Here is a 72089-nt window from a genome sequence, read left to right as displayed (position 1 = left end):
GTTTGCTTTGTTCCAGACTAGAAAGGTTGAGGTCCTTCAGCTTCTCAGTGTAGAACATTCTCTGAAGCCTCCCAGTGTATCTGGTTGCTCAGCTCTAGACTGATTCCAGAATAGCGATATCTCATGTATAATGTGGTGACCGAAACTATACACAATATACTGAGGCTCTGCTGGTGCATTAGTTTTAACATAATATCCCTTGATTTTAACTGCACATCCTTGCATTTATATAATTGCTTCCACATGTTATCTACAAAATGGAAATGACATGTCGACATAAACACCCAAGTCTTTTTCAGAAGTATCCGCAACTAGATCAGTGTTTCCCATTTTGTATTTTTAATTTGTTTTTACTACCTGCATGAAAAATCCTGTGCTATTCTATATTGAACATCATCTTGAATTTAAAAAACATCGGTCTTGAATTTTATCTCATTTCTTTTTGAACTTCAATTGCTTTGACAATTTCATTGTCCCACAGATAATGAACCCGTGATTAGCCTGCATTGTTTACGTGGCTATTTCACTCTGACAAAAATAACAGGACATAATTTGTTAATTTAGCGGGAAACACGGTAAAATCTCAAACACGGACGACTGCCTCAAAGCATAAGCAAGACTGCTGCAAGTACAACATTGTGTAGTCCTAAAAGAAGGATCAGCATTCAGCATTAAATGTTATTTTTTCACTTCTGTTACTGTTTCTTGTTACTGTTACTGATCTTGTTTTCATTTCATGCAGTCCTCTGCTCCCATCTTGAAAGCAAGTCATTAAAACCCCAGTGGAATTACATTTGAAAACAAAAACCTTACAAAAATAACCGTAACCAGAAAAGAGAAAGGACAGTCACACAATCCAAAACAACGCCAGGATTCTTGATGGGCTTTACTACCTTCTGTGTAGTTAAGCTGAAAATAATCAACCAAATTTCACAAAGCATTAAATAACAAACACACACAAAGACAGCTAGATTGACAGTCATATTGTACTGCATCCCAAAATAGCATTTTAATTGACAATAAAAATATTTTTTGTTTTTTTTATCTCCAGCATATAACCAAAGCTTTGTATAATATTCAGTAGTAGTTTGCATTTCAGATTTAATATTTAGAAAATTTGATGCTTCCCTCTGAATTGCTGTTTATGGACATTTTAGCGTGCCACTCTGTGAAAACCTTGTTTATCCATGATGCCTGTATTCAAATTTAAAAATGGCTTTCTTATGCGGGTTGTTTCTGCAAATATATAAACAGCCAAATTAAAGAGGAAAGGAAACAATTTCTCTGCTAACGGGATAAATGAAGCAATGTCAAAATGATAAAACAAGAGCCAGAGAAGAACCTATCCATATTCTCACATAAAACCTTATTTCACTAGGAATCTGTTTTCCTTTGAACTGCATGTGATATTTGAGTCCTGTTGCTCACAAGGGGAAGAAATGCATACTTAGACATGAATCACTTATTAGTATGCCATTATCACAAGCCCAAACGAGCATTAACACCACAGTACTGTGTTTAACAGGAAATAAAGCTCCTATCTCCAAATCACTTTGGGACTTCACACAGAGAATACTAAACGATCCTTATAAGTAATAAAATTTAGTATCAGCATATCAAAAAATAAATGCTGCCTCAGAGAAATTTCAGCCTATAACAAAATCATTTATACTTAATAACACTTTTCTGTGACAGGACCTGCTTCCCCCATTGCGAATATTACCTTTGGTGCAATCTAATAAATATATCTGTAAAAGATTCAAAAGGGGATATTGAATAATACCAGCAACATCTATTGCTATTTATTATACAGTCAGATGGATCCCAGCTTTATGAAACCGTCACTCTGTCATCCATCTGAAATCAAGCTGGAATTAAACAAAGAGCTTCACGAAACAGAAGAAACTTGCAAACTGAACAATTCAAATGATGAAATTCAACTATTAAGAAGTACTTATTTCTCTGACTTACTCTGTGGTACGGACTTGACGTATTTAGTCTTTGGGATGTATTTGCAGGAATGCGGACCGAGTCATGTTTTCATCTCATGTGCACTGAGGCATGACACTGTGAGTGGAGACTGGTGCCTTGTAATCTCATGGACAACCAGCTGCCAAGCAGGAACATTCTGGATGACTCCCTGCCACCCGTGGAAGAAACACTGTGGGCTCAGGTGATGGAAGTGGAGTGAAAAACAATCTACAGTGGGTCTGACTCAACAATATCCTTAACCAATTCAGAGACAAACACTGAGCCATCAACATGGGTCAGTCACTGGGCCAGTTAGGCACAATACGCAACAGCCTCCACCTAATCAAAGCAAGAGGTAATATACATGTATGATATTCCCAACTTTCAGTTTCACTGATCTCATCTGCTGCTCAAAAGTATGCCACGACCTTTTGACAAGCACCGAAAATGTGACAATGACTGAAAAGTCTCTTGCATCATTCACACTACTGGGAGGTGACAGCTCTTAAACGAACTGCATTTGAAATATTTGCCACCTTTTCCACTGTTACAACTTGACTCTTCGTCAAAATTTATTTTTTAATAAATTCGCACCTTTCGATTCCTTCCACTGTCGAAGAGGTAGAGTTGATTACATTTTGACCTGCCTTTGTCCTACCCATACGATATTTAGACACCCTTCCTCTCATATGAAAATGGTCATTTCATAACATCTTTTATTAAAGGGATCATTACAATCTAGCGGCAACAAGTACCTATTGTCTTCATCGATCAACATTTGGGACTTTTGGGAATCTTTCGAAATCATAGCATGATTCTGTTTTTTGAGACACTCGCTAGTCCACCTGAGCTTTTTATCGTACAAATCCACACCGTGTTATTTGAGGAGTGAGACTCACTTACATCTATATTTCAACTTTGCAAACTGCTGAATAATCAATTAATGTGCAGTTTTCAGCATCATTATTTCTGTTCGGCTATGTCTGTGCTGCGGTTATGCTGGAATCGCTAATTCGCCCCCAGCTTATGCTCCCTGTGCTGTTCTTGCTGTGACATTTGTGGTGTACTTCACAAATGGAATTTTATATGAGCAGAAGCAGTTCGGATACTTAGAACCTCTTGCCATTGTTCATCACAAATTCCACAATCTACTCTATTTCCTTTGTCTTTCTCTCTTCTCTCTGTCTCTCTGATGAGCTCTCTTTGACTGCTTACCTTGACTAAATAACATGAAGCAGAATTAAAAGACTCTTCAGACATTCTGTTTCTAATACTGAAAAGTGTCACAGGAATTTAATTTGCACACATTTCCTAATTCTTATCTCTGTCTTCTGATATTAATATTATACAGCCAGTTTCAGGAACTAAACCCAACACATTTTACAGGTGACTGTAAATATAGTTGATAAGTATATTAACTTTTAAACATATTTTCCGTGTGCATCGGTTCATATGGTAAATCCTCTAATGAATAATTAATAAGAAAACGTCCAGCATTTTGAATATTTAATGGTGAAAAATCTATATGGCTCTTCATTTTCATCTCTGTAAATGTGTAATGTGAAAAAGGTTAACTCATAGTCATTATACTAAAATAGATCAAAATTAATGATTGTACATTGAAAATATACACTTATATGTTTTCTGTAAGTTGAGAGTAGCACCTTATCATGTCAATATGTACTTATGCATTTTATGCAGTTTTTAGCTTTAGATTATTTTTTCTTGAATAATAATGTTTTGATATACATTTCACAACAAGATTGCTTTTTAAAACTGCAATATTACTATTTCTTAACTGTATTTCAACAGTACATTTATCATTTTGTTTGAAGTGTTTAAATGTGATCATTATTTAAAACAAATACTAGAAGAGAAATTCAATTCATGAAATTCTAGAACAGTGGAGAAAACAATGTTTCTTTTACATACAACTGTCATTTAAATCCATTTTCCTTTTGGAACTACAATCAAGTGAACATGCTATCTTGCAAATTGTTTGAGAATGAAAAGACAAAAGAAGAACAGTCTTGAAGAAAAATGCTCTAAGAGATCATAATTACTGTACAAAAAAGGGGTGAGCACTCAAATGGGCAATGTAATTAGTGGAGTACCACAGGGGTCTATCCTAGGACCACTACTATTCCAATTTGGTATTAAAAATATAGATACTAGCATAGTAAGTAAACTAGTCAGGATTGTAGATTATTCCAAACCAGGACGATTAGCAAACACAGTAGAAGCAGTAAATGAAATTCAAAAATATTTTGATAAAATTCAAGACTTGGCAGGCCAGGACCTAACCTGGCAGACTATGTTTGATGTAAACAAGTGCAGGGTTTTGCATGCAGATGACAAAAACATAAACTATAAATACAAAATCGGAGATAGGGAGACAGAAGAGGCTACTTATAAAACTTAGGTGTTTATGTTGACACAACATTTACATCTCCTAGACAATGTGGGGAAGCAACAGAAAGGCAGACAAAATGCTTATATAGGGGAAATACTTAAAACCTAGAAATGAAATCGAAGGATGTTATGTTAAAATAGGATGTGCAAGTTAGACCTCGTTTAGATTGTTGTCTACCATTTCGTCACCATGTTAGAAGAAAGACACCGCTGCTCTGGAATCACGTCAGAGAAAGGCAAGCAGATACATTTGGGGGCAGGAGTGTCCTACACAGACAGCCTGAAAGAACTGAACCTTTTTAGTCTTGAAACGAGATGATGATGAGGGGACCAGATACAAGCATTCAAAATCCTCAAAGATGTTCACAATCAACCTAGTGGACTTCAGAATGAACAGAGAAGCACAAACCACTGGGCACAAGTGGAAACTATGTGGAACAGGCGCTTATTTACCCAAAGGGTTGTGGGAGTGTGGGACAAGCTATTGAGCCAGGTCATTGAAGCCGATACTCTTTCATGAAATGAATAGATGAGATTCTTGGATCAAATAACTAATAACTGCCAAACAAAATGCCTCCTCTCATTTGTAACTATGTTATTATGTGCTTTTGACAATAATGGAAATACCATACAAGGAACTGAATTACAATAATCGTAAAGCAGAATGGTTGCAAAAGATCTACTATTGCTTGAAAAGCAGAATGTTTAACTTTATGCAAAATCTATTGAGACAATGCATTAGCACACTAAATATGTTAAATACTCTGCTAGAAATGACACATTTGTCACTGCTGATCTGTGGTGGTGGTTAAAATCCATTTTTTTTCTTTCATTTCACATGATATCTTATTGTATTTTCATTTGTATTTTTACTTACAAAAAATAAAACTTACTACAGGTCTGTAGGAAATTGGTGTGATTTATACTGGACATGTACAAGGTGAACTGTAATGATTCTTCATCACATTCAAATAATTACTTGTACTGTAACTCTTAGCCTTTAAAACATGCTGTATATTAGCAAGGTTTAAAGAGCAGACACATGCGCCAGTGGCCTGCCATAATACATACTATACATTTCTCTCTTAGACTGCATAATGCTTTTGATATTTAATCATTTAATAAGAGGGGGCCATTCAGTGATACAATCCTTAAACCCGGGGAAAACATGCAAGTGCAGTTAATTCCACTTTTGTATGTGTTAAGTTGTGGCAGTCATTAACATGTACAGTAAATATGTATATGTCTTACCCACTTTTACAGAAAGCACCAGAATCCTGCTGCAAGTGAGCAGAAGCCTCCATTTGAGAAAAGAACTGGAACCATAGAGAAGGTGTGAATAATGTATAGAGTTGCCCTTTACCATGAATGTACACTTCGTGTAAAAGACGTGAACAATCTGGTCTGAGGGATGACCGGCTGTTCCAGGCACCAGACTCTTTTAGACAGGTGGGACTCTTTAGGTGCGGTCACTCCAGGTTGGCTCTCATTTCTGATGTTCATCTTTAGAGAATGACTGTTTACATCAGAGATATGGCCTGGCCTCACTCCCCTTCCCTCTTTGCTTTCCATGCAGGCTGTGAGCAGGGGCTCTTCTTTGCAAAAACAAAATGTGCCCTCCTCGAGGAATATTGGCATAGTTGGCATAAGTTGGCAGAGGCTGACCTGGCGATATCTTGCCATGTGAGGCAAAAAATCTAGTTTCTTTGCAGGGCAACAGTGACCCTTCGTGGCTTAAATCATCTGCATCACTGAGCCGGAGAAACTGCCTCAGTTTCCTGTGGAATCATGACTGTTGGCTCTTACGCACACCTGTTCGTGTTGAGCAGATGATCACTGGAAAAAATGTGTTTTTTTCAGTTTTGGATACCCAGCACCTAAACTGACAGAATGCGTTTAAAGACAAAGGCAAACTGACAAGTACCGTATACAGCAATCACACTATTAAACATTTGGCAATAACGTATGCAGAGCCTTGAATGCTGCTTGCAGCTTTCTTTCAAAATCTCATTGGCTCACTTTATAATCCCTTTAAGTCCATTAGCTGCAAACCACCTCCATCTTGCCCAGCTGTTTACACACTGAGCCATCCTTTAGTTCATATCAGTTCTTACTTGCAATTGAAATTGTAATTATGTGCTTGTCACACCAGTGGAACAGACTATTGGAAAATCAGTCTGTTGTTTGTTTATACCAGCCCTCAGTGGTATATAAAAAAGGTTAATTTAATATCAAATAAAGATCTGTGAGGAAGTACTTCATCCATTGTATCTTTTTATTATTTTAGGGAAATAATAAATATGGAGACAACAGGCTATTTGATAATTGGTGCCTCTATCATTCCCTTTTTATAAAAGCACTTGCAACAAACACTTCATCTTAAATTCATATATATAAAGACTTTGGCATTGAACATTTTTGTTACTTTTCTAGAAAGCAAAATAACTGGCATGTCCAAAACAAGATAACGAGTTGTAGCCAAATTGTTTTTGCAAAACAAAGGTGCTAAGAAAGGCTAGATTTTGGTCATTCACTTCCTTTGATTAGCTGTCAGTAGCAGCTGACAGTAAAAAAAAAAATTGTAAGATTAACAGGAACTTTTCAAAGCAAAAATACCCATTTTTGCTTTGAAATGTTCCTGTTAATCTTACAATTTTTTTACTGTCAGAATCAGTTCCTGAAATCACACAACTAGCTATAGGAGCTGCTCCACGTCTTCAGACATCTTTATGAACAACCCTTTAAAGGTTAAAAGGCTGCCAAACTGATATTATCCTTGGCACTTACTGTGCATTCACAATTCTGTGAAGGTTTGTAAAATCAACATTGCATGAAAGCACCTAGTGGTTTGGATTTGTGTTGATTGCTTATATGTCATGGTGCAACTAGTCTTTCCCACAATATTCCCTATAAGCAAAGAAACAAATGTTCATACTTGTTGTTCTGCATTTCTGACTGAGCAATTGCCTCAGCTCTTGTACAACAAGCGAAAAGACTTTATCCTGAAAGCGAAAACTGGAAAAGTTTTGGTCGTCGTCTATAAATTCAAATAAAGTGAGATACTAAATTGAAATACTGTGTATTATATTTTTTGGCATGATGACGATGATTATTTTCATCTGATTATTACTACTGTTGTTTTTGTTCTAGTCATATTTTGATATTTACTCTGCTTTAGAAGCAGGAGAAAATGCGTGTCTGCAACCTACAGCAGTGTTATATTATATTCTGTAAGCTTTTTTCGATGAAGGAGTAAAGAAACCTTCATGAGCCTTATTCTTAACTGCCATTGAATTCTAGGCCTCCGCATGCTAACACTCATTCTAACAGACACAGTGGATACAGGGGAGAGAACAGACCATCTCTGTCCTTCTCAGGCCGACGACTAAATTTGGGACGATTAGCTAAAGTGACAAAAATCACACCGATCGCTCTCTAACGACAGATATGTACGAACGCCCAACTAGAAGTGCTTTTCCGTTTTTTCCCCTCCAAAAAAATTAATTATGCAGGGTTCCCTAAGGGCACTTAATAATGCTTCACGGGCCTAAATTAAACTCTTAGTTTAGCTGGAGCGCTCACACTCTAATTAGCATTTAATATTATTTTTAATAAATATAACTCAGGTGCGCGTCTCCTTTTCCGTCCCGATGCAGGAGTTTCGCTGATAGCCCTACTGCCACAGTCATCTGGAGCCACTGGAGCAGATGGCGTCCGCACCTCAGGCAGCCCAACGGTGAAATAATAAGAGGAATTACCTGGCACTACTTACTGTCAATGACTTCCCAGGATATTAGGCTGTTTTTTATCACTGCTATAAAAACGACTCTTACCTTACTTATCACTGGACTTAAATATTTTAATGGAAATGAAATGTATCATTGTCGCCACAACTTTTTAAAAACGGTTTCTCACAAAACATATCGGAATAGGCGAAGAGCAGCGGGCTCTGATTTCCTAGAATGCTTTAATTGGCTGTATTGAAAGAATATTTGTGTTAATGCGGGCGACCGAACTGAAAGAGGTCTGTATAAACCTCAAGTCGCAATTTTCGGAATTTCGGAATGTTCGCTTAGCGATCACTATTATTCCTAAACCCGTGTAATAACGTTATACATTCAGTCTTCAGCTGGGAAGCGCGCGTCTTTGCTCTGAACACATTCTGCAGTTCATCCTAATTGAATTGACAACTGCGAACAGACGCCTCAGCCAAGCACATCTATAAGCTTCACGTACTGTACCGATGAGCGTATTTAAAATGTGTTGAATGGCCATGTAACACGTATGGTACATTTGGATTTCTCTTCGCTTTTGATTTTAATTGTAAAAATGGTATCTTAATCATACTTTCAAAAATTAGAACTGTACACATTTTCGATGAATTACTGACGTTAAACTAAATCTCAAATTTCACCCAAATACCATTTATATATAATATTATTTTTTTACATTTCACTAGACTGAATGTACAGTATTAGATTCAAATATTATTACTGTAAACAACAAATGTATTATTTTATTTGATATTCAACCCTGGGGTACTTCTTTACTTTAAACAAAAGGTTGAATTATTATTATTATTATTATTATTATTATTATTATTTAAAATAATGTCCGTTGAACTGGACAGAACCTCTATATCTAATTGTGATGTGAATCTAATTGGAACAGTTCTCCACTTGCTGTTATTGCAACGTTAATAAGTTCTGGTGCCGGGTTTTAAAAAAATACCTGATTTTTTACCGTATTAAAGCTAAAAACGGACGTTCACCTATTAAAATATTTGACGCAAAATGAAAAAAATTGAACTACCTGAAAGGGGATACAAATACAAATACCCGAATTTTATCAGAAAACAATTTTAAAGTATTTTACGTAGAAATCACTGGAAATGCTCTTGAACAGGTTATTACTAGACTGCTAGGATTTTTGTACACACTGGATAAATATGAATCTCAACAATCCAACTATACCTGTTACTGATTAATGCAAAATTTAAATATATTAAGACGTATGGATAGAAGTAACTTTTTAAACGCAGTCTTAATCTATGGTTCAGAGATTTTTCAGAAATCAAACGGCAAACGATGTAACCACCAATAGAACAGGCCACCTGAAATAAAATACAAATTTTCAAACACGTAGATTATACTGCATATAACTAGATTATATACATACATTTACATATAAACATTATGTACATTAACAGCACTTGTATAGATACACATAAAACTAATTAGTTCGCTACAAAACATACCAATACTTTTATGACGGTCTAAATTTCAGATTCTTTAGATCGTTTTACACACTGAACAAAATGGACTATATTCATAGTTGTTGGAAACCGAGGCAAAAGTTTAAAAGCTAACATTTACAATGAAGAGACCTCTACGTATTACTTCTAATCTCTGCAGGCCGGTGTTCCAGAAAAAAGGTTAGCTGTTTTATTTGAAGAAATTCTCAATTTCTTTGTAACAAATTTGAAGTACTGTATCCAGATCGTGTGCCTTGTATCAGTTTACGGTAAATAAAACTCGTCCGTGATCCCTGAGAAATAGATATATATATATGTAGTATACCAACGTAGCTCAAATTAAATTGGTTACAAATCGCAAAAAACAATGGCCGCATTATTAATCTTGAGCGGCCCACTGAAATCAACATCCGCACTCTTGTTAAACAGGTACAGTGCATGAACACTGCGAACACTTCAAGAGAGAATTGGAGTGCGCAGTGTTTTTAATAAAGTTTAATTTATAGAACTTATAAGTGTATTATGATGTTTTGGCATACATTCTTAAAATAATATAGCCATTGTTTACGTGTTAACAAGATCTTAAAATGATGCGGAAACTTGAAACGTTTTAAAATTCCATTATTTTAGGTTCACTCTCATACTTTCAAAATAACGAAGTAATCGGAGGACTGAATACATTTACAGAAGTTTAATATTTTCACCTTCTTCATCACCAACAGCAGCATCATACATCGGTTAAATATAGGTTTATAGTATAATGTCCTTAGTTTTAAATCATATATTAGTAACTGATTTCCGTTGAGTGCTATTTGTATTATATTTCCAATTTAGATATCTTTGATTCGAAATATTTTGCATTTGTTAAACAGCCTGTGTTATAGTTGTGCCGACAGTTATAAGTAACTATCATCAATAACGTAGCTTGTGAAACAGGGAAGGCGACTCCGAGATGTCACTTACACGCAAAAAGACAGGGCTGGTGCTTCCTGACAAAATAAAAGAGTCCAGTTCGCCCACCAGTACAACATGAATGTGTCTTCAGGCTTACCGCAGAAAAGCCGAGCCAAAACCAACTCACCTGTCAGCCTGTCCTTTGCAAACCGCCTGCTGCTCTCCATCCAGGGGAAGGTGAAATTCGGCACGTTGCCCATGCTGGGCACTGTCGGGACGGTGGGCACGCCGGCCGAGATGCCAGGCGGATGGGTCGGCGGGGGTGGATGGGGCGTTGGCGGTATGGGTCTGTGGGCTGGCACCCGGATTACCCCACCAGCGCCGCCGGGGTTGACGTTAACGTTCATGTTCATGCTGACATTCATGTTCATGTTCACATTGTAGGAGCCCGCAAGCCCCGCCGCCATGGAGCAGGCCGGGTTGTAGACGCTGTTGTAGCCGTTGGCGTAGACGTTAGAGGCCAGTTGGTAATCCGGTTCGGCGGTTCTGTTCGGCAGCATGCAGCTGCTGGGCTGGTCCGTGTTGTTCAGGATCTGATCGATCCCAAAACTGATGGGCTCGTGCTGCTGATGGGTTTGATTGACCTCTTCGATCCCCGTGTGTTCCATTTTTTTATGATGTTGTATATTTTGATAAATATATGTGGATGACTCTAGAAATGATCAAGGCATATAATTATTTTTCTCGATGCTCTCAGAATTCCCCGGAAAATGATAAAACATTCCAAGACGAAAGGCTCAGAAAAGTTAGGCAAGGTGTTTCCTTTTACAATATTAAGCCACTCTGCATCTGCGATTTCTGTCGTGTGGCCATGAAGTGTACCGTACTGAATTATGTTAACTGATGCAAAACTCACTGTAAATAATCCATCGTGACGAACTATTTAGTCGTGTCCATTACAGAACACCAAAATCCACTCTGAACATGCACCTCAGAATGCGTAGTATTCAGATTCAGCATTTTCAAAACCGATAAAAAAACAGATATATTTGAAAAGACTAACAAAAATATTAGGTTGAATAGAATTCAACACAACGTTTTTGAGAGGAAAAAAAAAACAAATCCGAAAACGAGCGCCAGTTTGCCGAGAGAACGCTTCTCCTGCACTGCAGCGTTTGCGGGAATTCAACGATCAGCTGAGCTCCACTAAACGTGGGAGATATTTACTGGTTCTGTGGAACTCCATCATGCCAAATGAAGACACAAAATAAACAGCTCATCTTTCTCCCATGAATATTAATTGGGACAGCGGCGACTGCGCTAGCGCACCGCTCCTCAAACTGATTTTGAGCAGGTGAGAAGCTCTTTCTCCCAAAACCCCGGGATTGACTCATTCATTGGCTGCTGGGTTCCGGGATAGGCTGGGTTTCTCAGTCGTCTCCCTTTCCTTAAAGCAACAGCACCCCATTTTCTCAAGGGCTGGTCTGAAATATTCCACAGCAAAATCCAACACGAATCAAGCAAAGCTGTCATCCGTCAGAGGCCTGCTTCTCCTGCGAAGGAACTCACCTTCACGTCTGCTTCACAAAAACACGTGTGCATTGTTCTTCAACGCAATATTAACAAAAGTAAGCATGTTTCTTTTTATTCTAATTACCGTTACTATTTTAGCTTGAATTAAGTACTGGGATAGCTAGTATCTAAACAGCGTTTGGTTAACGGAGCAGCTTTAAATGTAAATAGTTTACAATTAATCGATTAAGACCCCAGTCCTACCTGGATGTATAAACTGTATAAACTACTAGGATGTTAATACTGGCCTCTCTGAAAGCTAACAGTTAGAGCGCTAACATGATTAATAACCTGCGGTAGATGGAATTTAGCGCTGCATCTCCTAAGAATTTTATGTGCCTATTATGTGTCCTATACTTTTCAGAAATAAGTCTATGCGAGTACCGTTTGTCACGAATCGAAAACAATTTAAAAAGTCTTAATTAAGTTTGTTTCTTATTTTGAGTTGATTCCTGAGTGCTTGTTTTACTTTGATGCCTGTGGGTGGTTAGGGCAGGACTAGATAGCGTTTAAACTTAAAAGTTGCACTTATTTGTAATTTTGTCAAGTGTAGTAATTGTCATCAACGTCGTCGTCATCATCATCATGATCATCATCAATCTACGGACATTTTACTTGTAAATATGAATAGCGATGAGAGTCAGAGAATCAAGACCTTGTGATTTATGGTAAGACTCTACCGAGTTTTTAAAATGGAATCAGTACGTTTTAAAATGATTATTTAATTATAATAGCTATTATATAGGTCCCAGCTCTCCCGCGACCGCTTTCTCAAGCTGTTAGAAAATAGATGGATCCATGGATGGAATAACTATAATCACAATCTCTTCTAATAATAGGATAGTGTTTTAAAATCAAGTTTGAGCGCGAAAGAGACGAGCCAAGTTGACGTTTTAGGGTAAAGATTACCGTCTCATTACCCCTATAGGATTAACAAGGTTTAGATAGGACCAGCACTTATTAATTCGAATTAAAATATACATTGAGTGAATTTTAGAAAACTTAAATAATTAGACTTAATGGAAATGGTGCAAAGTTGTTGGTCAAATCCTATTTCTTTCAACAGTTAATATTTTAATTACCAATGAGTGGTGTAGTTATGTTTCCCCTCGTTATTTTTAATCCTCTTCCTTGATTGGAAGTGATTCAATCTATTCGTCCCCCAAATTTTATAACTGACCTAGATAGCATGTGCAGAAAAGTTATTTGCCCATTTGGCTTGAAGCTTTATACAAAATTAAGAAGGAGAAAAAAAGTTTCATTCCATTTAAGCGATTGGCCAACAGCTGCGCTGATTGGCACTAGTAATTTAACCTTTCTCCGCCTAAAGCGTGAGGGAACGGGAGCTCAGTTTCAATTCAATAAAAATGAAAAATGGCTTATAATAAATCTGCAACACAGGGAAAACGAATTTAATATATCATCGTTTTATTACGCACTTATTTCAGGTTTTGCCCGAATAGAAGATTTTCTCAGACGCTTGGGGTGGCTCAGGGAACGTATGAAAATCAATTGTGTGTATTCGAATCTATATTAATAATGAAGGTTGATTCATATTTCAGTTGTGATGGGAATGTGAAGCGGGTATAACATTTCCAAAATACGTGTCTACATTACTTAAACGTGATCGAATATATAGCATATTAATATTAGACTCGTAAAAGGATAAAGTGCCTGTACATGTTTTAGAATTATAAGAAAATAAAGCAAAACTCCGAACGGATTCTAAATGGATTTTAAGAGGTCTTGCAGAAGAACGCAGTAGCTGTCATTAACTTTTAATATCCAATTGATATTTCTACAACTCACACTGTATACAGCCTCAGACAGGCTGTGCACCATTTACCTGTGAGCATTTCAACAACTTCAAACGAGACGAACACAATCTGACGTTTGAACAATAAATTACATATGTATAATTAGTTTTTATATGTCAATGTAAACTTAGCATCCTGTGTTGGCTATACACATAAAACTAGACAAAAATCAGGCTAAAGGATACAACGAGATATTGCATCCTGCACAGTACGTATCATCAGTGCCTGGAAATCAGAGCAATGATAAGAGCAAAAAAAAAACTCCAGCGTATGATAGAAAGTGAATAAAATCCAAGTGTGTTGGATAGATATGAAATTCTCACTTACAACCAATGACAAACTGACAGAATAAGCAGCGTCCTCATTACAAGATCCTTCACTGTAAATAACGCGGATTATTTTCCATAATACTTATTATGGGAAACAGTCTCGTCAGTACCATTTTATTTTGCTCACCTTCTTTTCATTTATTTTTCTATCTCCCTGACAGTAATTTTAGACTTATTTTTTATTAAGGTAATTCGTTTTTTTTCTTTACTTTGATTACATAATGAAATAATTGCTTTTATGATAAATGATCTGTCTGATTCTTTGCGCGGAATCTGGATCATTTAAAGCCGTTCCTAATTGTGTTCTTCTCAGGCAGTATGCCGTTATTGGGTTTTATTGAATTAAATTTCGAAAGAGCAAAACGATCCTTCACAGGACTTTCTGACGTTTCGGTTTCTAACGAGCTATTTTCGTCAACAGCGAATGCTAAATACTAATCAGATTGAACAATGAGGCAAAATGTTATATCCTAATTAGTTTATATTTTAATTATTTTGAGCACTAAAAAGCAATACTGTAATACTACCTGGCAGCTTGCGCCTACCTAACTCGTGTTTCATTTAATTAGATGCATTTAACGGTCCCTGCTAAAATTAAACTAATTAATATAAAGTCTAAGTATGGTTATAAAATATTTTTTTAATACAGCACCTTCTGCAATGTTTTGCTCAAGGGAATATTTAGGGTTTATTAATTCAAATCATTTTAATATTTAGTATCCATGCAGGAGAGTTCTTTTCTATACATTTCAAACTGAAGAAAGTTTATTGACGCGTCCTCTGAAATCGCAAATACATACACAACTTTTAAAACGCCTAGCAGCAGTACTCTATATTAAAAATATCTATACTACTGTACATTACAGAAAACTTTTGTGATTTGTGATTACGCTTACAGTCAATAATGTATTTCGCAGATACGTCAAATATTTCCCTTCAATATTACCGGATCGCGGTATAATGAACGCACCGCCTTTTGAGCTGTTATGTGGTTTATAATGCAGAATACCTTCTTTTTATGCATTGCCCAATACCGTACCAGAAGGCAACAAGTTATTTTGAGGAATCTATAAACTTGTCTCTTGATTGTACAGGCTAAGATCTGTATGTACAACCAATGTCATACGCGTGCATATACAGTACAGCACAGTACCATTTCCGCTATTTTATTGGAATTTCATGTTGGAAAAAAAAATTCTCACGCTTTCTTCCATTTTCTGCTTCACTTACGGTCCGAAGACCTGATTTGCAAGCGCCTCTTTCTTTAAATTCTTAATATAAAACCCCTCAACTGGTTGCCTCGGGCGTTGTGTCTAGGGTGGGTTGCAGCCTGCATCGGAGGCTGTGATGAATCGGTACCCCAAGGCAGTCCCTCTCCGCTGGGTAATAAAGTACCAGCAAAGCAGAGACAATAAGAATTTGTCACAGTTTTTTTTTTGCGACCCGCTGCCCCTTTGCATGTGCGACCCGCTGCCCCTTTGCATGTGAGATTTTTAGAGGAGTTTAGGAAGGACCAGAACACCATTTACCATATGTTTTCCCAAAAATAGCAATAAAGACGTTCGAAGGAAAAACATCTCTCTTTGTTTTGGAGTAGCAGGATGGTTGTAGTGATCGGAGATTACTTGTTTCTACAAGTAAGCTGTGATGCGAGAACGTCGTCCGATAGTGGTTACTTGATCACGCAATGAATGACTCCATAGGTTAGTTAAATTATATTCTCGCTGATATTTTGCTTTACTCGAAATTCTCGCCACAACCACATTCCTAATAGTTCTCAAAGGATCGTCCGCTCACGCCTTCAGGTTTCGTTATTATTTTTTAGACTTTCTTAATTTGATGCGCAAACCAGTCTTGTGCTTATTCGCTCGCATATTGCACCTGCAGTATAGCTTTGTATTTGTTGTAATGCTTCATAATAACGGGATCATTGTTCATTTCACATTCTGTAAATTGGAAAATGTTGGCTACTGTGCACAATCAATCCCAAGAACGGTTCAATATATCAGTATTTGATCCTAACATGCCTTGCCTGAGCAAATAATAGATTTCGACATGCTATATTTAATATAACATAGTGTTCACTATTATTATTATTATTATTATTATTATTATTATTATTATTATTATTATTATTATTGCTGTTGTTGCTGTCACTGTTACTAAACGATAATAAATCCTTAAGGTAATCGGAAAGAAGGATATTTAATAAAATATTTTTAAGGAAAAACGCTTACAAATTATTGTTATAAACGCATGCTGACCGCGAATTTAATTAATTCGTGAACAGTCTACATGCTTCAAGAGAAAGTTTAGGTTCCACTTAAGTGTTTTTTTTTATTTTTAAGAATAGCTGCTTTTTTTTCAACTTCAATATACAGTAAGTTACATATATACGATTAAATAATAAAGACCTATTAAATAAATAGTATTTTTGCTAATTTGTATTCAATTGTCAAATAATTTGTATGAAAACTTGATTTGTAGATGGTATATTTTTGGAGCAATAGCCGATTTTGTACATTTTTATTGCTGTTATTTAGTATACTATTTATCGACGACAGAACTTTAATGATGTAGCCTTTAATTCAATAAATTACTAAAAAAAAGCAGATTGACAGAAATCGCTGTCTTTCTCGCCTTCTGCTAAGTCTGATATAATGTCCCTCACTCTGACATTCCATTATTAAGCTGATGAGCCTGTTGGTACTGACAATTTTCATTCACAAGCCCTCAGTCTGTTGTTGTTTCTGCTGTAATTAGGTTGAATTCAGCCCAGATAGAATTACATTATTCTGCATTTCAAGCTACAGTCCTTGACTTTCCAAATCCCCCGGGATAACCTGGCGCCTCCTGCCTCGATCAGACGGCTTGAAAGTGGACAAACTACTCGGAAAACGCTGAGCAGCACACTCGCCAGGCAGAAGACGGTGTCATTTGGGTTCAGGAATGGGCGCATAAAACACGGATTAACGGAATTTGTCGATCTAAAATGGAGAACAACATCATCGACACCTGCTCCTCAGGAACAAGGCGCTTTTTTTTCTTCTTTTCACACTTTTTTTTTACTCAAGCTCCCTAGATAGTGTGTAGGCCTAAACCTAAATATCAGATCGTTAGAAATCATTACATTTATACGATAAGTACTCCGGCTGGGCAAAATAATAATGGCGTCGCTAGTAGAAGTAGTGGCGGTGGTATTTTTGGTAGGCCCAATGTTAGCAAGAGCACCAGCCTCTGGCCGGTAAGATTCCACATTGAATCCCTCTTCATAAAGAGTTTGACAGCCTTAACCGTAGTTTCTTCACTCACTCAGGACTACAGACATACATATCATTGTAAAAGGGCTAATTAAGATGAGCTACTGTCTTCATATACATGCATGTATAAATATAAATTACATTAGATCTCTACAGACAGAAGACAAGCATTAGTAAATTATTTGGCGGCACAAAAATAACTTTTGTTTGAAAAAAAATACAAGAGGGGAAGGCAAAAGAAAAGATCGAATTTCCTTTTATGTAAAATCCACTATGAAATCATCATTTATTTCTTTACTTTTTTTGTCAATCAAATTTGATGAATACTTCAATTCCACATGAATTACTATTGCTAGTCAATATATATATTCAAACACGGTTCTTTTACAAGAAGCTGCAAACTGCTGCCAGTCTTTAATTCAGACGTACTACATCTTTGGAAAAAATGCTTTATCTTTTCATTGATGATAAGATTGGACAAATATGAAGCTGGTAACTCTGTGATAAATTACAGAAACTACCCTGAAATGAGAAATGAACTGACTTTTCATTTCCTTTTGTCTTCAGAGTCCACCAGGAGCATTTTTCTTTCTTTCATCAGCGGGCTTGCTCTGCAATCAGCCACACGTGATGTCACTGCCTTTTAAATTGTTATTTAATGCTCTTGCTTGACAAGTCTTAAATGCTCTACTAAACGTAAAAAAAAAAAGCATTTAGAGCCAAAGGTGCATAATATATGGATTTTACATCAACGTTATTAGATAGCATTACAGTGAATCAGAAGTGGAAGATAGAAATGGCATTTAGTGTTAAATGAATACCAGGGATGAGTCGGCGCTTCACTGTTCCAATTCTAAGTGAATAAATAATGTAAAGAAGAAAACACTTTCTGCCAGTAGTCTACAGAGGGAAACAAATGTTACATTCTGGCTGAGTTATGTTCATAATGTTTCCATAAAAAGCTTTTTCTGTACAAAATTACAGATAAAAAGGACAGAATGTCTAAGAATTAGGAGGCAACGGTACTTTAGCAGAATCTTGTACTGTGAAAAAAAAGACCTTATTCTACTCCTCATTGTTGGGTGTTACTGTAGTTCTGCACAGGTACGTACTGCATCCGCAAATCAAAATTTGTGCTACTGCTAATCAACATGACAATAAAAGCCAAAAACTTTCTTTCCCTGTACTAAATCAATACTATTTACAGCAGCCCAGCAAAGCTGCACTGGAGAGCTGTGTGTTGCATGGGCTGTCTGTGAGTCTGTTCCATAACACCTACGGGGCTGAACGCTCATGACGCTGCAGTGTGTCGACCATGACAAAATCCACAAACGATGACAAGATGCATCAGTATGATTACAGAAACTGACTGTTAATAACCCCCCCCCCAAAAAAAAAGCACTCTGAGATCTGCCTTTCAGTGATGCAGATCGTTTACACAGATATATATATTCCTTTAGATTTCTTTGCAGACCTCACCTGTCCCTACATTTTTATATACTTTAATATAAAGCACCATCTCCGAGCCACTGGTCTGGTATATATGGAGTGTGTGTGTGCTTTCTTATTTTGGAATTTCGACTTTCATAATTTCACCAAACAGTGTCACACCTGGCGAGTATCATGTCACAGCGAGTGTTGCCTTGTCATATGAGGACATCTATCATGTCAGTAGTGCGCTGGCTATTATTACAGCAGAATATTATGGTCCCTGAGGGTGATTTAGCAACTGGTGATTATATTGGCCGATGCCAGAGGCGGAGGAGGACTGACTCGTTTCGTGAATGCCACTAAATCCATCCCAGAGGACAATGCTCTAGGTTTTCGGCACAAATGAATCATCCATTATTTAAGAATTTTATTAAATTTTCATTTAATAATTGTGTGCGGCGCAAATTATTTGTTTACTGCGCAAAGGCATCGGAAACAAGCTCTTTGACTGGCCAGGTAATGTCTCAAGTCAGAATAAGACATCCAGGCCAACGCCCAGCTCAGCCGCCTGGCTTGTTTTGACATTGTTCTCGCACGCTGAGAGTCTCTTTCTGTTATGGCCAAATGGAGAAATTATGGCCTACAGTCAGCATAACTATCAGACCCGACAACATTAAGTAATGTCAGTCCTTTTTGTCCAGTGATGTTTATAAGCCCTGCCTCGCTGAAAACAAAAACAAATTCAAAAATTTTTTAAGTGCAGAGTGACTCATTTCAGCAAAGACATGAATACAAAGTATTCACAACGTATGTGTATATGGTCAGGCATATTAAATTCTTAAATTATTACCTTCAATACCACAATGATACCTAAATCAATACTGTTATCTATTTGTTTTCAATGTTTTCTTGTAATATTGCTTTAATAATGGAAGGAAGACCTGTTCATACAGTTAGCAATTCATTTTTAGTAATAACAGAAAGCAGATTTAGAAACAAGAACACTGAGGAGTGAATTTTCCCGTCTGCTTCAGGTTCCTTCAGATTTTTGCAGGAATGTTTTATTATGACATCATTCTCGTATCGAAATAATTTAAAACAAAACAAAAACCTTGGAGACAGATATGATCAAATTGCAATGATGGAAAAAAAAGAGAAACATGCACTGCAAAATTAATTGTATTGTGTATTTCATGGTCTCTAATTATCAATGAGCATGCACTAATGTCATAGTTAATTCGATTAATAAAATGAGGATTTCTTTTAAAGGTATAACCTAACAAAAGCATTTGTGTTTTATTTCACATTAAAATATATTATGTTATATATAATTATAGTATTATATATAAAATAATATATATTATTAGTAGTAATAATATTTATGCAGTTTCTTTTTCTACGTTTTTCACAGTGAAGAGTCAGACTACATTTGAACAGTTTGCAAATGTTGTTAATACTGGAAATTGAATATTTTTAATTTTGACCATATTCTGTATAATGTCTCTTAACACTGTTTTCTAGGTCATCAGAGCCTAAATCTAATAAACATTCATTGACTGAGGTGTTGTTTTCTGTTCAATATGTTTATGTATGTATCTTTGTTTTGGGCACTTCTAGTCTTATTCATGGTGTATATTCTTTAGTCCAGTCTAGACTCTCTATCTCCATTTTATAGTCAAGTTGATTTACATGTCATTGTTGGAAGGAGTGTGCCTATTCTATGAGCACTTCTAACTGTAAGGATCCAGGTGTATAGTATAGCGGTGCAGTGTAGCAGAGCATGTGTGTCCTGTACTGTATCAGTGGGAAAGTTCCAGGCTCTAGGTAGGGTTAGATTATTCATTTGAAAGAATCCAGTATACCTGGTGAATGCAACAAACCCGTTGTGGTGTAAGTTAAGATTAAAACATAAAATTTAAAACAAATACCTGCCTTGTTTCGTTCCGATTGTCCCATTCAGACACATGAATTGTCACCCTGTGATGAAACCCTAACAGTGTGCTGAATCGCACGAAGATCAAAATGTTCCACATAAACACAGAGCAGCAGGTCATTTTGTCCTATGTCCTATGCCATTTTATGTGTCTCACATAAGAATGTGCAGCTCCTACTCTTCTTCTTCTTCTTCTTTGAAAAGCTGTGGTGCTGCTTAATCTGAGAAATTGCGACATTCAGAATAATATAATAATATTATATCCAACTAAAAATCAAAAGATTTGTAATTGCACATACTGTAAGTAAATACACAGTTCACATATATGGGGCACTCTGTCATTTCCACAAGAGATTTTCTCTTTTATTTTCAGATGATTGAGTCAAATGTGAAAAGAGAGATTAAAGGAAAGTGGAAAAAGCCAGCTAAACAGAAACATTATATTTATAGATACAAATTTCACTTTTTGTTACCTATATGTCTGACGAAAGCTACACTGTTTTAATCTTATATCCTTAAATGTGTTTCTTACAGATTTGGAATTTCTGAAAATAGAATTGCCTCGAATTGTTACTAACATTCTCATTTTTGTCTTGCTGCCAATTAATTATTTCATTCATTCAATCGGAAAAAGGCTTGAGCCTCACACATCTAAAAAAAAGCCCATCTCAATTTGGTTTTATGCAGAACATGAAAGAAAATCCACTCTCCTCTCACCATTTCTGACATGTTGCATAAACAGAATTCATCTGGATTCAAGCTACAACTGCATATGGGCAAGCACATTTTTATTGTCCTGTGACGCACAACATTAGGCAGAAATTTTAATAATGCTCTGTACCAAGTAGTTCACTCCATTATTGCATTACGGTTTTGTCACTCTTTTGTTTGCTAAGCCTGTTTTTTTTTTAATCCTCTTTAGTTGTAAATGCCCCTTCATTGAAATTCTAATCTCTAATTAACCGTATCATTGGCTTTGTGCTGTTTACACACTGAACACTGAGAACAGTAATTAAATTTCCTCCTCTCAACTGCCACCAGCCTGCTGTCAGCCCACCACCATGTGTGCAGCCTCAGCAGCTAGGCCTGGGGGCATCGTCTGAGTGGGACCTTCTGCCAGCAATTTCATATTACTAAACAGGCAGGTAGGAGATCATCTGCATCCGAATGATGTGAAGGAAAGTGCTGTAATCAGAAAAGCTGGGAGCTGTGTTGTTGGGAGATCGGCAGTCCTCTGGGAAGGGACAAGGGAATGCGAGGCACACTGTAATATAACACAGATTTTCTTCAGTCTTTATTGTACTTCAAAAACTGGAGATACGATGGCCTTTCTGAGTAAAAAAAGAATGTTTTTCTCCCCACTTAGCATGTAAGATATTCAAAAAGGAAAATCTTATAGACAGATTAAGTTTGAACATGTTACTGTCTCTCTATGAACACGAATCACTTAATATAAACTGTAAATCATCTAAAGTATTAAAAGCATTAAGCAAACGAATTTAACTTTATCCTTTTGAATTTAAATACATGCTACTTTTGTACATGTGGGATTTACATTTGTTCTCATTTTTTCATCTACAGTATATCACGTTTTTTTGTTAACATGTCTTAAAAAGATTGAGTCATTTTACAGTTTTTGTATTGAGTAGGCGACACCCATGACCTGTTTCATCAAAACACGGATCACCTAGTTAGGACAAACTCAAATGTTTAAATTGTTTTCGAAGTGGAAATGCTAAATTTATTAACTGGTATGATGACTTTTGTTATGGATTGAAAAGTATTTTGTTTGTTAAGTAGACTATGCTTAGGGAACACATTTTTAAAATACCTTGATATGCAGAGTTTATTGTATGTGTGTGTATATTGTACACAATATTGTTCAAACATTTCAGAACACTAAACATTTTTACAATTAGGAAAAGTTAATCATTGTTATTAATAACAAGCAGACAATTATTGATTAAAAAGCAACAACAATTTACATTATTGTGAGAGTGTTTGCAATGACTTAAAGACCTTTCTAAAGATTGTCCTTGTTTCTATCTGTGCTGAAGCATTTCTTGGGGTGCCTGTAGTTTTAGATTGATTTGGACAGATTATGAAAGATTATGAAAAATGTTGTCCATTTGGTAAATACGTCTACATTGTTATGGCAATGTGTTATGGATCACTGTAATGCAGAAAAATAAACTCTTTGCAGAGGATATGCCAATTTTTAATTAATTCTTTATTCAGGGACATCCATAGGACCTACAGATATTCATATTTCACTGTTGGATTTACGTAGTGGCAGTTCTGCTATAAGGCTCCCAGTAAGAAGTGAGATCATTACAGTTTAAGTAAAAGCTAGCCCGTTTTAAATTATCTGTAAACCATTATGGAGTGACAATATTTAGAAATAGTCTGTATGCTTTTGATTTCTTCCAATTTCAGATTAATGTCTGACTACCGTTTAAGATTTATGTGCGCGTGTATGGATTAATTCTAAATGGACTGCAGTTTTATAACATTCAAGGTGACCTTCCAAACATACTGTATACCATCAGAGGTCATCTTCACCTTAATTTTACTGCTCGGCCTGTGCAATCAAGCCTCAGAGATTGATCTTCAAGAAAAACACCAAGTTCTGGTTTTAATGGATTAGTGAACAATAATCCGGTTTGCAGTGTCTATCTCTCCCTGTTTCATTTTCAATGAGAATTTCTTTATATTCGTTATCTGCAAGGTAGTGATGATGTACTGTACATTAAGATATTGTTTTTCCATTCAGATGTTGTTGAGCCAAGCAGTAGAGTTTTAGAAACACAAAAGAAGCTGTTCCTTATTAATTTGTTTACCAAGTAACTGCTGTCAAAACCCCTTCTCTTACAGATATCTTTTTTAAGATATCATAAGATAAATTACCTATCTGGGTTTCAAGAGATGTTTGTAAAGGTGTCATGACACCAAACTCTACCTTATTAATCATTGAGCTCACTCATTGACATGAATGTCTTAATAAAAAAAGATTGGAGCTGAAATTGAAATTGCACAGTTAAATGTCTTTGGAACATGTAAGTAAGTCACAAACAGTATTTTTCATTTACATTAATTTATATGTATATAAATATAGATACACTTAAATCCTTAGTGAGTCCTGGATGAACGACAAAGCCCTTAGGCTGCAGTGTGGGTTGTAATGATTAATTGCTGTTAAAAGAGAGAGTCAACAGTCAGTTTCTATTGAAATATTGCTGCTCAGTCCCAAAATCCTTATTTGGACTGTATGACTTATTGTGTAGCATGATAAGGTTTATCTTTTAAATCTCAATCTATTTTAAGTCACAATCTCATAGTTGAGATTTATGGATAGAAATTGTATATAGTCGTTATAAATTGCCTTAACAGAGCTGAATGTATTCAAAGTGCTCAGATTTGCTTGGATTATTTTATTTTGTTTCCCCCTGAATTTAGGGCATTTATTGTTTGCTAATTATGTCTGGAAGTGCTTTTCATGTATCAAATGTTGAAGGACAAAGGTGCAAAAAGAAACTGGACATAACCAAACCAAGTTTATTGGTTGTTTTCCTGGGGAGAGGGCTGTTAATGATAGTTTTTAGGGCTTTGTTGTTTTAACACAGAAATTTAAAATACTACACCTAGGCAGAGATACCACAGGATACACAATAATGCTTGTTTAATAACAGACAAATCAAGTTTATTTGCTGTTTTTGTCATTTGGATACACACTGTGACTGAATGAATACACCAAGTAATCAATTGCTCATGCTAACATCCCAAAATAATCTACTGTTTCTTCAAAACTATAAATACATTCTCATTGCTTCAACACAACTTTCAATTCTGATGCACTCCCTTTTCAAAACTCTACACACAACTCTCAGTGCACTAGCACAGTTCTCATTGTGACCACACCTGTCTCATTTGTACTGTATAAACATGCGAGTCACCAATCAAAATTAGATGAGCTAATGTACAAAAACATACCTCACCTGTGGAAACACAATTAACTAAAATTATACACCCAGTTCTCCTTATTCTCTCAAATATAAAAATGCCACACAATGGCTCAGGGAAATACAAAAACGGAAGAACAAAGAGCACAGAGGGGTGGAGGCAGAGAAAGACGCTCAGGACAAGGAAGGCAACGATACATTTCAAATGAAATAAGAGCGACTCTGGTCGACGGTGTTATCAACCATGGCTTGAGCGTGCGAGAAGCTGGGCAACCAGTGAAGCCAAATTTGTCTCTTTGCACCGTGGCTGGAATCATGAGGACATTTCGAACTGAGAACAGGTACAATATAAAGCTATACAATATTTAGCTTTCCTATGTCCGGAAGACACAGTGTGCACAAATTCTCCTTTGCAGAATTCAGAGAAGACCGTCTAATGGTGGGAGAAATCGCCTCTTCAATCAAGAACAAAGAAGCTAAAATTGTGTTGGTAAATAATGGCATCAGGCTTAGAGAAATCCAAACACACATCACAGAAGACAAAGGTGTATTCCATAACATAAGGAATGTTGCCATATCCACTATTGATCGTGTGCTGAGAAGACACAGGGTGAGCATGAAGCCAATATATCGAGTTCCATTTGAGAGAAACTCTGATCGTGTGAAAGAGATGCGCTACGCGTACGTACAAGTGAGTATATCATTTTACAATACCGTACATATTCACTATGCTGTGGTCACTGTTCTTACATGCTCACGTCTTCATCCAGAGAATACTTGAGCTTGACGCAAATGCTGACCCAGCCGAATCCGTCTATGTTGACTAGACCAGATTCAATGTGACCAAAAGGCGTCGCAGAGGAAGGAACATCACAGGACACAGAGCAACAGTTGAGGTCCCTGGCCAAAGAGGGGGGAGGTGGGGAATGTAACCAGTGATCAAGGGGTCATCCATCACCATGTCACTGTTGGCCCATACAACACAGCACTTCTTCCGGAATTCCTCACTGCACTGTATGATCTTTTATTCCCAACCCCAGTGAGACAGCATAGGACCACGGACCACACTACCTGTGCTGTAATATGGGATAACGTCAGCTTCCACCGTGCAGGGGCCATTCAAGAACGGTTCACCACCCACCCACTCATACAGATGATCTTCCTTCCACCCTACTCCCTATTCCTCAATCCAGTCGAAGAATGTTTTTTCCAGCTGGCGATGGAAGGTACAGTATATGGTCGGAACCCGTACCAACCAGTGAACCTTCTTGAGGCAGTGCATGCAGTCTGTGATGATCTCACTTTAGAGGCTTGTCAAGGATGGATCCGTCATTCTAGGCGCTACTTTCCTCGCTGTTTTGCGATGTTGATGAGAATATGTGGCCAAATATTCTGTCTGACCTCTGTTTTCTGTTGTACTGGATTTTGTTTTTGTTTCCTTTGTTATGATTACACAGCGTTTGAGAAATGTATTTTTTACAGTACATAGAGAATATGGTTCCGTTTTTTTGGGGTTGTTTTGGACTGGTGATCAAACTCTGTGATTCTGTGATTTTGAAATGTAAATAATTAAGAAATTAATGCTTCACCAATCTGTCCCATTTATGTCACAAAGTAAAAGAAGAACATAAGAAAGGTTACAACTGAGAGGAGGCCATTTTGACCATCCAGCCTGTTTGACAGTTATTAGGTGTTTTGGTTAGTAGCCACGGATCCCGTGAAGGAAGCCTGGTTCAGCATCATGGCTGAGTCACTTTTCTGACCCCCACAACCCTTTTGTGTAAAGACACACGTCCTGTCCTGACTGGAGGATTGCTTCCAGCTGCATCCTGAAAGAAACCAAGGTATCGGCTGGGCAGCTTGTTCCTGACTGTTACCACCCTTTGTGTAAAGAAGTGACCATTAGAATGGATAAGAATTGTTACAAAAGGGAGACAAGCACTCAGCCCATCGGGCTGATTCAGCTGCAGGTAGCCACATGACCAGAAAATCTGTTTGATCCAAGGATCAAATAGATTTAGAAATGCATCTAAAATACATATGACCAAGTTCATAAGAGGAAATTTTTAAAAATTACTTTGCCATACATTTTTTAGGTAAAACGTGGTTCTACTGTGGACACACAGCTCCATTTGAAATGTTGGGAAGCTCAGGAGTTAAGCAGTTAGTGAAAATGAAAAGCACTAAATAAGCAAAGCTCCCATTAGCAAAAATATAATTATGGGGGGAAAGAGAATTAAGGAAATGGATTACGGAATGACAGATATTTTGCAGTATGTTGTTAGTCGGAATTAACTGTCTTGTGCTAAAGCTCAAAGTCGAAGTTGCCCTAGCTGTTTTGTTTCTGACAGCAGGAGTATTGGGAGCGTGTGTGTGTGTACATGTGTGTGTACGTGTGTGTGTACGTGTGTGTGTGCATGTGTGTGTGCATGCGTGTGTGCGTACGTGTGTGTGTGCATTCCTGTAGGTGTGTGTGCATGTGTGTGTGCGCGTGTATGTGTATGCGCATCTGTGTGCATGCGTGTGTGTGTGTACGTGTGTGTACGTGTGTGTACGTGTGTGTGCACGTGTGTGCACGTGTGTGAGCGTGTGTACGTGTGTACGTGTGTACGTGTGTACGTGTGTACGTGTGCGTGTGTGCGTGTGTGTGTACGTGTGTGTACGTGTGTGTGCACGTGTGTGAGCGTGTGTATGTGTGTGTGCGTGTGTGTGTGTACGTGTGTGTGTGTGCGTGTGTGTGTACGTGTGTGTGTGGTGAACATTAATGGTGTGAGGGGGCTTGAGGCAGCAGCAAGCGAAAGGAACTAGAGTGATAGTGGGCGGAACATAGCGCACTGACGGACAGCCCCGCTGCCTCAGGACACACCATTATTACAGAAAGTAGCTCCCATCTCTTTCACTGTCTCTGCTCTGCAAAATCTCACATCAGAGGAGGCGTCATGAGGGGATTACGGGGAAAAAAATAGAGCACCAACTTAATAATTGATTGGCTTTTCCAAAGCTTCCCCAGCCCCTTTGAGTGAGAAGACAACAGAGGAGATGGATGGGAGAGTAATTAGGAAATTGCCCCACGTGGCAGGCTTACACTCAGGTTATAATGCTGCCTTCATACACAAAACACTGATCTACTCGAACTGTATTCTGCAGGTTGAAAAATAATGGGATTGAGTTTTTAGATAATCCTGCAGAGTAAGAAGCAGGAGGTAGTGGAGCAGAATATGTACTGTTTGTTGAGAGCTTTTTATCAGGCCTTGCCTAGAATAATAGACCACAGGCCCAAACTGTACACACAATAAAGTCTCCATTTCACAAAACTTTCACCTTTTAACACCCCCCACAAGTAAGAAGTAAAAAGCCACAATCTCTTTGTGTTCTCTGATTCCCTTTAAAGGCTGAGAAACAGTTTGTAATAAAATAACCCGTCTCCTCAAAGCAGTATTCACCGTGCCCAGGTAGGGCATATTGTGTTGTTGTATCATGTCTTAAGAACAACATAGCACAAACAACACATATCACTCTCCATTCAGTGTAACTACATTATCAGCTTTTATTAAAAAGAGTATTTTCAAAAATGCCAATCTCAGTATACTAGAAAAATTCTAGTAACATTTAATTTGCTTTAGGTGTTTATCTTTCTCAACCCATTCAGGCCAGTAGTTTATTTCCTATAGAGTGGTAAGGTAGACCCCTCTTATTATAGAGCAAAAGTAACAATTTTTGAAGGATGATGTTAAACAAGAGGAGAAAAGGATATTCTTAGTCTTAGTCTTATTTCACACAAAGGTGTGAAAAATGTGGCCTTTTAACAATTGACAGAATTGCTTGATCTGGCTTTACTACAACGTTTTAATGCATAAGTGGTTTACATTTTCCACTTTTATTATTTCTATCCTATAAAATCCTCTTTAAGTGGAGATCTTATTTCAGTTTTTGGAAAAGGATGTACATGTCAGCGCAATTGAACTGCAATTACAGTGGAACAGAAATACTTATGTCCATTTATTTTTTGCCTCTTTTACAATTTGTATAAGTAACACAGAGAATGATTCAATGATATCTGTCATTAACCGCTTTAATTGGAAATATTGTCTGTACACATCTTTTAACACATTTTTATTGTTATGTTTTTCTGCTAGAGCTGTTAAATATTCAGCCACAGCTATAGTTAACAGAATGAATTCAGTTTAGCCTTGTGATTAACAAGTACTGTCCTAAACAATGACTGAAAGGCAAAGCACATAGTGGCAGTATAAGTGACTTATAGTATAAGAGCAGATTGAAAGAAAAGAAAAGTAAGTAAATTTAGATTTATGGTACAAAAGTGGAATACATTTCTTTGTTGTTTTGTGGCTACTGAGTCCTCTATAAACCAGGAAAGAATGGCAGATGAAATTAAATTCTCCATGACAGAATTTCAAATGTTTCAAAATATAGTTTCCTCTTCTTGCCAAAGATACACTGAGCTCCTGAAAAGAACATTATTTTTGTATTAAAACGAACCACTGACTGTGCTTTAAATGTGTGTCACCATGTTGTGGTTTAAAAAAGCATGGAAGAATATGAATTAAAGAGATGAATAGCTGAGGGCGAGCAGGCTGGTGTGATATTATTGCTGTAATAACATTTGCGATTAGTAATATCTATCTCAAAGGTGCACTACACAGCAAAATGATGGATGAAAATGCATTGAAGCTCTTATGGCTGCTGCAAGTAAAATATCTAAAAAGATTTCTGATATCTGGCATCATTCTTAACAGTGAAAGGACATCTGCTGTTTTATAATATTAATCAAGTCAATAGGCCTTTTAATAAAACTTTAGGGCAGGAGAAATAGGAAATAAACACAATTTCTTGTCAGGAAGCAGAATGCATTACCGGTTTATTCACTTCATATTGTGAACTGCTGTAGTTTTGTTCAGTCACATGCAATCTGTTTTGCATATTATTTCAGATATCTGCTATCGAGGCAGGTAATTATATTTTCCCTGTTTGCAGAACAATCTCCACAATATTAATCTTAATGAAAGGATGTTATAAACAATCATGGATCATACCTTTGGCATTTATCTTTTTACTGTATGAGATTTGCACAGATTTTAAAGGCTTTGCCCTTTTTAAAGGCTTCAAATCATATTTATGTATTCAGGGTTCAAATACTACATTTAAGTCCTTCAGCTTATCCTGACAGACAACTGGCCAGCTACTGTAGTTTTTACCATTTACCATCTTTTAGCAAAAACTGAGTAGAAGGTGAAGGAATAATAAGTGCATTGGAGTGGTTTTATGAGTATGTATAGATTATGTTAGAAAATGAGCATTTCCATTGTATTTTCAGTGCCCGACATTCTTATAATACAATTAATCTATGTCAAACATGAAATAATTCAAGATATTGTAAAAATATTCCTGTTGCAAGTTATTATAAGTAGGTGCATTAAACCATTATACACAGTGATACAATTCAAAATTTTAGAACTCGTTTTAATTAATTTAAATACTAATTTTGCCCAGATGAAATGTTAATAATAAAATGAATCCTAATTTATATTTCAATGCATCCATAGAGTGCTTTGCATCCCAAAACATTTTTCATATAAATGATCCCCTTGATCCACCACTGAGGTGCAGCCCCCACCTGGTATTTGCACGCAGCCCCACTGCACAGGCGATCAGGTGGAGAAGAGGCCAGGCTGTGCAAGTCTAAAGAGGAATTTGGCCAGGACACCTGAGTTAAAACCCTTACTCCAATAATAATAATAATAATAATAATAATAATAATAATAATAATAATTCCTCACACTTATATAGCGCTTTTCTGGACATTCCACTCAAAGCGCTTTACAGTTAATGGGGATCCCCTCCACCACCACCAATGTGCAGCATCCACAGGGCCATGAAATAATTAGTGACAAAGTCCTTATAGTGGTTCAAAAATCTATGTCCAGAAGGAAGAGCACCATCTACTGATCTATCATCACCACTTACTGCAGGAAACTAGCTTTCAGGACCGACACTGACCAGACCCAGAATATCTTATGTTCTGAGCTCTCACAAGACCAAGTCACAGGATGGTCATTCACCCGTGAACCTCAAAAGATACGTGTTCGCTTTGATTTGTTTCCCTTTTCAATGAAGGAACTAAATTACAAAGATACTACAGGAGAATAAAGAAGCTGAGAAGAAACATTTTCCTGTCTTCTGGTCTTCAAAACACTTTTCTCCAGCTGCACCTCATGGGTGCGCATATTCTTGGCCCAGAGAGAGAGAATGTGGGATAATGTCTCAGGCTAAAAGCAGCACCGCTCAGCAAGTGCCGCTTCAGACAGTATCAATACTTTCCACCATGCCAACTGCAAGAGCACATCTAAAACTGTCGTGACCTGAGACTGTGGCCATTCCAGTTCTAAGACACCACCAGTATAGCGCAACAGGACATTTGAGTGCTGTGAATTACTAGCACCATGGCCCTTAGCAGCACCAAGCAGAATTCTAGTAATAGATAGAATTGCAGGGGAGGTACAGCAGTTCGCTTCTCCTTCTGACTTAATCTGAAGGCACAGAACAGAATACCTAATGAAAGACCAAAAAGTCAGCAAACACTGAACCATATTGCCTTAAGAATAATGTCATTACTGTGTCTAATGCTATTAAGTTCCATTATTTAAACCAGTTTAAGAGCATCTATCTGTTGTAAGTCTCCTAAATTACTTTAGAACTCCTGTCACAATCATGAAGAAATGCAAACAGTTTAGTGCAATTACTGTGTTTTTTGCATTGCAATTGCTGTACAGGCCCAGATGTGAAATAAAATCGATCACTTGAGATTGAAGACGATAAGAGGATAAAAAGACTCTAGTTTAATGAAAACATGCCTCTCAAGTTTCAGATTTGAGACAAGGGAAAGAAAATGCATTTTGTAAGAACTTGAACCAGCTCTTAATTTCTAGAGCTGCTTATTTTTTTGTTCCTTATGTGAAACAAAAGATAAAACGCAAAAATCACTCGACACCCATGTAGAGCCCTTTTCAATACAGTATTTCAATGTCGCTTGACTGTGAAGAAGAGTTAGGACAACACGGTGTGCATACTTGTGATCTTCTCCAGTGTGAGCTCATATTTTATTTTTCAGTTTTGTCCTTTGAGGTTTTGGGACCAAACCAAAATATTTTCTGAAAACCTCTGGAAAGAGTGATGACAAGGAGCTTTAAACTCATACATGACACTTCTCACGGCAAACCAGCAAATTACAGCGTGACTAAAAAGTCTCCAGCAGGCCTGAACAGTCCAGTGCTTCAGAATAACACAGAACATTACTTCTTTATACATACTTATTTGTGATATTTATAGGAAACGTCTGGATATTGCACTGAAATGGCAACTTCATTATTAAGTAGGATATTATGAAGAATCCTTCACTTAAATTCTTTACTAACCATGTCCTCTCATCATCTCTCCATCTCTCTGGGAGTATGCTTGCCTTGTTCTGGGTTTTGTTGACACTACATTTTATGGTCTGTATTAGAAAAGGCTAGGCATGGTCCTGTAGAGTCCTTCTGAGTTTTCTTAAATTCATTAGTGCCTATATACCTGTAACCAGTGATAATTTAGACACTTAACTAAATTATTGATCAATTTAACTGACTGTAATGGGAGTTGGATAGCCCAGTATTTAACACCCACCATTACTGCACACAGCAGGACATGAACTATCTGGTCCAAAGACAGTGTTCCTCTACAACTAAGAAGAAGGCCATTCAGCCTATCTGGCTCATGTGGTAGTTAGTGGCTAATTGATCCAAGAAACAAGAAAGAACTAAGCAAAAGAATTAAAGTTTTCTTTTTTCAGTCCCACAAATAAGAAACAAAAACGTGTGTCAGAATGCATAGGCTGCCAAGGAACAAGTAAAGGTTTATTCCCTGCTGAAAAGAGAAGAAAAGAAACAATGTTTCAGCTGGGGAGCCCTCTTTGGGTGTCTGCTAGTTTTGGTGACACATGGTCTGTTGTCATTTGGTATTTTGATATTTCAAATCCAGTGGATAAAATACAGAAAGATTGCAATTAAATAAAAACATGCACAACAAAATGCACAGATACAGAAAATGAGGGAATTATCATTGACACCTCTGCCTCAAAGATATTCTGAAGCTGAAACAGAACTGTCTCTGCCAATCCATATCTATGAAGTATGTAACTTGCTTATCGGCGTAATCTTTTTCTGCTTATTCCCGTTTCCTCCAGAGACCTTTGACATAATGCTTCAATTTATATTCTCCCACCAAATGAAATCATTTCAATGTCAGTGCAGTCCTCTGTAATCTAATGGGGGATTGGAGAGCAATAAAATTTCAGCAAACCTCAACAAAAGAGATTTTATTCATAACTCAATACGCTGTCTGTATTTATCATGAGCACAGTGTAAAGGAGAGGAGATGCTGCAGGGGAGAAATGGATTAGTTTGACAGAAAACAAACAAAATCCAACTTTTTAATTTGTATTTTGGTTGGGTGCTGTTGACATCTTGCAGATATACACAGCACAGGCAAAACAGTAATAAATCATGAACTTGTTATAGATTTATTGCTGGTACATTGCCTCTGTGCACATTAAAATAACAGGTTCTGGGATAGAAAATCTACCTTTGAAATTAAAAAAAGAGGGATGAAACATTTTAACATCTAATCATATGGATAATAATGTTAATGTGAATCATGTGAATCAAGAAATAAAATGAGCTAGCAGCAGTTTCAGTAGTCACCAGGATAAATTCTATGGGAATCTGTATTGTCTGCCCAAAGTGTAGAATGACACCTAAAAATTAGGAGATTAGGGCCCCATTGCTCATTTCAGTAGTTCAATAAAATTCAAATAATGATAAAACGAGCTGATTAATATAAAGGGATAACATTCTTAATACTTCTGCATTAACTCGCCTGTATGATTAAATAACAGTGCTGGGTGAAGATCAGCACTGTTACAACCTTCCTCACTTACAAGGAATGAACCAGGGAGGAAGCTGTGTCAGTGAAGTTGTGACAGAGCGAGGGGAGGTAGAAAAGATAAGCAGAGTTGTTTGCGGCCAGGGAGTATTTAAAGGGGAACAGCAGTGAGAGATTTTCTTCCTGAAATTCTGTTAAATCACACCATTGGGGTCAACAACATCCAAGAATTAGATGTTTTATGAATGTTTGGATTTATTTGGTGGGACTGGTTTGGCTCAACCCACTTGGTTACCAGGTTGCATTCTGGCCATGGGTCGAGAATACTCCAACCCCATTCAGAGTGAGTGAACCCAGGGGCAGCTGCAAGGTGGAGTTGGGGTGGAGGAGGGATACCTGGGACAAATGAGAAGGGAGGTGTTTGTGTTTGATATAAAGAGCTTATTTACATAATGATGGTGATTAGGTACAGCCATGTGAGATTTACTTGTTATCCCTCCCAAACTTCAAGAATTAACTTCCATTTATGACACGACTTACCTAGTCCAGATATTTATTTTCCAAGAGCGTTTCAAATGGTAGGGTTGCGGTGTAACTGGGCCAAGACCCTAAAGGATCAACTTCTATTTATTGAGAGATGGGTCTGTCCGCTTGCAGATATTTTAACCTTGGACTTCCAGCAACAGATAAAAAGGTGGAAAAGCAGCAACTTCCCTGGCATGGACATGTTTCGAGGCGTATGTGTATGTGTCCAATGACTCTTGAAATAGTTCAGTGGTACAGATTAGGTAGCTAATGGTGTGGTTGATTCCTGGAAGGGAACTGATTGTCTGTTTAGACCGAAACAAATTTAAATAAGTATCATGGGTTACTATGAACTGAAAATATTGTAAATAAAGCTCGTTTCTGTTGATCTGTTTGCTTGGAGGCCACACAGCTGAAAACTGCCTGAGTTTCTGTGCTAGACAGAGACAAGGAAAGGCGAGTTATCACATCAATTACCTGAAGCAGTCGTGCGAAAAGTAACAAGAGCTAATGGCAAATAAAAAATAGGGCTGGAGAGAGTGGTGAAGGGAACAAAATTCGGTAATAGAGAGTAATTCTCTAAGAAGTCATTTATTCGAGGAGTACAGTTCATATCCTCAAGGCTAAAGGTAGTAATTCAAAAACTCAGTTTAATCTAACAAATAGGTGCTGAATAAGTCTCCTAACACTTTAATAAAACTGTCTGAAAGCAGCTCACACTACACACAGACCATAAAGAGACACAATTTAAACCTTTATCAGAACGTGATGGCTGACCTTGAAATAGTACCAAATGAACCTGGCCACTCTTCCACAAACTTCTAAAGTTTTTCAGGAAAATGCTGCCACTGGTTGGCGGTGAATAATGAAAATACAAGAGCACCTGACGAGGGTTACTGCTGCTCCTGTGAAAATGTACTTTCTCATGGCTGTGAAGCACATACTACATATTTACTTCGTTCTGATCTATAGGAGAGGGTGCTAGCTTTTTTTAAAATAACATACCATAAAATACCATGAGCTTGTGCTTTGGTGATGCTAAAAATCTGAAGGTTTTGATGTTTGTCTCCATTTACAAATGAAAAAGTTTTTTTTCTCTGAGCTCTAAAGATACTATTTTAGTTTGAGACATACTGTATCGTCATAAACACATTACTATATGTTTATATGAAGATGATTAAACAAATGACCAAAAGTTCGTGTATAGTTTCTTGGGGTATGTCATTCATGTAGTTCATAAAAGCACGTTGTTCATTTTAACTAAACAACTAAAGGGTGTTTAATAAAACCCTCAAAAATTATGCTTACCATTCAGTTTCAATAACACACTTCATGTTTTTGGGCATGGCTAAGTTTGCCTAATGTATTGTGCAGTAATTGCTGAAATCAGATTACTTAGTTGTAAAATTAATGACATAGAAATTTCAGAAATCATTACCTTGTGTGATAACCACTGTCGGCAATACAGGCAGCAGAGTGCTGCCTAATTGAGTGAATGTTTCTGAACTGATGCCTGGGGTATCAATTTCTACTCCTGGACAAGATGAGCCTTGGACTTCCTAAGATACAAGTAAGAATGAATGACTTTGAGGTTGTACACCTCAAGATGGCGGCGCGCATGGACACAGTTGCTAATCTGGGTCTGGTAAAAACAGTGCTAAATGTTGTTCCTGTGTTAAATATCAGCTCTAGTTCTAATTTACCAAGAGTCTACGATCATCTGACCCTGCTGGACACTGGAAAACGATGCAAAGACTCTCTGCTGAATACTCAGACGGAAAGATTAGGCAACCTTAACTTACTGAGAGGATTCTTTGCACAACCCTGTAAAGTAAATTGCACTATGCGCATTGCACTTTATGTGCCCCGTACCCTGTCAGAAATGTCTATGTCTACATTGTCGATAGCATTGTCTTGTCAGCGTATTGTCTGTATTCGCACTGTAGACCTGGACAACGATATGTCGCTCCTCTGTATACTTGTATATGGCTGGATTGACAAATAAACCTGAACTTGAACTTTGCAGTTGATGCCTAAGTGTTTTATAGGATGGCATAGTTGTCAATAGAAGCTCTGGGACACTACAGCCACATGCACATACAGTACAGTGTGCATTGCTGATAAGGGTTCAGTGACATATAATTTCTGAAAAAGTTGGAATCAGGACTTTTTACTTAGTCATGCAATAAATAAGAGCACTGGTATTCAAATTATAGCAATGGAATATAAATATAAATCTCTGAAATAAAATTCTGTGCAAACCCCTAAAGATGCTGTGTGTGCTCATTATTTCTATAAAAAGATAGATTTCTAAATAATTCATAATCTAAATTTAGATTAAGAATTTGTAGCCCATAGAAAAATGCATTACCAATAACCGATATTGATGTGATGTGTCAATAAACACAATAGGACATCCTTTCTTTTCTCATGTGCTGAAAAGAAATTAAATTCCATGGTTCAATAGGAGTCTGTCCAAAGTTGTCTCTCAGTGGGAATGGAATCTTAGCATATTAGCATTTCCTTTAGGAACTAAAGCCATGCCCATTTGGGAGCTTTCAACATTGCAGTATATCTAATCATAATCACCTTCAGCTCTATCCAATCATAAATATCATAGAGGGAAATGAGATTGGGAGACCTAAAATTAGTTTTGATGTACAATGATGAGAATTTAGATATTTATGAATGTTCTCAAAGCTGCACTTGAAAGCAAAGATTGTTTTTGCTTCCTGCCTGGGCTCCTTCTGTCCAGGATGCTCTTGAAAAACATAATGAGCTTTTCATGGTAAAAGAATTAAAAATAAATAAAGAGCATATTGACATTCACATCATTTACAATGCTCACATAAGAACTTATGTGAACAAAAAGGTAACATTTATAATTTTGTGAGTTTTGTTTATTGTTATCAAAATAGAGAAAGGAAGAGTTAAACTGTGGAGACTAGTAATTGTTTCACTGTTTCTGCCAATGCTGTAGGAAAACTATTATTGCTAACAACAATAATAACAACAAAGTTAATGCTTCTCTCGTGTGTACTTTTTTCCAAGCACTAAAATATGCATCTAAACCATTTAAACTATAACTTATACTAAAAAGCAATTGTAATCTAAAAGTTATTTATGTGTTAAAGACAGTTTACAAACAAGAGTGAGGACATTCAGCTCTGCTCAGTTTGTTTAGTACTAACTCCTTCAGGCTTCAGGCTATTTGTTGCTTTGGTTGTTTGCTTGATTTCTGAGTGGCTAATTCACATTAGAATTAAACTGCAATTGTTACAGTATCTTTGGCTACAACACAGGTCTGATTTGCTTGAATTTGTTAGGTTTATAATTATTAAAAAATAGAATTTAAACAGAAAAATCAAACTGGTAGGAACAGTGTTTTTAAGAACAGATTTTTGTGGCACTGAGTTCGTTTTTTGTCTTTGTGGTATAATTTGGATCGAAGTGTGTGAATCAGAGTTTGGAGAAAAATGTTTAAGGCTTTGCTTTTTTATTAACCATTACATTTTCTCTTTGTTCTGTTAGAATAGCATGTATTCTGCATTACATGCTGATTTGCTTTTCTCACAAGATGAGTGATGTAAGTGTAACACTTTGAGGTCATTTCAGAGAAAGGTTTTGACTGTGAAGATGAAAGTTTGTGAATTCCACGAGACTCTTGTTCTCGCATTACACAAGAGGTCAAATCACTTATGCTGACAGAAATCTATTGGGTATGCAAAAACTAGCTGCTTGAACACAATGGGAAACTGAATGAAGTCTATGCAGTGAGTTTGCAGTACAATAATGGAAAATGACAGCATGAAAGAAACATAAAGTTGTTATACAGAATAGGTCTAATTACTCATAGTACTACTTCAGCAGCTTTTATTTTAATACACCTCTATATTTTTTCTCCACTTTTACCAGCTGTAAAGAAAACTCATCCAAAATTACAGAAAACACCCTGTGATTCCTTAAAACATCATGCTTTGCTGGTAAAGAGACAACTTATTCTATGGTTCTGGAGAGCTATTAGAAGAAAATAAAAAATAAAGTGGTTGAAGAATTTTTCCTAGTTTACACATTGTACGGTTACTTTAACACAGTGAAACTTGAAATGAAAATAAAAGTATTTGTTATCTTTAATATTACTGACAAAAACCTTAGCAGTGAAATGAAATGATGATATAATGAAAGACCGAGGTGAACCAGCAGAAATTATTAAAATGCTTGTCCCTTTTTTTGCATTGCATTACTTCCTGAACAAGAAAGAAAAATATCAAATATTGATGCAACGAGGTATGAGTGACTGTACACATGCAAGTGCAAAGGTGATGCAGCTGGTATCCAATGTCCCACAATGCTAATGTCATGGCTTCACGTACAGAGTCCCTAGTCTGTACAGCTGTATGCTTATCTGCAAACACCATTTTGCTGATGGTAAAGCTCACAGCAAAAATAACTTTATATAGCAGTTTAAAGCACTCATCCTACTGTATTCCCAAGATATAAAAAACATTTAAGACAATGGAACAGAAAACTTACAGTTCAATGCCAAAGAAAGGAAGATGGCAGAGAATATAAAACAATCACAGAAAAGCTTTTCTGAAAAGTTTAGTTTTTAGTGTAGACTTAAAGGCTCCTTATGTGGCTGAATCCCTGGTTTCTTTTGGGGTGGTATTTCAGAGGTCTGGGGCTTCACAACACAGGGCCCCATCACCCACACAGTGAAAGTGAACAGACGGAAGACATAGCAAACCAGAATCAGTTTCAGATTATTAAAGAAGGATTACATTGTGTGGAGTAAAATAAAAAAAAACACATCAGCTGCTTGCTGCAGAGCCAAACCTTGTAGAACCTTGAAGGTCAGCACAAGAGTTTTAACATCAATGTGAAACCTGACTGGCATCCAGTGCAGGGATCCAGGACAGGAGTGATGGCATCAATTGCATGCTACCCAGTCAGGATTCTAGATGCCAAGTTCTGAACATACTGTTATGTAGCTTGTTAAGTGTTAGAGACTCATGCAAGTAGGATGTTACAATAAAAAATCTTATAAAATAAACACATGATTCCTCTGCTCAGCTACTGGCACTGACAGCATGTCTCAGATGGAAAAAAAACCCAAAGTCATCACATTATTTGCACCCAAGATTCAAAAGTCAATCCAGAAATGAAGATCACCCTATGTTGACATTTAACGTTGATAATAATCTCACAGCACAGGCTTATGTTGACAGCATTATGAGACCTCTGCATCATCCGTAGCTATAACAACACTAACATCAACATGATCCCTTGTCTTTCAACACCACAGTGTTTGCCCACACATAGCAAAGTTCACTCAAGTCTCTTTCCTTCAACCTGTGATCAGCCTCACATATTAACCCTTTGTTTCACCGGTGTTTAACTCAGCTAAGTACCTGGGAGAAAATGGGCAGTGCAACTGCAGACAAATCACAGCAATATTCCTCTATACAGTATGTATAAATTACTGGTCAGAACACTGACAGTGTTTTTTACAGACAGATACAATATGTCAACTGCGTACCATTCTAAAGTTCAGTTTCTCAATATACTGTATCAATGTATAGGCCACCAGCTACACTTTTCTGGCCATTTCAAAAATAAACTTTTGCATTATATGCATTTATAGAAACATTAAAAAAATCTTTATCATGTTCTGCAAATTGAACTTGCTTTTATTTCTATTTCATTAAAATGAAATAAAAATAAAATTACAGTATCATCCTTTGCTACTGTGAACATCAACAAGATACTAAGTAACATTTAAGAATAATGGTAGATTCTTTAATTCACTTAAGATAAATAATTAAACTTGTTAATCAGTGTTTCATATATATTCTATGCAATCACATGTTTAATATTTTTAAAATTCATATTTTACTGCTATGATTTATGCAAGGTGTAAGACATTTAAAATCTCTAAATGTCAGATGGTGAATCAGAGGGTAACAATTTAAAAACCTTTTATGTATAAGTACTTTAGTATTTATAATAGTAGTAACAAAAATAACAACACTAATAATCTTTTAGTATGATGATATAATTACTAATAATCTTTGCTATATTAAAATATGCTTGTTCATTAATTAATTTTGTTAAAAAATTAAACATAATGATTTTGTTTTAGACATTAATTTGGTTTTAACTAGCTGAATGGAACTAGAAATATCATGTTCACCAAAGTATTCGTATAGCAAGCCCACTTTTCACATCCATGTGAGAATAATTTCTTATTATAGTTATTATAGTTAGAGATACCATGCTACATTCAGTTTTGAATTATGACAACAACATTAGCTTAAAAAAACATTAGAACTTGGTTTTCTGATTTTCTTTTGTAAAATGAGGATTATATGAGGAATGACACTTTATGTACCAAAAAAGAAATAAACTATTACATTAACATTTATGCCATTAAAACAATTTTCAACTTTACAGGTCAAACTTTACATAATAATTAAACAAGAAAATATAATTCAGTTTTGCCAAATTAAATATATTATCAATGCTAAATCAAAATATTATTATAACAAAGCTAGATTTGTCTTTCAATGTTTAAGTATAAAACAAAAAATGTGATCTTTTCTTTTAAGATATAGTTGGTCTCCTACATCATGGATACTTTAAAAAATATAGAAACTTATAGAAACTTTTCAGAAACTGTGCATTTAAGACTTGTTCTCTTCTAATGTCAAAACTTTACACACTTCTCACACAGTACGCTATTTAATTTTTCCAGAATCCAACCTTTTTAAAATTGTAACAAAATCAAGTAGGTGTGTTTTTTCTTTAAGTTATTCTGAAACAGTGTTTAAAACTAAAAAGCCTCTGTCTGCAGGTGAATTATGAAAAGGGAAAAATGAAGTGAGGTTTACTTTTACATTTTCATAAAGCGAAATCATTTTGTGTTTATAAATGTGTTGATACTTCTGTGACTAAGTCCCGTCTAGCAGTTTCTTACTGCCCGACTTGAATGACAGGTTCGAATCTTGCTCATGAACTGTTTGCTGTCCTTTCTAAACTGTTGTGGGGACCTGCTGATTGTCTGGGCAGAGAGAGAGAACTACAGTATAAGCGGCAGCGAAGCTTGTGAAATGTGATCCTTCACATCTGTGGGCTCTCTACATGCTCAAATTCCTGGTTACTGTAACTGGAGGATTGTTTTGTTCCACTGTAATGAAAGTTCAATAGTCTTCTGCCCAGGGTTCCATAAAAGTGTCAGAAAGAAATATCTAGATTATCATAACTGAAACTGCAACCATTTCAACAGGTTGTGTGAAACTTGGAGACATCTGTCAGAGACCAGAGCTGTCCCAGAAGGAGAATGCATTAGTTTCAAAAACAGTCGAAAAAGCAATACAGTAACCAGTACCGAGTATATAGACATCTGGAGAATTTTTCTAGAATGCGCTAGAATGCTAGAATGTATTTTCAATTAATTTACTTCAGAGGAAATTATTTAGAATTTAAATAATGGCATGCATTTCATAATATTTCAGACTTCAGTACCAACATGCACACCATCTACTGTATGTGGTGTCCATCTATACCAACACTTGTTGACTGGACCCAGTAATATACAGTATACTGTAACTGGAAATAAAGATAAAGCTGAGGTGTCATTTTTAACCTAGGAAGACAGCAATCTTGGAGAACAAATTTTGAGTGTTTTGTTTGTGTGTGGGTTATGAAACCACTGAATTCAACTTATAATCATGAATAGCCTGTTCCGACTATTTTGTAAACGGGTAGCTAAAACTTTTATCTGTGCAAATTATTCATTCGAGGAATAAGAACGGTAACGCTGAAATCCTGCCTACTTGTGTTAAAACGACCATATATTTTAAATCTGGTTCATATTAGCCTCATATATGTTGTGTTGGACAGAATGAGTTAAAAATGTTAGACTGTAAACAGAGATAATACTCATTTGTTTCTTTAAATTTTGTCTACTGTATGTCCAAAGCAAGTATTTGAATTGAAAAACTGTAACTCCAATCAAATACTTATGCAAATGAAGAGCTCTTAAAAAGGTGAGGTCATATTCTGACACAGCTGGAATTTTGTGGGGTATGCAGTAACTGAATTCAACACACATTCCAGCATGACCCCAGAAAATTCCCCAGTGGCACAACACTCTAACAAGCAATGTCATCATGACTTAACTATCATGTTATAGCATCAAAATAAATACAGTTGAGTTGTTGTACAAATATTCTTTAGAGTTATACTACTTTATGTTTGTATGTTGCGTGTAATAGTCATCCATCATTAGTGTGATATACTGTATGCACACATTTAGATTATAGGAAAGGATTATAAATCATATATACAGTATATATCAAAATTAATCTACAAAATATCTGAAAACATCAATACAAATGGATGCCTGACTTGCTATACAGCCTTCCACTGTACACTTCTCCTGGATGGAAACTGCAAGTATAAACAAGACATTTGGAACTCAATATACTGAAATACCCCAAAATGTTTCCTGAATACAAGTGCAAACACAAGGAAAACGTCTTTTAAGTTCACGTTTCTACAAGATGTGACTAAACCTCAGCTCCCAACATTTTCACTTCAACTGTGTTTGACAAGTTCACATGTATAACCTGATTGAATTTCTTTTTATCTTACTGCAGGGCTGGGCATGTGAAGTGCAGAGACACTGTGCCTACTGTATTCCTTTAATTTTAGTCATTCAGCATGGTGATACAGCATGTGCAGATTTGGGTTGAAGAGATTCTCAATCAGTAAGAAGTACCTTCATGGATCGCATACTGGCGCTACACATGAAATGCCATTATTGCATTTCACTGGTGCTCAGCCCTTGAAGTTCCACATGTACTGTATCAAATGATCCCGGTATAATCTTGAGCTCTTGAGAGTGTTAAGGTACATTACACCTGACAATGAGAGTCAATTGCCTTAGGTTAGTCAAAATAAATTGTCATCTAATGGCAGGCAAAGCTAAGTCCAGATATAGAAAAGACAATGAGAGAACCCACCAGAATACTGCGTGCTGAGTGTCAAAGACAGGTACTGGACATACAGCATCACATCAGTGACAATACTACCGTTGGAGAGGTACTGTGAACAGCATCTCTCGGTTTTCTGCTCTTCTCTTTTATTTCATATTGCTGTCTCTTTTAGACAAGCAGTTAATCAGAACACTTGTGTTAGGTTGCCGTCGTATCTCTTGGCCCAGTTCTATCAGAAATGTAATCCAAGCGAGGCCCTTCTGAAACCCGAGTCACCTTTTTCCCCCATCCCAGCTGCAGTCTGCGCTGAGGGCGTGCTGGGATGTGGGAAAAAGGCCCCAGATGTGGTTTCCCCAACAAGCAGGTTGTTGTTGTTATCCTCCTGGCACCTGATGTGAGTTACCACACAAGTGTCATCGCCCAGTGACAGAGAGCCGAGTCAGAGGGAGGGAAGGTGAGAATGCCTCCTGACTGGGAAGTTCCAGCTGCGGGCTGTCAATCTCCTGCCCAAGTCTCTACTTGTTGTTTTAACAGCTTCACATCAAGTGAGTCTAAGCACTCTAAGGCTGACATGTATTCATGACGAAAGGCTTCAAGCAAAAAACACCGACTTGAAGGGTGTGTCAACAATTTAAAAACCCTTAAAAACATTCTACTGATCTTATTGCTTTCACTTTTCATTCCTCCCAATCATGTTTCCCTTTCTTTCCCCAGTTATGCCAGTTAAATATGAAGTTCTGCTGTATATTTAACCTGTGATTGGTTACAAAACTCCTTTGCTACTAGTCTTCAGAATGGATTTCCTTGCTCTTGTAGTACAACATTTGTTGAAGGACAGTTGTGCATTTTCTACTTTTTGACATCTGGTTCCCCAGTCTTTATAATCTTTATAATAGTCTTTATAATAAATTGAATGTATTTAAATTTAAATACCAGGTCTCTCTTAGGTTCAGTCTCATTCTCTGCCTTTCTAAATTATTTTAACCCTTCTGGTAGACTCTGCCCATCTAATTTTGAAATACCCAATCACGCTTAAAAGTTATTCTGAAATACTCGTGCACCTCAAAATGGAATGGTGCTGTGGTCACAGTTCTCAAATGCTTTTCTTACTTTTTTTCGGATTCTGTGTGGGTCTTTTGAGTTCCCAATTGGCTTCCCAGTTTACATGAGAAATCCCCCAATAATATGGGCTTGTCCTGTTTTGTATTAAAGCATCAGTGTATCTCCATTTGATTAGGCTCCCTGTTCCACTAGTTCTAAGTTTTAAATTTTCAGTCGCCTTACACACACCCTTTCCTACTTGATCCCTCTTGATTTAAAAGTATGCCACCCAGTGTGCACAGATCGCATCTGTTCCAGAGGAAAGCCTAATATCCCATAAACCTAAAACCTTTATCTACACCATGATTTCAACCATATGTTAAGTCTTTTAATGTCTGCCTGCTTCCCTGGCCCTGGAGAAGTGACTGGCACAGTTGCTATTTCAAAGAGAGCTACTGTATCTTAGAGGTTTCACTTCTAAGTTCTTGGCCTCAGTATCTTGCATAACTTCAGGTCTACCTTTGCCTGTGTCAGCAGAAATGTTTAGCTTCTTCAAGCCCAGTGTTTCTCATCTCATATTTATAATTTAATTTAAGAATCTTCTGCTGCTTGCAAGTAACCCCTGCACTTTTTGCATTAAATGTCATAGACTCAGACATGACTAAATTGTTTGCAGGTTCTACAAAATGTACTCATTGTTCTGGACTTGACTAGTTTGCTAGCTATACTGGAATCTAGACTCCTGCTATAAATGCAAGAGCAGTGGTCTTATTACACTAGAGTATTAGGATATGAAGGTAGGATGCTCCACGCATCCCTAATTGAACTTCATTTATTATGTTCATTCTGTTTTCTACCCTTAACCAGTTGTCCGTCTAAAGATTTGCATTTCCTTGAATGTCTATTGCATGAAATCGAAGAATTAATCTTTAATGCGATAAGTTAACAAAATCCTTTAACAAAAACCATCCCATACAGTATGCTCTTTGTATCTACCGTATTACTGCTGTTGCAGTAAGCAAGCTTTACCTTTCTAAATCCCTGTCCTATTCTTATACAGATGATTGTGTAGTTTAGTTTTAATCATTGTTTTCGTACCCTTACAAATAATAGGAGACCTGTTGGTCCATAGTTACCTTTTCATGGATGGGTGTTACATTAGCTAGAGTATGTTCCTGTAAATGAGCATTACCCCTGTGTTATGTGGTTGCTGGAACAGCTTTGGAAGAGTTAACAGGCTATGAATTATATCTCTTGTTTCTTTAAGTTCAATTGGTAGAATATCATCATATTGTAATTGGTTTTATGAAATATAAACATATTTTTATGCATTTAACACTTCCTCTAGGCTAATACCTTCTTAAGAAAGAACTTTTCTCAGCATGATACACATTATTATTTCTTGAGGTAAACACCTAAATGAAATATTTCCCTTTAATCACATTCTTTATTGTTCCTTTGCTTTTGTAATGATGAAAAAAATGTAATTTAACTTCCATTGCAATATTATTTTCAACATCTCTCTGGGGTTTTCTCATATCCCTTTCATCAATACTTGTTATTAATTGCACTTCTTTAACCATATCCTATTATTTTTCAATCATTTTGTAAAATGCTTTCTTCCTCAAGAAGATGTGTTTAATTTGTTTATTGGATATTTTTAGAGAAGACAAAAGTATAATGTAAAAAGTACCCACATACAATAACGAACAAATGTGAGCAATCATCATGGTATGGCAGACTTGGTAACTGAACAAACTGTAGAAACCAAGCATTAATATACAGTATATAGAGGAAGAAAGGAGAAGAAAAAAAGAAATCAGAGTTGTGAAAGAGAAAGGCAAAGGGAAAAGAGAACAAGAAGGACAGAAGAGAGAAGCCACAGTCTTCAAGGTCTTTCACATGTCTGGGTCAAACTACAACCTCTTAAAGAAGTTTAGAAATGGCCACCAGGCAGAAAAAAATTGAAGAAGAGCCACTGAAGGAGAACTATTTTTTTCAAGGTTGAGAAAATGCATCACATCCCTTATTCCGCGAGTACAAGTGGACACAACAGGTTGTTTCCAATGGAGCAAGACCAAACATATCCAGCTAGAAAAGTGGAAATGGCCAGGGTGCCAAATTGAATATTATTTAAAAAGGGATTTTGAGGGACACCAAAGATAGCTATTAGGGGTTTATTAAATCATTTGTTTTACGTTGGCACAAGGAAAAAAAAACTGTTCATAAGTCATATTGATAAGGGGATTACCTAAGACTGCTGTGAGGTCATGAGCAGGATACAGGGATCAGCTGTAGCTCGTCCTAATCTACTGTATATCAATAATCGCTATACTCTAGCATAACCTTTTCACAAATGACTTACTGCAAATAATGGGTGGAGTTGCAAATAGTTTAAGGAACACAAGAATAATATGAGGACAGACACAATTAAGCACTGGGAAGATGTATGACAAATGAAATTTAAGTTGATACTGTATATGCAGAAAATGTGAAATTCAAATTCAATGATGGGATCATTGAACTCAAAGAAGCACTACATGTAAAAAATATCCAGGAATTTTGTATGAATAAATGCGGGTTTATGAAACTGGTGGATAACAGGAATTGACTGAGCAGCTTAATCAATAACTACTGTAAAATAAACAATCATAACAATCATAACTAGTAAGGATGTCTCCAAGAATATACACAAGCATTTAGTGTTTAGCATTTAGTGTGTTAAGTTAGAGGCATTTGAATATTTTTGTTCTCTGGCACAGCTTTGGTGAAAAAAACAATTTTTCAGACACATTTGGTTAAACAAATATTTATTAACAATGACAATACACACACACAGCATAAATATATAACACAGAAGTTTCTCTATTTACAATACAAGTTTACAGACACGTTGCTAGACCACCTAGAAAACCCAAGATTGCTACCAAGTACATGACTCTTAAATAATGCCCACAGAGGCCAGAAGAAGAGAGAAGCTGCCTTCTAAACTAAATAGAATACAACCTGCAGTTAAATCTCTCTCTCTAACCTGGATGCCTTTTCTGATGATGTCAAACAAGGAACTCTTGCCTCACTCATGCTTCAAGCTCCATCTCCTCCTGTCTCCTCTCTCGTGTTCTCTTATTTTTTCCTCCTTTTTCTTGATCTGATCTTATATGGTGTCTTTCTGGACAGTTGACTTGACACTTAATCATTTGCCCAGAACTTAATTATCTAAGGTAGACTTAATGATCGCTTTGATCACGGGCACTAAACCTCCTTCATCTCAGCAAGCATCACCTTTGCTTAGAAGCTGGAAATGTTTGCACTGCTAGGTGTCACACACTTTATCTAGATGTTTAGAGACAGCTTTCTAGACACCTAAAACTGTAACAATGTAGCCCCATCACTGTCTTCATCTAGAGAGTGTGGGTAAGTTAAATAAGGCCAACTAAATGCTTGGACATTTTATGAGCGTAGAATTTATCTCTGGGAAAATCCTGTTAATATTAAGCAGTGGATAAATAAATGGAATACAGTGGAATACAGTGTTCAGTTTTGGTCACCATATTACACTGCAGATGTTGCTGTTCAAGAGTATGAAAGAGAACTACTGTATCAGGCTCATTCCTGGCCTGAAGGATAAAATCGCACCTGGAAGAGATAAGATTCTGAGGGAACCTGATTCAGGTATTCAAAATACCCGAAAGGCCTTGAATGAGAAAAATGTGAGGCCTCACAACCGACAGCGACAGAAGAACAGAGGGACACAAGCGAAAATAATGTTCAGGGACGTTTAAGACCAGAAACAGGAGGTACTCCTTCATGCAGGGGATTGTGGGAATAAAGAAACAACTTCCAGGACCTGTGGTTAAAGCTGTTACAGTGTGATCCTTTAAAAAAATAAAGAAATAGAACCTTCGGAACACTAAGCTATAAGCAGCCAAAGGAGAAACATCCCCCTTCTCATTTGTAACCATTCTTTGTTCTTATTACTTTGTCAAATTCATTTTTACTAATCTGGTTTTGGCTTTTCCTAAGGTATACATTTTGCATTATGAACTTTGAGTAATGAAATGAACAGATCCTTTAGGTGACCACACAACTCAATACACCCAGGTCGCTTTCAGACAGCGAAGTTGCTCTTACCTGAAGCAAAAAAGTGATTCTAAATGCTGAAAGCAAGTAGCTATGTGAGCAGCTGCTTCAGACTCTGCAGATCAGGCTGAGGAAACAGCTAATCGGTGGCAGTGATCTTACAGCAAGTACTATTGCAAATTTGGGTGATGAATTAGTAATCAACATAAGATAAACATGGATTCTACTGCACGTACTGCTTAAAAACAAAATGCCAAATTAATAATTAAAATTAAAGCATTATAAAACCATTATTATCATTCTCAGTGACAGCTGATAGAGTGAGCCTGGTGTTATTTAAAGGGATTCTTGATTATTTGTTCTGTTAAACACATTTTCAACTGTTACACATTATTTTTCTATTGCAGAAAGATATCCCTGGAGTCTAATTCCTTCATTTGTAGTCTAAGGCATTTCTGTTATTCATTAGTGACAGAAATGGTGACTTCTGGTAATCTAATCGCTATTATTACTGATAAATACTAATTTTACTTTACCATCTCTTTTTCAACATACATGCTAAGTCAGGGTAAATGGTTGTGGCGAAAGACTCCTATGGTTAAGCAGGTCAACACATTCTGTTTCAGGAACATTTTGAAATATCTAACCTCTCCTCCATGAATGATCTAATATGTGGCTGTTTCACTACTACTAGATGTTAATCTCCTTTAATAGGTTTTCTCAACAATAATGTGATATTTTAATAAACTATCAATCAATATCACCATGTAAATGATTCTTAAATGGCACAGTGTATATGGGGATAGGGGTGTGCCGTCGAGTCGGTGTTGACTCATGGCGACCCTATGGACAGCTCCCCCATCACTATCCATAGAGTTTTCTGGCAGGATCCGGAAGTAGATCGCCAGGCCTTTCTTCCACGCAGATAGCGCTAGTGTTGTTGCCGTTGTCATGGAAACATGATCCTCCGCCGCCGCCACGCTGCTGCTGCCCAGTATGGTTATTAGAGAAACCTAACCTAACCTGCCCGACGTGGGACACGCACCCACTACTCCGAGATTGTGAGTCTCATGCTCTAGCAACAGATCTAGTCGTGGTGCCACTATCAAAATTTGGTAACGAGAACAGCATATGGATTTAAAGTCGGATTAAAGTCTCTCAGTCATCTCCTAGTGAGGACCAGCACAGCCCACACCAGCAGCAATTAAGTCTACTATGACATCCAGTCACTGTGGACTTCAACACTGATGGTGGTCTTTGGGAATTCTGTCACAATAACTGTACATGCACACAACGCAGCAGAAATATTCAAGGCGAAGCGATCCATTTGCACGTTTTTTCTGTAAACTCCTGTCCTAATGCACTCCTTTGTGTTTACGATGCTGTTGCGCGTATGTTTTGGTCAATGTGTTACAGCACTAAGGTGCCTCGGTGTTTTTTTGGCATTTTCTGTCAGTTCTAAGAGATGCATAATAAAGAGCAGACGTCCGTGAAAACTCTCCTCCTCAGGTCCTGCTTTTCCCTGGCAAGCCAGCCGTGTAGTCCCTCCAAACCTGTCAACTGTAGTTCCAATGCAGATACATTTTTTGCCCTTTTACTATATACAGCACACATAAAATGTACATGCCCTTGTATCACATGTAAGAAACAAACTACTGTTGTCACAAACAGACTAACTTGTGGTTATAATGAATGGGTAGGATGAATGTACTTTGAGGAATCATGTCAATGTACCTTGTTGGTTTAAGCCGAATCCTAAATTACAATAATTATGAAACGATGGAGGCCCAATTCACCCTCTCAATGACATCACTGTACCTCACAAATCCTCCCCACAACAGATCACCACAGAAATAGTAAGGTCTCTGACTGACTTAATGAAGGAACCCAAACCACAATGAGTCATTTTACCAAAGCACACCTCAGGATCTCTGAGGACGAGACCATGTAGCCAACTTTGTCATCTACCCCTGTATTTTACAGACAGGGGCAATGCTTTTGGCAGGTTTTTGATCAATATTATTATTTTTACAAGTAACAGTAATAGAATATTTCTTAAATAAGGTGCAGTGAGGGTTAAAAGTTAACTCTGGTCTACTGGTATGCACATCTCTCTGTGTTTGATTGAGGCAAAAAGCTCTCCTAGTATGTGTCATAGATCATTAATTTGACCAAAAGCAGAATCCTTACCGCCTGTAACACAAACGCCATCTCTAATCTTTAATTTGTCCATGCACTTATTAACATGTGAGCCTGCCCATGTAGTTGTGGTTCCTGGTCTTTATTTTGCAGAGTTTTTGTGATTTGTATTAATATACAATTCACCAAAATACAAGTATGTATTAAAATAACAGCAACATTGGAAAAAAAATCTTAGAAAATCCCAAAGGTGCCATTTAAAAAAAAAGTTTATTTCAATAAATGTGTATTTAAAAAATGATGTTCCTCAGCTTTTTTTTTGTGAATGTTTTAGCTATTTGTCTTTTGCTAGCTTTGTGTGCAGAACTACATTCTGAATCCTAATAACTTTACTAAATTATAGGTGTGTCACATCTGTGAATTGTAGGCTTGAGAAGACAGATCTGCCCCAATGATAAAAAGTGCTGTCTATTTTCCATCATTTAGATCTTGCCCTACCCTGGGGTGTAACAATAAAAACACAAATGTCAACAGTGTTTTTGCAAGCTACTGAAGGAATGTTTTTTTTTCACAGTTTATGATTATTTTGGCAACAATTCCCCATACTGTAAGTAGCATGAAACAGCTCTACTGAAGCAATCAGCAGTTGGATTCAAATATAATAGACTTCTTTGCAATCAAACCTGATTACATGGGAACTGTTATTTTGGTAGCTCAAATACTGGAATAGTACTGCAGTTTTGTAATTCTGCAATCTCTCAGTATATTGGTTGAAGTATAGCTTGGGTGGGCTAACATACATGTATGCAAAGCTTGATGAACTTCTTTCAATCCATTATCCTTCTTCTTGGGAAAGTCTATCACTACAATTAACTGTGACCTCATGGAGAGAATGTTTTAGAATTCCATCTAAGGTCAGTTGAACGGATGAGCATTTTTTATGATGTAACCTGTAGCTGGACTCGGTTGTCCACAGGTGAGAAAACGCACAGTAGGTTGCTGATTTAATGTATAGTGGAGCCATGATTGACTGATTAAAAAAAAGTTTCACTTACATGATCACAAAAATACAGGTCAGGAAATAACTGAGCTTTGCAGCACAGCTTTGATAATGGTGTAATAGTCAGGCCCAAACATACACAAGACAAACAGAAATGTATTCTAATAAAAAACACAACCTCACAACACACAAAATGCTTACATCATGGACAGATAGATACAATCAATGAGTTTCGGAGACCTATTTTCTGAAGACATGGAAAATGTCTAATTCTCTATATATAAACTGAGGACCACAAACATCTTAACAGGTTACTGTAAATAGAGAGAACCTGCATGCTAATAAAATTAATCCAATCCAGGACTAACCCTCCCTCTCTAAAAAACTGATGCTTGCAAACGAATGGGAATCAATTTCCCTATTCTAACAATCCATAACTGTAATAAGAAAGATATCTTTAGCTTAGGATTCCACAACAGAAATACACAGAATTTACAAACACATAACACAGCAAGCTCTCTTCTATGATATAGCACAGAGTCTGGATTCTCCTCAGCATTCAGAATGCCTGGGCAGAATCCGGTTCCAAGCCTGACTGGAAAGACGAGCTCTCCCAAGGCACAGGTTTAGATGATACTGATGATGAGTAATGATGATGTTGCTTTTCTCTTCTATTTGCCCTCTTCTTTGCATGTCTGTTTCTATATTTATGTTGTGGCTCATCCCTACAGAGGCCAGTTTAATGACTTCACTAGATATGGCCCAGTCACTGTTGAATGTGACCACATTTCTTAATATAGCAGTCCTAATTATTTACAGCGAAGTTAATTATCCTTAGCATATTTTAACTCTCCTTTTGAACATCATCTTCCTCCATCAGAAACTGCATTACATTGTTTGTTAAAATAATAGGTGTCCCATGGAGGTAGAGAAGAGGACCGAAGGAGACTGAAGTATTCTTTCTTATTACCCAAAATGTAATGTGTGGGCAATTTCAATCAGCCCTCCCTTTCAAAGCTCAGCAATTAAGGGCACACTGGCAGTGTTTTAGACAAAGCACAGTCCCTTTGGTCAAATGGAAAGGATGCCAGGGGAGGCTAATTTCTAAAAAGGTCTTCTGCATGTTTTATTCGTTTCTCTCAAATATGAACATACTCCTGAATGTTCCCAAAGGGCCTTTTACTTCAGATGCACTATCTAGGGAGAGACTGACTTTGATCGTCTGAAGCAAGACGATCACTTCAGAGGCAATTGAGGAGCCTTGTATCGTATAGCTACTGCTTCCCCAGTAAGCTGCCAGTGCTGCACAACTTTGTTAGGATATAGCCATGAAAGTAAGCTTAGAAAAACAAGATATTGTTTGCTTTTCCTTGACTTCCATACAAGTATTTCTTGCTACTCAAAAAAGGTACTAATTCTCGGATGAATAATTCTGACCAGACAAACTTCTTTAATATTGTAATGCATTTCTTGCAGTGCTGGGGTCCCAGGTTCAATTCCAGACCTGGGGTGCTACCTGTTTGGAGTTTGTATGTTCTCCCCATGTTCACATCGGTTTCCTCTAGGTGCTCTGGTTTCCTCCCACAGTCCAAAGACATGCAGGTAGGTCACTTGATGTCTGGGAACGTGGGCCCTGGTGTGAGTGTGTCTGTGTTTGCCCTCTGACGGACTGTCCGGGGTGTGTCCTGCCTTGTCTGGTGTGATTGCCAGGACAGGCTCTGGGTCTCCCAGTGACCCTGAATTGATAAAGAGGTTAGAAGAAGGAGGGATGGAATCAAGGAAAGGTGTAATAAAGCACGTCTTCGAACACATAAAGGGTTACAAAGCATCTGGGCTACAGGGGCAAGTCAGACACACACAATACAAAGGAAGGGAAGAGACCCTACAAAGAGAGTCAATATGGGAAAGTTAATGGGGATAAACCTACTGCATAGAGAAAAAAACAAGTGTTTAGGATGAACTAATTGCAGTAGATAAAAGGAAAATGATGGAAAATGGTGATAAGAGAATATCTCACAAAAGTGTTGAACAGCTTAAGTTAAAGAAGGTTATATCTCAGTTTCAAAAGGTCGATGCATATTGAAGCTGTCATTGGCGTGAGCAGCAGCATCAAAAGCAAACACGAAACAAAAGGAGGTTGATTTCAATTATTCGAAAATTGCTCATTTGTTTATACCTATTGCAACAACTGGAGTAGAAATGAAACAGACAACTACGAAGTATCAGATTTACTTCTATGGAATGTGAAGTAACAGAAACTCTCTCCATTTTCTAACTTCCAAGACCGGGTGGCGGGAGAGCCCAAGCCTATCCCAGGAAACGGCAGACATAAGGTGGGGTACACCCTGGACAGCCCATCGCAGGACACAGGTACACAGATGACACAGATACACACTCACAACATGGATAATATTAATATTAGAATTTTAACTTTATGGTAAGAGCATTCCAGGGAACAGTCATCAAACCATTAGGAAAAGCACATTGTTCAAGAACTGGTAACAGGTTTGATGCCTTTTGTGACCAAATGTATCAGTAGAGCATGTAAGATGATATATTTCCTGCAGGCTTTCAAGTGATCATTCAAAACAGAGGCTCAGCCCACTAGTACAGATGCCACTGGTATTTGGGCTCTGGACTTTGCCTAGAGGGCAAACTGATTGTTTGAGAGCAGCCCTGGAAAAATCTTACTTCTGCCATCTGAGTGTGTGTATGTAAGGCATACGTATGGATGGGGTGTGTGAGGGGAAATAATTCTAATCATTCTAATATGTGACATACTGTATTACATCATCAAAATGACAGATTACATTGCATCTTAGAATTATCTTCTAGGCCTCCTACAGTTTTGAAATGATTTCTTGGTTACTTTTAGGTCACTTTTGGAGTGTTTTTTCGACTATGAGGAGGGCCATTACATGCACTACTGGAGTGCTGGGCCCATCTGGGTTGTCCAGGACACAGGCAATCCTCCCACACAACAGATCAAGAGGAGGAGTGAGAAGGTCCTTCAGCTACTGATTTAACATGTTATCGACAAAGTGAGCTTCCTGATTGTAACACTCCAACAATACAGCTGTACCCCCTTATACACCATTATCAACATTTCTTAATCTAAGTAAAACACCTATCCCAATAACCCTGAAACAAGCACATTTAGGTGTGTTTTAAAAAGAAAACTAAACTAAAAACTAAATAAACTGTCTTGCTTCACTAGACGTGGCTAATATTGATTGATTTCATGAGCTGAGTCATAGTGTACTCTAAAGTATTATGTTGATGCAAAGTTCAATATTGTGTGGACCAAATATTGCAGAAATAAATGCTTCCATTCTCTTATATTTTATGCTAATAGGTTTTGCAACTCATTTTATATCAATTACATGGAAAATAAGTTGTGTGAATCAACTAGTTTAAGGTCATCTGATCAACAGCATGGTTGAATACTAATGCCTCTCATGTCATTCCTACTTGTATACAATCTGGTAGAGTTTCCTTGAAAGGTGTAAGCAATGTCCAGCTGACACAATTCTGCTCCTATTCAACAATAATCTGTTATCAAGCGGAAGTGGATGGGTGAAGCATTTCGGACAACAAATGAATTTCTTCCCACGAGAATTGAGAGTTTCTAGAGCAAACAACCCAGTCATTTTTTGAAGTTGTTTCTGGGATGCGGTATTAAACACCCGGATGAGTTTCTGGGATTGATGAGCTACAAGCAACCAAAAAGGGGAAAATGGGCCAAGTGTAATTGTAAACTTTTGAAATGTTTTCATGCTCCTGTATTAGTCGTGCAGATTCCAATATATCAACTTCTTCAGAATAACAGCCAGATTTAAATAGACATCTCAGGGGAGAATATATGACAAGGAATCTGTTTAGCAGCACTGCATTTTTTAGACTCAAACTCTTTAAGTGAAGTGTCATACAGTATGTGTGGATGTTAACAACACTAATGTGTTCTGCTGCACTGCTTCATACCCAAGCTCCACCGCCTTGAATATTCCTACCAATATAGTTAATTAATGAATTGGCGTGGTTTTCCCCCCCAGAAATGGCAATCCAGAACTGCAAGTTGCAATCCAGGCACAAGACAATAACAGACACATGTGAAGAACATAGTCATTAGAATAAGAAGTGAGAAATGTAGTAGCACTAAAAATTGGCATTAAACTCTCCTTATGTGCACTACTGTATAAATGGAAGGGTTATGCACTTGGGGGGAAAGGGAACACAGGAGGTACAGAATGGCATCAGATGGTATTTACATGTGAAAGTTAGTTTCAGTTTTTCATATAAACGACATATACTGTATCACATATATCTCATATAAATAAGAAAATACACTGTCCTATGCTTTGATGATAACATATAGTAGAAAATGTTGCAAAAACATCTTCAAAGCCTAAAATACATTTGCTCTTTGTAATCTAATGCCAGTAAAGTATATTAACACAATGCTTACTCTAGCCTTCTGGCAAGACCATTCATGCACAAGTCATTTATTATTATTGCTGCTTCCTCATCTCCTGGTGAGAAATAAAGTCCCTGCGTTTGCTGGATGCAGGATGTCTTAACTTTCAAAACAAAAGCAGTATTGAAAAAACAATAACCGCTAAATGGAATTGTTTCTTGCACACCTTATGGTGAATTATTTTACCAAGTAATGAGAGTCGTAAAGTGTTCCCAGAGAGTGGAGTGAAGCTAAAGAGGCATATACCTACATACCATATTACATTATTATGTATTACTCTAAAAACAAAATAAAAAATAATATCATGCATGAATAAGGAATGCTTTAAATCATAGCCTCCAATCTATCAATACCTTGGACACATTCCCTCTCTGATTGCAAAGTTAATAAAAACCCTGCTTAACAGTATGTGGAAGAGCAATACCAGTGAATCTAATAAAATTATTTTATTAGCATAACACTAGGACAAACCCACAGAGAACAGTCATTTTACCTGCAGCTTAGTCATTTTTGGCGATGTACTTGTTACTAATACCTCAGACATATTATGGCAATTGACTATAACGTTTATTTGATTTGCACAATAATTACATGTTTTTTATCATTTCCTAATTATACATTATCAGAACTGTGGAGATTGAAGTCCTGCAGTAACGTTAGCATGCATCTTTTTTTTTTGCAAAGTTATGACTTCTCCTTAACAAACATTAATGTGGTCTCAGCTGAAGCAAGCATAATTCAAAGCAATTCAATAATGCATCCGCCTAATGAATCGGAACTCAAAAGAGACGTGGCACAAAACTGTATGAGGCCTGTTTTCCACATATATAAATAGCTCGAGTTTCTTAATTCCTATTCAATATAAGTTCATTTTAAAAACCAGGAGGAGGGAAAAGCACACAATTAATCATCTGGTAGGTACCTCCGTGTACACCTAACACAATTTTCCAATAAAGAGGATAAAGGCAGCGAGCAAATATCAAGGATAGATGACAGCCAAGCAGGTCTCATCTCCATGCTCTTGCTGTCAGACTGTATGACCCTTGAGTGTCCAGCTGCACAATGTTTTCGCAGTCTCACAACTTCTGTTTCTAGTTTTCTGAGTGAGATCTGTGTTTCCAGTATTAATAATACATTACCTTTGTTGTTCAGGCTTGGATTTTCAGTAAGCATGTGTGTAGGGCTGAAAGCAGCAATTAAGATAGCTTTCAGCTTCAGCCCCCAGAGTTTTGTTTCTAAAGCTCCAGTTGGCCTTCAGTTGTCTGAAGCATTAATGTTTAGTTGAAACACAACTTAGCGCTGCCATGTTACTCAAGGGCATAGAGCTTTATTTGAAATGGATGAGCAAGTGCACCTGAAGGTGATTTTTTTTTTTTGCTTTCGTTGTTGTGTTGGGGTTTTTTTATGCCTGCAAGAAAAGTCATAAAAAGGAGGAGAAATGTAAACAAACAATAATGTGTTCCTTCGTTTATCCATAAACAGTTAAGAAGAATATGATACATACATATCTTTGAAAGTATTATAGCACTGTCAAAGTGGGTTCTTTACAGACACAATGGTACTGAAAGTGCAACAGAAGACACATCTAATCATTTTCATGTTTAATACTTGTGGAGCTTTGCTGTACTAAGGTGTCCTTTGTAAGTAGATTCATGTAAGTTTGGATTTTATCAGCTTTTAAATAAAGCTTATTTTAATGTGTTAATAGTCTGGCCTTATTTCAAAATTAATGCAGAGAGAGGACACAATAATTTTCCAGTTTATTCCAATGTATTCATATTTGTGTACAGTCCGTTCTTGAATGAGTTGAGTTAACAGAATAATTGATTCAGCCATGGGTACATAATCAAGCTGTATAAAACTCTTGCCCTAGAATGGATGGGAAGGCCAGTATTTCACAACCCTTAGGATTTTTATAAACCTACAGAACACTTTTATTTAAAAATATTCTTTAAATTGTATTACATAGTATTGCAAAGGACAAATCAATCTACACCATCAAGAAGAGATTTGTCCATTTCAAACTACATACCTTAAAACTGCAAGCTAAAAAAGTGAATAAATTGAATTAGAGGATAGTCAACATGGATTCCCAAAAGGTAGGTTTTGCTTAATTAACTTATTATTAAAAAAAATTGAAAAAGCAGCAACAGAACACACACAGAGCATGTTATGAGGTATTAAAATTGTAAAAAAAAAGCTTTTCATTATGTTTCTCATAAAATAAAAAAATGTAAATGACAGGTGGTCGCATTTGAGGAAATCTACAGTATATCTTTAAAATGAGAATTTGTTAATAGTGTTGTTACAATAGAAACTCTTAAATCAGGACAAAAAAGGCAAACTCTCAAATTGGGAGTGATGCAGTTAGTGGAGTTCCACAGAGATTCTTACCAGCATCACTGCTCTTCTGATTTTAGATCAATGGTTTAGATTCTGGTATTGCCACTAAAACACTCAAGCTTGTAGAAGCTTAGCGAACACTACAGAAGCAGCAGATAAAATTCAAAACGTTTTTTAACACAATTGGAGACTAGACAAACACTTTGCAGGTGATGTTTAATGCAGACAAATTCAGAGTCTTGCATGCAGATAATGAAAACGTAAACAATAAAAAACAAAATGGGAAAAGATGAGCTTGAGGCTATTTATGAAAAAGACTGAGGTGTCTCTTCTGGATAATGTGAATAAGCAGTTAAAAAGCAAACAAAATGTTAAGATAAATTGGAAATAAGTGCAGAATTCATCCGGAGAAGCACAACTAGATACATTCCAGCCCTTAAGGGAATGTCCTATACTGAGAGGCTGAAGGAACGGAACCTTTCTAGTCTTGAAATCCAATAGCAGGGAGCATGCCAGCGCGTCACTGGGCTCACACACGCGATTGCTCGTATGCATCTCAGTGTGGAGATGTCAGTTAACCTGGACAGCATGTCTTTGAACAGTCAGGTTAGTGGTCTGACTCTGGCTCACACCTGCATTATCAGAATCTCAGGGCTTGATGTGAGCATCTTAGTCAATTCAGCCACTCCCAAATCCACATGGTTTGATACATTGAAAGGAAGATTTAGGACATTATTATTCAATTATCTTATGTATCTCACCTGTTAAAAATAGTCAGGGTGGGGACCAGTAACAGAACACAATCTGCAAAAGAAAAACTAGAGGTTAATTCCGCACTTTTAAGTATAAATCTGAAACACACACCTGAAGAAGGCTCCTCAGTCAAAGCATTGCATCTTTTCTTTTAAGCCTGGAATTACTTTGTGTTGGAGTGAAGCTGTAATTTTAATATGAACCACTGTCTGATTTTTAAAATAATTTTTCTGGCTGTACTCTATTTGTTTTTCTTGTCTTGATTGCTAAAATATATGAATGCACACAATAAACATTATCACACAATAAAAAAAGCAATAATAGGTAAACTGTTACTTCAGATAAAACAATCTAGGTTGCATTGATATACTGTATTTTTTGCTGGTAAATCATATGATTTATTTGCTAAATCTAAAACTGTTTTCACCTGCTGTTTGTATGAGTAATCTCAATTAGAAATGTTAATTACCCTTGTGGTTTAATTAGAATTATAATGATTGTGAACATGAAGTGCAAACAAGCAGTAATGAAACTAAAATCCAAGTTTCATGCAAAACAAGCATTCGACAGTGTTGCGATTGACAAGGTGTTTTAATTTCAAACACGTATCTTCATCAAGCTCTTCATATTTTTCTCACAATGCTGTATTCAAATGTATATTGCTTAGGAATTATTTTTGCCTACTTTCTTATTCCATGCAAATTATGTCTGGAAAAGTGCCTTCAAACATGCCTGCTTATTTATTAATCTTTTTTACTTAATCTAATAAGAGTTGCTGTTGTGACTTAAAAAAAATGACTCTTGATATACAGTATGATATCACAAAATAAACTTAAAAGGTCTGAGTGAGCAACCAGTCTCCACAGAGGTAAGTGTTTTATATAAATCCTATAAAAAAACAACAACAACAAAACAAATTCTGAAAATTTATTGCAGGATTCGCAGTATATACCTATACATATTTTGTATATTTAGTATATTTTGTTTATCAAAGAAAAATACACTGGTTTAACCATCTGCCAAGAAATTACTGAGGTGATATAGTTACAAACGCCCCTGCGGCAACATTAATAGGAATGATGCCATACCCTTATCTACATCTGTTACACTTCTGAACTCAAAAACATTGTTTTAAGAAATGATGTGATTAATGTGCTTGTGGCCTAACAACTCTTTAAATGGAGACAAGTCTGAACCTCTCCATTTACTGTCATTAGTAATGTGGCATATCACTCCATGTCTCCAGTACTAAAAGCACAGGTTATGAAGGTGAATCCTAATGTACAGTACAAGGCTTGCCCAGAATTTCCAAGAGAAGATACTCTGTAGTCTGTGTTCCCCAAGAACTTTCGGTGCTGTAAGATTCAAATTTCTCACTTCCTGTTGCGGATCTCCAGAATCTCCAGAATGTTTGGAAAAGTCCCAATCGCATTCTGACTTATAAATAAAAAAGCTGGGGAACTGGCTTTCTGGGTGTTTGTGGTTTTTATGTTTGAATGTTGGAGAACCTACAAAGCAAAGTTCGGTTTAAAAAAAAAATCAAAACACCATTGAGAGCAAAATTAGAAAGGCAGGTCTAAACTTTAGCGATAACTAAAACTTTTAATAAAAACCCTACCCAACACATTAGGGGTTAGATTATTATTTTTACTGTCTGATCCTTTTCATAAAAATAATTATTTTTCTGTTAATAAACACTTGGACAGTTAATTATGAAGATGGACTGAGGAAGCCCAGCAGAACAGTTGTTCATAAGGAGTCAGATATACGTTGCACTGACACAGTTTAAAGCTAAAAGTTGTGTTTTCAGATTAGAGTGACAGGGCAGACTGCCCACCATCTGCTACAACAGGACCTAAACTTGACCTGCACTGACCAGGGTCCTGGCCTTTGGGACCACAGTCTGTGACCTCTTAGAACATTAAGTCATTCAATTGAGAAGAAGCGTTGATTTAAATCACTTTAACATCTGTGTGATTCATCCTGATCCTAGAGACACATTGCCATATTAAGGTTTCAGCTTGCATTATATTTAGGAAAACCTTGACATAAACCTTAAACAAGATTCCACTAAATCTTAACAATGGATCTCAATTCTGTTCTGCAAAAAGACTAAATGGTGAGAAAGAAATTAATTAAAATTCTCCTGAACAACTAGTGGTAATTCCTTGTTTCTGAAGTAAAATTTAGTAGTGCATTGCTACTCTCTTATAACCATAAATTATCTGAAAGAAAAAAAATCACAGTTTGTTTCATTTCTTTACACTTAATATATGAACATTATACTTTAAGATTTACTATACATTATATTCTATTAAGCATTGAATTAAAGAAAATATTTTGCAGGTCTTGTACTTTTCACTATATGAAAATGCATTTACTACCCTATTGGCTCTAATATCATACATTTTAGAGTGTGTAAAATTAGAAGTTTAAATTAAAGGCACAATATTTTATTAATATTGTTTTATTGTTTAATTGTATCTACCCCTGTAGGGTCCCCTAAAGGTCCACTTTAATTAATATAAATAAAAGGCAGTTTCTGAGAGATAAATGATGTATATGCCTCTTTTTAAATTATTTTTAAATATGATGTGACTTTACACTCTTTAGCTATGCTTAAATATTGCAACCTTCTATTTAATTAATTATATGATAATTTAATTCTTTTTAAAGCTTAGCAAAGAAAAATAGCTGATCTAAACTCAATGTATGAATCTTTCTTAAACATTTACCAACTGATACAATTTGTCAAAATTGAGTTGTGTATATCACAATCATGATATAGTTATAATCTCCATGACTCTAGAAAAAATGTTATGTATATTAAATGGAGGGTACCCTGTGTATTCTAAGCATGTGTTACTATTATATGCACATATTATTACAAATCACATTTATCGTGTTCTATTTCTACACTATGTGTTTAAATACATACAAAATAATGTATTTTCTCACATGGTTATATTTTAGTATATGAATTACACCTATGTTAAATATCTGTCCATCCTTATTTTCAAGATTCAAACTTTTCAGTCAAATGAGTGCCTGCAGTTGTATTTGAAGGCAGCAGAAACATTATTAGTAATAGACCTTAATTAAACAATTGTGCTTTTGTTCTATTTCAGATGTTTAAATCCCTCTACTGACAAGTCATACAGTATACACTTGGCATGTGAGAAAAAAAAATTCTGTTACGTATTGAACAAAATGTGCAATAACCATAGCAGTTATGGCTAACCCAATGAGTTTTGGAGTAAGGATGTGAGCTTCAGTTTTCTTTACATTGTGTTTGAAGGGTAAAACTGCCTTCAGAGATGGAAGTTAACAACAACTACAAGGTACAGTAGTTGCCAAAGTACTATCATTGAGGAGGCAGAAGAGCTAACTATTGTGTTAATAATGAAGACTCCGCACAAAGCCAATTTTCAATGAGATATTTAGTGTTTTCAGTGTAACCAGGGTTAATTAATTTTTGCCAGACACATGTTGGACATGTGGTAAAAAACACCACAACACCATGTTTGCTGTTTTTACTCATCCGTTCTCAGAAGACTGCTTATTCCTTGAAATTGTCATGACAACCCCAAGCCTGTCCTCAAAACATGAAAGGTGAAACTACACCATTCACACAAAGACAACAGTTGACCTAACAAATGTGTCTTTTGAAGGCAGGAGAAATCTGGAGCACCTAGAGAAAACTCACACAAGCATATTAGAACATGCAGACTTCACACAGAAGGCACCCCAGTCTGAAATTGAACCCAGGACCCAGGAGCTGTGAGGTGTTAACAGCTTCTTCACTGGTCAGTGAATGCTTGTCATCAATTCTACACATACTACACTTAACGCTTATTCTAACAGCACAATCACCAGTTTCCTGATCTTTCAATAATATGATTTTCATATTGAAGAGGCATGTTATTTACCACCATGAAAATCTAACTTTTTTGCAGTTTTGAAAATCTAAATACATTTCACTAAGCAAAAGTTTGTCAGAGGGCAGTGATGGTCATACATATGTCACAATTGCTTGATAGGTTGGTTGCCTACCAAGAAATTACTCTGCCCAATGTATCACAAATCTAGAGGAACTCAGTAACTTTCTGCATTTCAAACCCTATTGATTGGACACATGATCATAACACATACATGCAAAGACATGCATACATGCACATACTGTAAAGAATATTAGTGGACTGGGGAGAGGGGCTCACAGAGACAGTTAAACTGTATTTTGGTGTACATTGTACGTGTTGTTTGATATTCTGCTTTGCAAAAAATATCAAAAACATATCTGATTAGATTTTAGGCACATGTTAATATCCCCCACATCAACAAAATATTTTTACCATGATGTAAAACCAAAGATGCACTTTATTATACCACGATGAAGATACCATTTGTTATTGCAGTGTTGAAAATGTTTGTTTTGCAAAATGTGATATCAGAAGAAGAAGAAGAAGAATAGAATAAGGCAGCATTCATCCTTTTTCTAACCACTTCATTTGATTCAGGGTTGTGGGGGAGCCGGAGACTATCCCAGCAACCAACGGGCACGAGGCAGGGTACACCCTGGATGGGACGCCAGTCTATCGCAGGGCAGACACAATCACACCAGGGCCAATTTTCCCAGAGGTCAATTAACCTACCAGCATGTTTTTGGACTGTGGGAGGAAACCAGAGCACCTGGAGGAAACCCATGCTTACATAGGGAGAACATGCAAACTCCACACAGACAGCACCTGAGGTCAAGAACTGAATCCAGCACAGAGAGACAACAATGCTAACCACTGCCTCACTGTGCTGTCCAAGGCAGCATTCAAATATATTTAGTTTCTGTTTACAAAAACTGATGACAGCCAAAACTATTTGCAACATTCAATGTATATAAATTACCAAAGAGGCACAACCTGTCAGTACACTTTTTTTTTATCTAAATCACTGTTTTTATGGGAACTGTCATTTTATAGTTCTTATTTATAGTTCTTGCTTTTAATTTTATTTTAAACAAACACATGTCACAGTAATGATGTCCTCTTTTCTATGTTTTTTTTTCTCCCCCATAGGCTTTTAAACATGTTTAGTCTGTTTCCCTTTAAACATGTTTTAATCATGAAGGGGAACAAAGAAATGCGATTCATCATTTTTGTGATGTCGTGACACCGTACCGAGAAAAAATCCAAAACATAAAAGTGTAACACCATTTTCTGACAGAAATATGATCATTAATCTGTCTGTTTCTCTATATGGTCCCCTGGAAGAGACAATTAAGATTAATGATTTTTTTTTTTGTATGTCATATACAGCTGCACAAATTGTTGTTTTGTTGGGTGCCAATTTCTCAGATGTGAGCTGCATTTCTTAATGACTAATACAAAACACCGCTTATGAAAATGGCCCTTTCCATTTTTTCATATTGCATATTGGACTGCTTGCTCAAATACAATTCTTATTGTTTTATTTGCAATCTATTTCACTCAATGTTGTAACTGCAGTGTATGTCAGAGTTAATTACTGTGGAAGAAATGAGGTCTATTTACAATGAAAGAGAAGGAAAGTCGCACTTCGATGTCATGCCATTGAAGAGGATGATTTGCCATTTCCCCCAGTAATACAATAAAACACAAACAGCGATCTAACAGACATTAGTGTCACCTAAACAAAGCGGAATAATGATAATAACAGCTGGAAGTGCTGTATACTGGAAAATCAATGCATACTTAGATTCTGTGTCTTAACTATTATGGTTCATCAGGACAATTTTAAATAGCCCATTTTTTCAGGCATAATTTAACAACACTGCTCAGTTTAGGAAACAATTAAATTGCTCGAACTTCGGGGAAGCAAACAATTGGATTTCTGCAATTCAAAGTTGCATCTATTGCCAGGCACCTGGGACTTGTCTGTAAGCCACATATGAATGGGTTTCAAATAATGTGTAAAGTGAATTTAAAATGTGTGATGGGCTTAACACCCTGCCTCTGCGGCTCATTGTCAGATGTGATAATGAGATCCGTTTGGAGGACACCAACTCCTGCTTTAGGAATGCCATTCGTAAACAATGGCTTTTCTCACGTTATCAGCCATCTCTTTAATATTTGTTTTTTTTTTCAGTTACAATTGATAAAATCAGCATAAAAGAGTCTTACAACTGAATGTACTAAAGTGTATAAAGTACCGTTCACTTATTTTTTTTTAGGAAAGATGGTGTTTACCCTCTGTTGACTGCTTTGTTACTGTTTCCTGAAAAGCAAATAAAGTTCTTTACCCCCAAGACAGACGCAATTCCTTTTTTATAGTAGTACACAAATGAAGTTACCAAATTATAACATTCATTAACATAATTTTGCATTTTTTGTCAGGTTTAATGTGATTGTTTTTGCTTCTAAGTCACTATACGTATACGTTAATACATTTTTAGATTTACAACATTTTTTATTGGAACTAAATTCATGCCATGCTGAAATGTTAAGAAAAGAAACACAATATTTTGCCTGTAGAGCTTTTTTTGTCAGATGTGTTTATTTTATTTCATTGTTCCTTCGAGCATCTCTTGTATGTTTGAAAATCACTGCCCAAGTGGTCAGGGAATCACAGTCATAAAACCACTGAAAAAGAATGAAACAGCATGGCAAATTGCAATTGTTCTGTATTGCTTACCAAAAAATAAATGTACTTTATTGACAGTCTGCTAACGACAAAATAATGTTTTTGGTATACTCAGTAGATGGAATAGTATGAAGTTTTAATCATTAAAATGTATGATCACCTATATAAGGAGAAGAGCAAAAAGTACAAAATAAAGTTCAGATCAGAGGATCGTGGTTTTCAATATGGTCAGTGAGAATGCACAAACTGTTAGCTCAAGGATTTCAACATGCACAGAAGACTGTGTTAAACAAGATTCCTCCTCCCAGTATCAGCACCTCACCAGCTGTCTTGAACAATGCAATAGTCACCATAATGGTCATCATGTTTTCTCCACATATACTGTTGCTCAGGTCTTTCAAAGAGACGATGGTTTTCACTGTCAAATAAAACATCACTCTCTCTGCCACTACTTCAGATGCTCACTGAAGCACAAAGGATGGTGATTTCATTTCTCAGCTGTCAATGTTACCCCTGAATGGCCTCTGAGCATGCAGATCATTTTCATGCACATGGTGAGCAACAGTCATTCTACTGATGTGAGGGTGACTTCTGGAATTTCATAAGCTGTGGCCACCGCTACAGTACTTTCTGCAGCCACTGTTACAGCTGCTGCTGCAGTCTGAAAACAATTACACAGATAGATGAAATGGTCCTGGGCCAGTGTGGTGATCCTCTGCCTTCTAGGACATGAGCTGTCCCTCATAGACCTGGTTCCCTAGATTCTGTAGAGCGGTCTGCTGATTGTTGAAGTGAAATATCTCATTCTCCTGGCAGCTTCTCTTTCAGAAAGCCCATCTTCGATCACACTGATAGCAGCCTGTCAGTCTTCATTACTCAAGTGGGGCATGATTACATCTTTATATTCCTTGCATTAATAAATCTGTTGTCTTTTTGACATCAACCTAAATACCAGACACTGAGGATGTGGAATTTTTATGAAACCACATGACCTGAGCTCAGTATTTGTTATCCCAAGGAATGACACTATGAAATAATCAACAGACCTATGTCCTCACTATTAAATGGCAAAACTATTTATAATTGTGTTATTCAAGTAGGTGTGGAATTCAGGTCTTCAGCCTGCTTCTTCCTACAGCATGGAAACTGCCTTTACCTGTTCCTAATTGAGCTATTGATGTGCTGTAAAACCTATATTGTTGCATTTTCATTGCATTTGAGAATAAGTTAGCCTAAGTGCTTCTGAAAAGACAATAGAAGGTAACAAAGAAAGTAGTTAATTAGCATGTATTGTGAATTGAATCTTTATAATTTCCCGAATATTATGCATATCTGTTGACAAGCATTTTTAGAAAAAAATATGTATCTTTCACTCCCCAAAAACAAACATTTCAGTTCAGAAATTTGGCATAATTTCAAATTTGCTCATTTCAATAAACTCCTGGAAGAAGTTGTTTATAATAAAGAAAACAGCTTTGTTATAGGACACATTAAGAAAACATAATATGGTGATTGTGCCGGCATGACATGGCCATCATTACCTCAGTGAAGGGAACCTAAATGAGCTATTAGAACAGTATCTGAAGGGGTAATTTGCTCCTAATGTTTGTAGGTTATTATAACCATGCAATGTTGGCATACTCTGTGGTACTATACATGCCCCTAAGGCCTCCGTGTATTCCAACAATTAAAACTAATTATGGCAGAATGCATTCTCTTTTTTACCATAGTCATAAAATTCCCAATAACACTGAGGTGAGAAATGCTTCTTTTCAAGGTTTAGAATTACTCCTAGCAATAATTGTCAATCCTTGCTTTCAGGACAAATGTGATCCTTGTAGTCAACAAAAATGAACCTCTTAATGTTCTGCCACTGTAAAGGCAAAAGCTTGTCTGTTGAACGCACATGAAAACAAAGGTTTCTTTTGCATACACTTTCAGCTTGGTCTGGGAGTGGGCAATAGGTTCAGACACGATGGAGATCCTCATTCACAGAATGCAGTGGGGATGATCTGCTGTCTCAGTCACCTGACCAGCTGTGAGAAGAAGATGTTTAAAAACCAGGAAAAGAATGCATCCATGGGTGGTTTGATCTAGAGGCTGAGAGCAGATCCTCTGTGTGGAATTTCGCAAGAGGAGAGAAGGAAGTGACTGACTGAGTAATTGGCCATTGAAAAAGTGAAGGAGTGAGTGAATGACTGTGGACCTGAGAATGCTGGGAGAAGACAATAAGCAGCTTGGCTGCCCAGCTATTGTTACAGAGAGTCAGAAGAAGTCAGTAAGAAGCTCAAAGAGGATCTTAGGTTTTATTTTTGTTGTGTTTGGTTTTTTACCCCACACTGTTAGTAAAAAACACTGATTTGTACCTTACACCTGTGCTTATGTCTATTTTCCTGAACTCACCTATTTTAAAGATCCCGTTTAGATATCCCAATGTCTACCGGGTGAATACTGTCGTCTTTTAAAACAGTGCTCTCCGAAAGCTAGCTACAGGGTCTTCTGGATGTTGTTGTACCTGAACTCTCATTGTTGTGACTGAATCAAAAGATGCAGTTGACTATAATTACTTTTTCCCAAGTTTTATAGGGTTTGAGTTCCTTATAAACCTGTGTAATGGTTTATTTATCTCTGAGCCTGTTTCAGAAGATAACATCATACCCTCGGAGCCTGGAAAGAGTGACACCCTCTTGTGACAGGAAGGCTGGCCCTTTGGAATAGAGGATTCCTCACTGCTTGAGAGTGGATCTGACTAACTGCTCTGTAGCTGAAGTTACCTGTGAAGGACTGTGGGACTGTGATCAAATGATGGCAGAGGTTGAGCAGTACTCATTGTTAATTTTGATATTGCAAGCACAGTGGTTGTAGAAACTTTTGCCGCTTTTTTGTAGAAGTAAACAGTGAACTATTTCCCTTTAGAGATGATAACAGATTGGTGTGGCCTGCTGGGTAAAAATCCATCCATTTCAAAACTCATAAGGAGTATGCACAGATACTGGACTTTCTCTGAGCTGTGTTCCCTATCCTCAAGGCTTCTCCAACTACTATTTTATGTAGCAAAAGAAATAGCAATTGTGACCTAGGTCTGATTATATTTATCATAGTGAGAAATTTGTCAGGGAGTTAAGATACAAGTAAAAATAAACCCCAGACACCTGAACATGAAGCAAGTTCAAAATTATTATTTTTTTGTTGTTTTGTCATAATTCATTGTACTCAGATATTTTCCATCACACAAAAACTCTAGTAATACTTAAGATTAGGGGTGTCAAAGGCTGACATATAAATGGAGTAAATTAATCAAGTTTGAAGGGAGTGACCTAAATATGATAAAAACCAACCTCTACCATAGATTAATTGCATGAACAGATTACACACATTGCTTGAAAGTGGATCTACTTTGGGTAAGAGGATTAGATCTCTTAGAAATGAAAAGCACTGAGTTCATGCAGTGCAAATAAGGGGTATGTCAAACTTTTGAATTGAGCAATTTTTTAATAACTTTTGAAATTATTCATGATATGAAAGCTAGATGTTTGCATTTGCATCAATGACTTACTGTACTATACAGCTATAGAGGTAAGTTGTTCTCCTCAGTATTTTGATAAACTTTGATATTAGAGGTTATCTCACAGAGAATTTGTAATATTAATCTGAAACTGACTGAACAAATAGCCTGTTCTGTTTCAATTACAACACAATGTCTGAATTCCCCACGCTGACAGGATGAATGAACTGAACATTTTAAGTCTTGAGGAGAGAAGGTGACTCATAAGGTGACCTGATGCAAGTATTTCAGACTCCTCAAAGGCATCTCTTCATCATTGCCTTCATCAGTGAAACATGCAGAGGACACAAGTACACGAGAGGACACAAGTACACAAGAGGACACAAGTACACGAGAGGAAACAAGTACTTGGAGGCACATTTAAAACCGAGGACATGAGGCACTTGTTTATGCAGTTGGCTGTGAGAGTCTGAAACGAGCTACCCAGCCATTTTGTTGAAGCTGATACCCATGATTCTTTCAAGAAATGGCTGGATGAGATCCACTGATCAATTAGCTGCTGTCAAAATGGTTGAAGTCAAATGGGCTAGATAGGCCAAAGAGCCTCCCTTCATTGGTAAGCTTTCTTAGATTTATTAAACACTTAATCCTGGACATTCCCTATAAATTTCAAACAGGGAGCTGAAGGATGTGACAAAAAGCTATAAATGTAGGAATAAACTCCTGACAGCATACTTGTAAAAAGTAAGAGTTCTAAGCACTTGGAGCCTTCAGTTACTAAGATGCTGTCACGATCGTAAATCCCTCCTCTTAAGGGCGCTCAGGCTCTTTCCCATTTTAGTTGATTTAGTGCACCTGCCTCCTATTCAGCCCCTCCCTATTTAAGCCAGACGCTCCTACCATTCTGGGCTCAGCTTTGGAAGATGGACGCCCGGAGGCCCGTCCAGGAGAGACCTGACGGCATAGGCTTCACCACGGCGTCCTGACCATCTGGGTCCGGGGATGGGAGCGCCTGGCCTCGTTAACCCTCGTTTATTCCCCGTCCCTGCACAGGATCCTGCTCCAGTTTTTAAACCTTGTCTTGTCTGTCCTGGATGGATTACCGGGCTCTAGACTTGTGGACTACACCCTGGATTTCCCTTTGGACTCCCTTGGACTTGTATGCCTGGACCACGCCCCCCCCGAGCACCACTGCACAGTCGTCACGCCCCCCTGTTCTTCAACCTGCCCAGTCCCTCGTCGTCTCCTCCCCGTGTCTGTTTCACTCCCTTCCGGATTCTGCGGTCTGCATAGGGTCCTGATTTACGCTTCGTGGCAGATGCAGTATCTACTTAATTAAATAATTTCCACATGTTTTTTGTGATATGTAGAATGCACACAGGTTGGAAAGTATTATTTCAGAAAATAGAAATGAGTGTTAAACGTGCCTTAGTTGGCCTATCATTTCCAATTTGCAGAACTCAAGTGCTACATTTGAAAGTACTAGCTGTATTATCACAGTTTATTATGAAGTTACTGTCTTCTCACTTTCAGAACAAAAAATAGCTTCCGGGGACAAAGGTCTTTTTGCCCTTGAAGCAGCAAAGTAAGTGTCTTGATTGCAATCAAAGAAACAATAGGGAACATGAAAGCACTCGCAGCATAATTTCATTTGAAAATTAATTTCGCAAAAGCAGTTCACGTAATAAATATTAAAATCTGTAAAAATGTGCCGCAGGAATTTTATGGGACGTATGAAAACATTTCGCTTTTTACAATAGGCACTGCTACATAATTGATACTAGTGCTGGAATAACTAGCCTTCTCAATAAAACCACAGTAATGCAAAAGAAAATAATAGAAAATGTCATCGCATTTAAAAAAGGTTTAAGGAAAATGAAATTTAATTTCAGTAATTCCTGGAGTACAATACAGGTCGGCATAAACATAATTTGTGTTTTTTTCTTATAAATGTACATGCTCAGAAATAATCAAATTCATGCACAAGTATCTTGGAAGAAAACAATTATTTAATATTAATATTGAATTATTTTGAAAAGTCAGTACAGCGCAATAAAAATACCAATCACAGCAATGATGGTCTCTGTATACCATTGCTGCACCTGTCTAGTAACATCACAGATAGACTAGATCTGTTTGCTACATGTTCCTCACTGTGAGCTCTCTTCTTTATGAGAGCTAAGTATAGCTAGATGATTACTTGCGCTACGTTCAACTGTTCCATAGATACACACTCAACATATTGATCACAGCAGATATTTTAAGCTCTTGAATGGGGATTGTATTTCTCAGCACAAACACTCAAACTGTGAGGTGAGCCATCCTTCTCCATGTAATACCCTGCCACTGGTCTTGAAGGAAGCTGAGCCAGTCTGCTGTTTTTCTGGAAGGAAAAGCCTGCTTGTCTCGGCAATAAAAAAGAAAGGAGGAAAACGGCATTTACGTTTATTTTTTAATCACAGGAACCTTTGTCCAAGCCTGGCATTGATCTCACCTGGCGTGGTGACCTACTTACAACCAGTGATAAGCTGCTGTAACCAATCAGCTTCAGAGTCTTGCCACTTGCCAAACTGATTTAATGAGGGGTATTATTGACCCATCCCATTTCATAAGAACATTAGAAAAGTTACAAACATGAGGAGGCTACAATCAGGCCCGTTTTTTAGTAACTAACTGATGTGAGGATCTCATCCAGCCACTACTTGATAGGAGGCAGAGTATCATCTTCAACAACATGGGTGGGTAGGTTGTTCCAGAGTCCCACGGCCCTTTGCATAAACAAACACCTCCTGTTCTTGGTTAGTATCCACGTGTGTTTCACTGTTCATTCTGAAGAAATACACTGAGTT

General features: G+C 36.9%; 1 protein-coding gene and 1 pseudogene across 1 annotated transcript in view; one reads left to right on the top strand and one right to left on the bottom strand.

Moving 5' to 3' along the window:
• tlx2 (T cell leukemia homeobox 2) overlaps positions 1-11279 on the bottom strand; it is a 25812-nt gene extending 14533 nt beyond the window's left edge. The window contains exon 1 of the mRNA XM_088914124.1: positions 10719-11279. Within this exon, the coding sequence (XP_088770250.1) occupies positions 10719-11199 (481 nt within the window). The 5' untranslated portion in view covers positions 11200-11279. The remainder of the gene's footprint in view (positions 1-10718) is intronic.
• A 13661-nt stretch (positions 11280-24940) lies between these two features.
• LOC148842006 (uncharacterized) lies at positions 24941-54579 on the top strand (annotated as a pseudogene).
• Positions 54580-72089: the final 17510 nt, after the last annotated feature.

Source organism: Atractosteus spatula, chromosome 1 (assembly GCF_055471065.1).
Source record: "Atractosteus spatula isolate fAtrSpa1 chromosome 1, fAtrSpa1.hap1, whole genome shotgun sequence".
NCBI classification, from domain to species: domain Eukaryota; kingdom Metazoa; phylum Chordata; class Actinopteri; order Semionotiformes; family Lepisosteidae; genus Atractosteus; species Atractosteus spatula.
The sequence above is the reverse complement of the archived record's forward strand: the minus strand, read 5'-3'. Positions and strand labels throughout refer to the sequence as shown.